Genomic DNA, 72,089 nt, shown 5'->3' on the forward strand with positions numbered 1-72,089 from the left:
TGGATTCAATGCACCTTCAAATAAGGTAGTTTATGTGCAGCCGTAGGAGAGGAAATGTGCTTTTATATATATCACTCTGGTGTAGTGAAAGATTCCATGGCAAAACTAAGAGAAGGACTCAACAAGAGAAAAATGGAAAGAGAGGTGAACCAGGGCTGGTTTGATTCTTTATTCTATTCATCACCCTGGCTGACCATGCTGATTTCCACACTGCTGGGACCACTTATGATCATATTTCCTTCGCTAGCATTTGTGCCCTGCCACTTTAAGAGCCATGACCTTTTTCAGAAAAGAATAGCATTGCTTGAAGTCCAGACTATGTGGGTGAGATATCAAAGAATCCCACCAATCGAATCGGGGGTACCTATAATACTAGAATGCCATACGATGATATTGCTAAAAAATTGTTAGCTTTTATTTTTTTAGGCAGACAAAGATGTTGTTGATGCAATAAAGAATGGCACAGCCTATGGTCTGGGTGACATGGGAAGTTCTCATGGGATGATCATAATTATAGCATCCAATATAGGTCACATGTCCAGCACAAACATGGCAGACTCCAGGGGTGCCACCCTCTGAGGGCTGGTAGTCAAAGATAGATAAGAATCCCTTGGCAGACCAACCTAAGACAGGCACAGCAGCCATGTTGTGGGCCCTCTGAGGTAAGGACGACAAGATTGGAGCCACAGACCCCAATTCCCACTGCTTGCCTGAAAAAATTTAAAATAAAAGGGTGAAATGAGGCAGATAAATCCCACATGCCAGATGAGTGGGCTAAGCTTTAAGTAAAAAAATCTGTGACATGCATAGTAGCACCCTGACCCAGAGGAGTCTAAAACTGGACCCCCAAGATGACAACTGCCGACTTAAGACCCAGGGTCAAGTCAAGAAATGCCGAAATAGCCATAGAAGCAAAGCTTGCCAAGCAGCTCACACATGAATACCTCACCCTTTGTTTAATAAATGAACTTGCTTGCAGCTCTCAGAATCTGTGTCATTGATTCTGCATCTTCTCATCCCTTGCCTCCAAGGGTACCCAAGCTATCAGAGCCAGAACATCAAAACAAGCACATCTTGATTTAAAAGGCAGGGCACAAAATCTGTCATGGCAGATTTTATAGCTGATCATCTAACTGAAATTTTGACATCATATGGTGACTCTGTATATGGCTATCAGAAACAAATTATTAGAGAATTTTACTAGCTCTTTAGTGCTTACCTAGTTTTATAAGGTATCTATATATTTGTCAGTAGACACTCATAACCAACTCATTTTCATCTTATCAGAGCTGTATTTCTTTCTCTCTTTTAAGGGGGCTGCAGATGCAACTCAGTGGTTAAGAATAACTTAACCTCTAACAGACAATAATGAGTTCACTTCCACCCATGTCATTTGTCTCACTACTGCTTGTAACTCCAGCTCCAGGGTAATTGACACCATCTAGTCTCCCTGAACACTTTATTCACATGCATATACTTCTACACACAAGCAAGTATATACACATATATGTATAATTAAAAAATAATTTCTTTGAGAATAAGTATTAGATTATACTTTTCATGATCTCCAGAGAATTCACAATGTCTTCACAGAAATCCAAAGCATCCATTACTAATTGTTGGATCATATTGCCTTAGAAAATTGTGTCCTTTGCCTTTGTAAATTCAATGTGATAATGCATTATAGACTATATTGGCATAGAACCCCAGATCCCTTTCGTATTTTTAAGGACCCTAGTATTAGCTTTCATTTTCTGGTAGAACAAAGCTGATCACAATATTGAGTGACATATCAAATTGCTGTCATTTGAGTGTGTAGATCCACACAAGGCTTTGTGATTTCTAAGTTTGTCTCCACATCATAAAAATGAAGCAGGATGGACTCACAACAACAAATTTCCTAGGTAATGATGTTAAGAAAAATTTTTTATAAATAAGCAAGAATAAATTCAGCAATCACAAGTAGTACATACAAAGCACCGAGAGGCATTTCTGGAGGTTCATGCTGTCATATGCATTAAATTATGCCATACATATTCAATAATCTTTTCTCAATTTCTTATTTATCTTCAAGTTCACAGATTTATGTGAAAAAGATATAGCAGAGAACAAAATCTAAACAATACTGTAGTGGGTGGCTACCCACTACACAATACATGTTTTAATTGTATTTAATAATATGGTTACCTATTGCACACTTTTATAAGACAATCTTTAAAGCTCAGGATAGACTTGACCATAAGAAATTAAAGGTTCACAGGTTTCTTAACTCTCTTTAATCACCTCCTCATGTGAATTTTTTTTAATATACAAGCGAGAGCCAGGTGATAATGGTACACACCTTTAATCCAAGCACTAGGGAGGCAGAGGCAAGTGGATCTCCGTGAGTTTGAGGCTAGCCAGGTCTAAAGAGTGAGTTCCAGGACAGCCAGAGCTACACAAAAAGAAACCCTGTCTCAAAAAAAACCACAAACAAATAATAAATAAAAATAGATATATAAGCGAAATGTGAGCTCTAAGTAAGTAATTAACATTCCTAAATTACATTACCTTTGGATTTGCTGTCTCTGACTCCAGCTTTCTACTGAAGAATATGTCAAGAGCATTATAAGAACAGTCTCTATCCTCACCCTGATGTGCAAAATTGTCATAAGCTGGAGATTTCAGTTTGCATGAATATTGGTGAAATATTTATAATGGTGTTCACATTGATATATGTGTGGGGATATACTGTTTAGTTTACTTGTGATAAGATGATAGAGTACATTTCATCCATTGCCATGTATCAGGTATCTTCAAGGCCTTTTTCTCTGTGTTTAATGCATCTTTTCTTTTTTACCTAAATAAAAGTACTCCATACATCTGTGAATTATATGAGAATTAGATGACTTTATTAACCAGTAGCTAGGTTTTATGAGAAATTCCCACAAGAAGTGGATGAAAATGGTTTGAAAGGCGGAGATATCTTGGATTATGATTCCTGTTTTATGAATTTTCTTAAATTTAATACTTTATGATCATTAAATAAGTTATGAAATATAAGGATGCTCTTGTTCATGAAATAACACATGTACATTCAAGCATCAAAGTGATATTAGTTTTTCTTTTTTTCATTTTTCCTTATTAAGAAATTTTCTACTCACTCCACATACTATCCACAGATCCCCCTCTTCCCTCCTCCCACCTCCCAGCCCTCTTTCCCAAGCCACCCCGCATCCCTACATCCCTCAAATCGAGGTCTCCCATGGGGAGTCAGCAGAGCCCAGCACACTGAACCTAGGTAGGTCCAAGCCCCTTCCCACAGCAGCAAGGCTGTGCAAGGTGTCACATCACAGGCCCTGGGTTCCAGAAGCCTGCCCATAGACCAGGGACAGATCCCGATCCCCCTGCCTGGGTGCCCCCCAAAACAGTTCGAGCCAAACAACCATTTTCCATATCCAGAGGGCTTAGTCCAGTCCCATGGGGGATCCACAGCCACCAGTCCACAGTTCATGGGCTTCCACTAGTGTGGCCAGTCATCTCTGCACATCCTCCTGTCATGATCTGGACATCCCACACCTGCAGTATCTCTCCTCTCTCTCATCAATTGGATTCCTGGAGCTCAGCCTGGTGCCTGGCCGTGGATCTCTGTAGCTACCTCCATCAGTCACTGGACAAATGCTCTATGATGACAGCTAGGTTATTTGCTAGGCTAGTCACCAGAGTAGACCAGTCCAGGCACCCCCTAGACCACTGCCAGCAGACCAAGGTGGAATCAACATTGTGGATTCCGGAGAGATTCCCCAGTACCCTGCCTCTTCCTATTCCCATGATGTCCTCACCTATCATGGGATCTTCCTCCCTGCCCTCCCACTAGGTCCCTGTTCCAGCTTGATCCTCCCATTTCCCTATGTTCTCATCCCCCACTCCTCACTCTCTGCCACCCTCCCACATCCAGTGCACCTATGTAGGTCTCATCCATTTCTCCTTCAGAGGGTCATCCATGTGTCCCTCCTAGGGTTTTTCCCTGTTAGCTAGACTCTCTGGTGTTGTGGGTTGCAGTCTGGCCACCACTTCCCTCACATTTAGTATCCACTTATAAGTGAGTACATACTATGTTTGTCCTTCTGAGTCTGGGTTACCTCACTCAAGGTGATATTTTCTAGTTCCATCCATTTACCTGCAAATTTCATGATATCATTGTTTTTTACTGTTGAGTAGTACTCCATTGTGTATATGTGCCACATTTTCTTTATCCATTCTTCAGTTAAGGGGCATCTAGGCTGTTTCCAGGTTCTGGATATTACAAATAATGCTGACATGAACATAGTTGAGCATTTGTTCTTGTGGTAAGATTGAGCATTCCTTGGGTATATGCCCAAGAGTGGTATAACTGGGTCTTCGGGAAGACTAATTCCCAATTTTCTGAGAAACCACCATACTGATTTCCAGAGTTGCTGTACAAGTTTGCATTTCCACCAACAGTGGAGGAATGTTCCCCTTGCTCCACATCCTCTCCAACATAAGCTGTCTTCAGTGTTTTTGATCTTAGCCATTCTTACAGGTGTAAGATGGTATCTCAGAGTTGTTTTGATTTATATTTCCCTGATGACTAAGGATGTTGAGCAATTCCTTAAATGCCTTTCAGCCACTTGAGATTCTTCTATTGAGAATTCTCTGTTAAGCCCTGTAGCCCATTTTTTAATTGGATTGTTCAGTATTTTGATGTCTAGCTTTTTGAGTTCTTTATATATTTTGGATATCAGCCCTCTGTCAGATGTGGGGTTGGGGAAGACATTCTATAGGCTGTCATTAGGTCTTATTGACTGTGTCCTTTGCTCTAAAAAAGCTTCTCAGTTTCAGGAGGTCCCATTTATTAATTGTTGTTCCCAGTGTCTGTGCTACTGGTGTTATATTTAGGAAGTGGTCTCCTGTGCCAATGTGTTCCAGACTACTTCCTACTTTCTGTTCTATCAAGTTCAGTGTAACTGGATTTATGTTGAGATCTTTGATCCACTTGGACTTGAGTTTTGTGCATGGTGACAGATAGGGATCTATTTGCAATCTTTCGCATGTTGAAATCCAGTTATGCCAGCACCATTTGTTGAAGATGCTTTCTTTTTTCCATGGTACAGTTTTGGTTTCTTTGTTGAAAATCATGTGTCCATAGGTGTGTGGCTTAATGTCAGGGTCTTCAATTCAATTCCATTGATCCACATGTTGGTTTTTATGCCAGTACCAAGCTGTTTTTATTACCATAGCTCTTTAGTAGAGCTTGAGGTCAGGGATCATGATGCCTCCAGAGGTTGCTTTATTATACAGGATTCTTTTAGCTATCCTAAGTTTTTGTTTTTCCATATAAAGTTGAGTATTGTTCTTTTCTAGATGTGAAGAATTGTGTTGGGATTTTGATGGGGATTGCATTGAATCTGTATATTGCTTCTGGCAAGATTGCCATTTTTACTATGTTAATTCTACCTATCCATGAGCATGGGAGATCTTTCCATTTTCTGATATCTTCTTCAATTTCTTTCTTCAGAGACTTAAAGTTCTTATCATACGTGTCTTTCACTTGCTTAGTTAGAGTTACCCAAAGGTATTTTATATTATTTGTGGCTATTGTAAATGGTGATATTTCTCTGATTTCTTTCTCAGCCCTTTTTTCATTTGTACACATGAGGGCTACTTTTTTTTTTTTTTTTTTTTTTTTTTTTTTTTTTTTTTAGTTAATCTTGTATCCTGCTACCTTACTGAAAGATTTTATCAGTTTATCAGACTCTGTAACCCAAGACCCACCTCCCCCAAATCTCATCCACCCTCTGAGACTGCAACTGTTCCCTGAGACAGAGCCTGCCAGCACCTAAATGAACTAAGAGGTGAGTCTTTATTCTCATACCTGAATACCCCAGCCCCTAGGTTTTGGGCCCAGGGGCACAACCCTGTTCTTCTACAACACCACCCATTGCAGTTCCAGTTTCAGGCCAGTTGGCAGGCAGACCTCCTGCACACAGGTTAGATTCCCCTCATCCGCATCAGACCCTGTAACCGAAGCCTCACCTCCCCCAAATCCCACCCACCCTCTGAGACTGCAACTGTTCCCTGAGACAGAGCCTGCCAGCACCTAAATGGACTAAGAGGCCAGTTAGCAGGCAGACCTCCTGCAAACAGGTCAGATTACCACCATTTACCAAACACTAAGACTGCAGCTACTCCCTGAGACAGAGCCTACTAGAGCCAGTTGGACTAAGAGCTATTCTCTTAGACAAAAAGTCCATCAGCATAGACTATACAAAAAGCTCCCACTGGATCAAGAGTATCAATCAGACCAAGAGAGGCTCCCTCAGACACAGACACCACTTGCACCAAGGGGAGAAAGAAATGGGTAGATGCCTGTGCAAAAATACCACCAACAACATAAAAACCAATATGGCTCCATCAGAACCTACATTAACAAGACCTGAACATCCCAACACAGAAGAAACAGAAGATATATACCATAAAAATGACTTTAAGAAGATATTAGTTTTTCAGTTTGGTTGTTGCTTGTCAATTTGGTTTCCTCTTTTCTCACTATTTTTGTGTACTTTTCCTCATTGACATATATTATAGTCAATGTTAATTTTTCATAACTCATGTTTCTTAATTGTAAACTGAGAGAAGCTACAGCTTACAGCTCACTTTTTTGGTTCAAAAGTTAAATTAGTAAACTGAACTTAGTCTACACTACATATATTTATATTAGTGTCATAATAAAACTTGTAACTGTGTACATATGATTTGTTGAGCAGTCATAATTCAGCAAAAATCTGTAAGGAAAGCAATGAATCTAGACATGGAATGTCAAAAATCTAGAGAACAATATGCATTTAGGTAAATTCTAGTTTACTCCAATCAAAATAATTAATGTTTTAGACAACCCCTTAAAAATGTCTTCTAGATTTACAGGTCTATGGGATAATACACGATAACTCAATTCATGTGTACAATGTGAGATGATAAAACTAAGGTAGTTAGTAATTTTATCTTTATCATTATGACTTCCTCCTTTCAACTTGTAATTTGTATCTCCTAGTTATTTGTAATATCTATAGAAAGTCATCATGGTGATCCTTTTGTACACCATAAGACATCAGAGCTTATTATTTTTGTCTCTGTTTTAGATCATTCTCTCTAACCTTATTCTACTATATACCATGGCCTTTGATAGTTGTTCCAAATTCAAATTGATTTTTCTCTTAATCAAAATGTTATACATTTAATAAATACATTTAAACAGAGTTTCTGTGGCATTACAGTAAATATCTGGTATATTGAGATAATTACAACAAAGACAATCTCTCTACTAAAAAGTAGATAAATAAATGACAGAAATTATTTCCAAATTCTGTTGCTCAGCAGTTAAGAAGTGTCCAGAGGGGCAATCTAACATGTATAATCTGAGAATGATAGTATTTTCTTAATATATGTAAATATTCAGTGGATTTTCTTCCACAGTTTCTCCATACTGCTCATTTTTCTCATTAAGTATCACTGAGTTACAGTGAGTCAAAGCAAATTCATGTGTTGGTTTAGATATACAATCTAAATGATGAAGATATAATTTTCATATTTACAGTTTTTTTATCCATCAAATTATGCTAAGAAATGTCCTTTCTCCTGGTGGTTGATAACTGATTCCAGATACAATATAGGCTTAAGTGCCTACACCACTAAATCACCTACATAGATGATTGTTTTTAGCATGGTTTTGTGAATTTTGTAAATTGTTTGTTAAAATTTGACCCTAAATTTTATGACCCTAAGTTCTCTTTCATGCCAGTTTTAAAACTTTCAGGAAGAATGCTAAGACAACTGAAGAAAACAAATGCTACATTCTGGATAGATTAGCTCCAATCAGCTGGCTGTTTAATAAAACTATGTAAGCATAGCTCATACACTCATTTAGAAATACATACCTGAATGAGTACATCATGCCATATTGATTTTTTTCTCATCTATGATGAGAAAAGACATTTTTAAACTATAAGTCACAATAAATATTGGTGTGTAGATATGTCTTTCCCAGGATGATGAGAATTCCTAGGAAAATGGTACTTGTTGACCCAAGAAAATCACTTGATCAGGGCCAGAAGTCAATCCTGTTGGCCAACACATACAACAGTTGAGGATACAGTCTTCTCAGAGTCCTTTTTCCTGCTGTGCTGCACAGTTCCCTTGGGATACACAAATAGACTCTACCATACTATGACATTTGCAGTGTTACAAAAGAACATATCACAAAGGTAATGTTGAATGGTTAAGACATTTACTTTATACATGACTCACCCATTATCATATCCAAAGTTGAGCAATACATGTTTTTGTAAATGCATATTGAATTATTGAATATCTAAGTCAAGAGAAAATAAGAAGAGGGAGAAGTAGGCCAGTTTAGAACAGCAAGGGAGGGGGGACATGTAACAGTAAAAAGGTTTGAAAACCCTAAAGAATCATGTTATTTCATATTTTTATAAAATTACCTATAATACATATAAGCATATGTGCTGTGGCTATCAATCTGTATAAATAAAATGCTGATTGGCCAGTAGCCAGGCAGGAAGTATAGGCAGGACAAGCAGAGAAGAGAGTTCAGGGAAGTGGAAGGCTGAGGCGGAGAGACGCTGCCAGCTTCCACCATGAGAAGATGTTAAGATACCGGTAAGCCACGAGCCATGTGGCAACTTATAGATGAATAGAAATGGAATAATTTAAGATATAAGAACAGAAGAACAGTTAGCAAGAAGCATGCCATGGCCATACAGTTTATAAATAATATAAGTCTCTGTATGTTTACTTGGTTGTGTCTGAGCAGCTGTGGGACTGGCGGGTGAGAAATTTGTCCTGACTGTGGGCCAGGCAGGACCAGGAAAAGTCAGCTACACATATGTATATATGCATGCATACACACACACACACACACACACACACACACACACACACACACACACAACTTAATTATGCCAGTGAGTCTAACAACACTGTATAAGAACCATATACTATTTAAGGAACACTCCAGTACTAGCATTAGAAATTTCTGTAGAATTTTTGGTTAGGAGAGTCCAGGTGACTCCTAAAATAATGTAGGCTTTTTGATGTTGCCCTTCATTGCTGCCCAGAATTTAAAGTTAAGTCTCTGTTTCTGAAGACACCACATACTTCAGATACAGGGCTGTGTCTCACTGGCTCTGGTCTGAAAGCTTCCTTCCATAAGTTGGTGTGCAAAATGCCAGTGGAGAATAGCAATCTGTAGTCCTAATCATCTGTTATGCCTATGAACCACAATAATGACAAACATGGTAAGACAGCCTCAAAGGTTCAACAGCAACACTTGTATGTTGTCTGTAACCAACATCTAATTATACCTAAAGACCCCCCAATAAGGAGTAAATTATGCTTGGTACTAGAAACCTAGTCAACTACCCAGTTCTACTTAGATCATGGGTCTTAGAGAAGAATTTACCATTACTTTACTAAACCAGTGTAATTACTACTTTGAAAAAGCGCCAACTGTTCAAGTTGTTGACAACTGCTGTGGTATGAGTAAGGCTTTTCCATGCCTTGCAGCGGACCAGCTCCAGCAGCGATCAGGACTGGAGAAGGGTAGCTGCAGCAGGCAATATAAAGAAGTTGCACCAGACAACTGTTTGAATCATTTCTGAGCCTCTAGAATTATTTTATTTGATACTGTGCTCAGGAGGCAGTGTATAGAAGAGAATATATGTATCTCTCTCTTCCCAGAGCCACAGAGATTATTTTTATATCCTACAACAATGATTACATCAGTCTATATTTGCATTTCAAAAAATATCTAATACGTGACTATTTTCCCAACATGAACCAAAACATCCTTAAAAAATCATAATCATAAAATTCAATGATCACAGTTCCTGAGGCAAGTAGACAAAGTTTAACTAGGCGGGGGAGGAGAGGCCATTAATGTATCCTCATGGTCACCATTGCCAGACAATTAGAATCTAAAAGACTAATTCTTAACTTATAAAAAGCAAAACAAAAGTTATTATCAAGTTATATTATAGTCTATTATAACCCTATAAAATATATCCTAATTTATATATCTATATAACTTCTACAGCATTCCTATTTTTCTTATTTCTATAATCTTCTAATGATTAACTCATAACATGAAATCATATCCTTTTGCTTGATTCTTAGTTTCAAATTTACATTTTATGTCTATAAAAGCATTATCTTCACAAAAAATCGGCAGAAAATGTTCCCAAACTTATTTGTGGGTTTCTTGTACTTTCCCAATCTTGATCTTAATCTCCATCTCCACAGTCTAGTTAGAACATCCTGTTCAGCCATTTCATCAATATTAATACTTTCAAATGTGTAGGTTTATATTACTTTTTTCAATAAATTTATTCATCTTATTTCCTTTTCAAGACCTTACCAGACCATCACTATTTTGAGGGCAAAAGGCAACAAATCAATGAATCCTAAAACCACTATACAAATGATTTTATTTTTTGAATAAAAATATAAAGGAGGAAGTGGGGCTGTATCCATTCAACCAGAAACTGGACTTTGTCACATAGTTTCTTTAGCCAAACAACAGTCCTACAGTCTCTTTAGCTAAGTTATGAGAACTGGAATTTTGTCACGCAGTCTCCTTAGCCACACAACAGTCATACATTCTATTTAGCTAAATGGTGATTGGAGCCACCATCTTCCCCTATTTTATTTTTTAGTCGATCCATTTGAAATTTCACTGTCTGTTCTTATGTCTCATGTTAATCACTGTAAGATGACTGGAAAAACAAAAACTATAAGTAAGAAAATAAAAATTATCAATTCCAAATTAATAAAAAAAATGGCCAAACATTACTGGAACCTATATATTCCCTAATAGTCTAAAGAAAAGAAGTTGAGACTTCTTGGCCTTTGAAAGATTCAATATGAGTTTTACTTATAACAGAATTATTTTCAGGTAGATTGTAAAAATTCAAAGAAAAAAATGATTAATTCTAAACTCCTTTTAAGTGACCTTGAATTCTACCTCAAGAATGATCTGAAGCATTTTATTATAAAGGAGTAACACAAATACAGTGGAATTTGACTGACATTCTATTGATAATCTAACCTTTATATTTTCAATTTGGTTTCTTATATGAAGAAGCACTGCTTCTTCCAAAGCATTAAGTCTTCCCTGCATACCTCTATCCATATGTTCCTGAATCATAAGGGCAATAGAAACATTCTTTGATAATTGATGCACATGTTGAACTGCATGAATTTGTTTAACCAAAGCAACAGTAAAAGAAACAAAACTAGCTGCAATAGCAATTAATGCAGTAACTCCTAACATTAAAGTTCCCCCAAAACGTTTACCTCTGCAGAAAGCATATACTACATTATTCATAACCTATTAACCAGGACTAGCATATCAATCTCCAGTAATATTAACAGGAATTAAAACATAAGGTGGTTGGTGTAATATAACAAAAGTCTCATGTGTTACATTAGAAGCAATACATTTGGAAAGAACACAATACTTACAAAGTATTTTAAATGAACCATTGTTAGTCTCAAAAATAAAGAACCAATGGATTCACTATGTAAATTGCATAAGGAGCTCCAACACAGGTATCTCTTGATCATTTGTATCAAACATTACTGGATAACACCTAACCAAAGGTCCCCTGCTCTGCCACCTTCTCTAACTGCTGCAGGAAAACCTACAGGCTCATTTTCGATTTTTGGGCTCGTTATAGATTTCTTTTGAAAAGGAGATACTGAGGTGGCCAATCCTCCTTAAAACTTTTGATTACGCCGGGCGATGGTCGCGCACGCCTTTAATCCCAGCACTCGGGAGGCAGAGCCAGGTGGATCTCTGTGAGTTCGAGGCCAGCCTGGACTACCAAGTGAGTCCCAGGAAAGGCGCAAAGCTACACAGAGAAACCCTGTCTCGAAAAACCAAAAAAAAAAAAACTTTTGATTTCCTCTTCCTCTCCATCACTTTCTGTTTGAAAAGACTCTCCATTCTTCTTATCTCTTTTCTCCTCATTACTAACCTCCTTTCCTAATGAATCTTTAAAAAGAGAGGAGCAATTGATTTATTTTAAGGAGAGTTTTCTGTCGATTATTTTACATTTAGGGAAATCTCAGCTTCCATAGTCACCAAAGCCTACTTTTATTAATGACCAATAAGCTAAAGCATCTACAGACTGTGATCCACTGGATTCATTCGACAATCTAATATCTTCTCCTACTTTATCCCAATTATCAATATCTAGGGAGCCTTGATCAGGAAACCAAGGACTAAGCTCATGCACAAACTGTAAACACTCACAAACTTGATTGTCATCTACTTTTATTCCTTTCTTTTTCAAAGCATGTTTTAAAATTATCAACAAAAAAAAATCTCCTTTCTTTAGACTCCACCTGTCCCATTATATTTTTACTTCTTTTCTCTTATATACTCTCCACAGGCATATTCAATGATCAGGAGATCTTTATTAATTCCTTCTTATTAGCCACTCTCACCCAGCCCACCTCTTTGACAGGGGTTCTGAAGCACCCTGGTGGGATTCTTGCTACACCAGAAACACCTTATTAATACTTATCCTACTTCAGGCACCTCTTCAGGGACCACTTATGCTGGGGACCAACTGCAGCAGTAATCAGGGCTGGAGAAGGGTAGATGGAGCAGGCGATGTAAAGAACTTGTGCTGGACAGCAGTTTGAAACTTTTCTGTGCCTCTAGGAATATTTTATTTGATACTGTGCTTGGGAGGCAGTGTATAGAAGAGAATATATGTAAACCTCTCTCTTCCAAGGGCCACAGGGGTTATTTTTATATCCTACAACAATGATTACATCAGTCTATATTTGCATTTCAAAAAATATCGAATACGTGACTATTTTCCCAGCATGAACCAAAATGTCCTTAAAAAGTCATAATCATAAGATTCAATGATCACAGTTCCTGAAGCAAGTAGACAGAGCTTAACTAGGCGGGGGAGGAGAGGCCTTTTATCTTTCCTTTGTGTCGCCCTTGTCAGACTATTAGAATCTAAAAGGCTAATTCCTAACTTATAAAAAGCCAAAAAAATTCTTATCAAATTATATTAAAATCTATTTAAAACTATATATATCCTAATTTATATATCCATATAATTTCTGCGGCATTCCTATCTTTCCTTTTTTATAATCTTCTAATGATTAACTCATAACATGAAATCATATCCTTTTTCTTGATTCTTACTTTTCAACTTTGCATTTTATATCTATAAAACAATTAATATCTTCACTACAAAAATCAGAAAATGTTCCCAAACTTATTTGTGAGTTTTTGCACTTTTCCTGTCTTGATTTTCATCTCTATTTCTGTGGTCTAATTAGAATATTATATTCAGCCATTTCATTATTATTACTACTTTCAAATGTGTAGTTTTATATTACTTTTTTGATTAAATTTATTCATCTGATTTCCTTTCCAAGACCATCTCAGACCATCACTATTTTGAGGGCAAAAGGGAACAAGTCAGTGAATCCTAAAACCAATACATAAATGATTTTATTTTTTAAGTAAAAATCTAAAGGAGGAAGTGGAGCTGTGTCCACTCAACCAGAAACCAGACTTTGTCACGCAGTTTCTAGTCAAACAACAGTCCTACAATCTGTTTAAGTTATGAGAACTGGAATTTTGTCATGCAGTCTCCTTAGCCAAACAACAGTCATACTTTCTATTTAACTACATGGTAGTTGTCCCACCACTTTGGGAGCCCACAAAAACTTCCTAGTGAGATTTGAGCTTGCTTTTCACAGCAGGGCTGCATTAGGGGATTGTTAGACCAGGTGCATGGTCACCAGGCATCTGGAATGGTCTGTACTTGGCCATGCTGGAGGGAGGTTTTTCGCTCCACCCCTTGGAATTCCTTTAAAAGCACTTTAGTAGAGACAGCAGGGGCTGGTGGGTTTGGACCCAGGCACTCCTTACGCTATCCTGTCATTTCTGTCCCCTCTATATATACTTTTATCTACAAATTCCTCATTTCTTTCAGCTCAAGAGTACCCTAAGGGAATAAGAGGGAGCTGGTCTTCCTGAAATGGCACTCACCCAGGAAACAGGGACTTGGTGAAAGCTTGGGGAGAAAGCCCCACAAATGCATTTGGATTAGTTAGGCTTTGTAGTAGATGTAAAGGTGGGGACTTTTATTATAGAGAGGATGAATGAGGGGCTGAAAGATGTCTGAATAAGTCTATCTAGGTTTCTTTCTTCTCTCTCTTTCTCTCTCTCTCTCTCTCTTTCTCTCTCTCTCTCTCTCTCTCCCTCTCCCTCTCTCTCCCTCTTTCTCTCTTTCTCTCTCTTGAAATTTTATCTATGAAAAATTAAGGAAGGTAGAGTGTAGTAATGTAGCTTAAGAAAAAATATTTAGGAATAAGATAATCTAAAAGACAGAAACTAGGTACTTAATTTTCTAACTATGGGGATATGAATATAAAACCCTTGGGAAAGATCAGAGCAAAAGAAAAAAATGGGCAGAAAAGATTTTTGTGGAAGCTTTTGGCCTGGGAACAGCTAAAATGCTAAGTCCAAGCAGTAGGAGAAAGAGATTTCCCCTGAGGCAAATGTGGATGAAGAATTAGTTTCCTCTTGGCCATGAAAGCCAAAGTTTAGAGAATGTAAGTTTTGGGAAAAACTTAGCAATCTCTCTCTGCCTAAAAAACTAAAAAACCCTTTCAGGTCTTTGCTTCTCAGAGATTTCTCTTCTGTACGGGCCAAATTAGATTCATCTGTTAATGACATCTATGGGAAAATCACCTGTGATTCACTCTAAGAAAAAACAACAAACCTCTGTGCTATGCTCTGTCTTTCTGTCAAGCCAGAAGAAGCAGCAGTCAGAATCCCCTGGGGTTTAGATAGAACTTAAAAATAAGTGCTTGAGAGAGTGCAGGCTGAGAGCTGCAAAGAGCCAAGGGAGCTGCCTCCCTTGATAGGAGGGGCTGCAGATGAGGAGGAGAAGGTAAAGCTGAGCCTTTTGGCTGCAGTGGAGCTGTGGCATCAGGGACTTTGGTTCTGGGTGAGCATCTGTCAGAATGAAAAGGTCACTCATAATTGTTCTAGCACAAAGATTCCCTGAAGCAATGCAAACCCTCTCTGTTAGCATGGAATTTTGCTTCTAACCAACAACCAAGAAGCAATTAGTAAGGGGCCAGAGAGCCAGCACCTCTAAGTTTGAGTGCATTCTGGGGATACTAAGATTTCTACAGTGATCGGCAGCTTCAAGAGAAGCAGTGCTGTGCTGGGAAAAACTGAGGCCCAATTGAAATAGAAGCCCCTACCTTCAGAAGCAGTCAACATAGAAAGAAACCAAATTAGGAGAGGTCTGTGAAGGGAGAAAGAAACCAAACTAGGGGCTGAAGGAAAGCTTTGTTTTGAGTATTTACACTGACTGTCTGAGGCAAAGGAGAAGGCCCTGATGGAATTTTGGTATCAGGGATGGCCACCTCAATGCATGCTAATGAGGCAGGGGCTATTCTGATCTGGAGCCAGGATCAGATGAAAGAGAAATACCTAGCAAGGGCAGCTAATGGAGAACAAAAATCTCTTAGTCTCCAGTGGTGAAAAAGCAAAAAACTTGGTTCAAACCTCCCATGATGAAAGCCGAAATTTGACAAAGCATATAGGCAGAAATGGAAGTTGCTCAGACCCAAAAGGAATTAAGGTAAAGGTGGTCTGAAACATAATGATGCTATGGATCCTGAGAAATACAGTGCATAGAAGCAAGACAGCATAGCGAAGCCGGTATGGAGAAAGGGCAGACAGATTGGGACAGAAACTTGCAAGTGCTCAGCTTAAAACATTGCTTTTTTTCCCAACTGATGCTACAAAGCTTGGGTTTGCCTCCCCAAAATCAAACAAGTGATCAAAAGCTTGCCTTACAGGAGATAACTAAATGCTAATACTGTTTATCAACAAACGACTTTAAAATCCTTTAAAAAGCAAGAGAAAGCAGTCCATACACTGAACATTATTTTAGATATGAAGAAACTTATGGGCAAATAAAAAAAATCTTTGTCTCTTGAACAAATAACCTGCAATGACTGATTCCTTTGCAAATCTAATAAGAGGACAATGAAGCAGGCACTCAAAAAGGAATGACTGCTTTATAGAGGGGATCAAGCTTCAAAAAAATCTAGCCATCTTACAAAATAGAGTTGCCTCACTTGAAAGTTCCCTATAAAAATAATGCTAAATCAGAATGCTTGCTTAGTGAATGCACTGAGATTTGTGAGAAGCTAGTGAATGAAGTGAAAATACTAAATCATGAAAATGTTCTTCCTCAGAGTAAGCTAATGAAGAATGTGGTTCATGAAGCAACATCTATGTTCTTGACTCCTTTGAATAGTAACAGATTTGGTAGACAAATAATCTTGCCAGATATGTTGGGCTAATAAAAATCTATGAGAAACATCAGGATTATTAAAGGAACTCATGACAAATACAGCTTTAAAAAATAATAAGAAGGGGAAAATTGAGAGTTTGGTGATGAGTGTAGAACAGAGGAATATCAGCTCCAATGCCATTCCTCTAGAGGAACTGGATTAAAAAGCAGCTAAAGCAATTTTCCTGACATTGAAGTTCCAACTTGCAGTCTGGGGATGGTAGAAGAATAAGGAGGCTTCTAGACTGCTGAGGAGTTGTGAGTGAAGTTTCAACATTCTTTTTTGGTACACAGAGGAACCTGCTGAAAGCTGTAGGTCTGGAGCCCCACTCCATCTTAGACAATTATCTTCTTCTGATGAGAAATTGTCTGTTGAGTTGCCTGCTAAGCAGTTCAGAAACAAAATGTTCCTTAGGAGGTTTTTCTTCTCATCTCTTTTCTTCCTTTTTGAGTTTGCTGTAAATTGAGATAGCACTTAATAGAGTTTTTATAAAAGATCTGGAATGCATAAAGTACTGTTTAACAACAACACTCATTAAATCCCAGAATTAAGAAAAATCCGCTGCAGATTTAGGCTCTTGTTTCCAACTGTCAGAAGTACTTTCCCAATGGTATCAAAGCTGACATAAACTCTGAACTTTAGAAATGATTTGCATACTTCCTGTCTTGTTCAGAGAGTCTTTCTAATAGTTTTACGAAAGTAGTCATATAGAATGTAAGTTTATATTAGGGTAGAATAAGCTTTAGGCATAAGGATATTGTGTGAGTCTTTCTAAGTGTTCTAAGAAGAATATTTGCTAAGGTAGTCCTATATAGTTTCCTTAAGAATATATGCTTGTAAAAAGTATATCTTCTAAGTTCTTATAAGAGGTTCTTTCTAGTATAAGTTAGTTCTGCTAAGAGTTTTTACAGTTCTTCTATGAAATCTCTCCTAGATATTTTCTAAGGTAGTCTTATAGAGTTTCTTATGAATACAGGCTTGTAAGAAGTATAAATAAGTATATGTTCAATGTGAGTTTGTGAGGTGTAAATATTGAATGTAAGTATAAATGTTTAATATATGTTTGCAAAAAGTATAAATATGTATAGTGATAATATTTCAATTAAGAATTGTAAATATGTATGGTGATGTTTATACCAGAATTATATTAAGGTTAATGAACAAGAGTTTGAAAAAAGCTAAGGGAGTCTTTAAGTTGGATATAGTTTATTGAGTGCAGTTTGCATCAAGAATTTATTGATTTAAAAATGGCTTGGCACACCTAAAATTGATACAGACATCTTAAGACCCATTCCAGAAAAGATAGGCAATCTCTGTCATCCTCTACTCTTGTTCTGGGAGGTGTCACAGCTATGGAGATCACTGTGGAAGTTGTAAGCTCAATAGGAACCTGGGCCAGAGCAAAGTTAAGCTCAGTACTCCCTCCTGTCAGAGGCTGAGAGCCAAGAAAAGGCAACTATTCTCTTGATATCTTCCATCCTAAAACAGAGTATGCTTGATGGAAAGCATTCAAGCATATATCCATGATGGGTAATAGAAGAAATAATTATAGAGAATGACCTAACAGAGACCTCAGTTTATCCGATGGATCCTGAAAGGCGCTTTAAAAGATTAAGAGGAGGGACCTGTGGGAGCCCACAAAGGTTTTCAAGTGAGATCTGAGCTTTCTTTATACAGCAGGGATGCATTAGGGGATGGCTGGATCAGGTGCAAGGTCACCAGGTGTCTGGAATGGTTTTCACTTTTCTTTGCTGGGGGGAGGTCTTTTGCTCCACCCCTTGGCATTCCTTTAAAAACCCCATTAGTAGAGACAGAAGGGGCTGGTAAGTTTGCACCCAGGCTCTCCCAAGGCTATCCTGTAGACACATTTCTAAACAGTCTTATTAACTAAGAAGCACAGAGCCAAATACAGAGGTAATAGCCAAAGAGATCAGAGAACTAGCGAAGAGCCATGACTACCTTATCTTACAACCTTGCTGCTGTCACTTTCACAGATTGAGTTTCTTCTCATCTAACTTGTGTTTTTATTGCCTTCCTGTTCTGCCTTCTCATTGGCTCTAAGCCCAGTCACCTGACTTCCTTGTCACTACCTGTCTATATAGGCCTCCAGGTTTCTATGGTTGGTACTAGGATTAAAGGCTCATGTCACCATTCTTGGCTGTATCCATGACCACACAGACACACTGCCTTCCATGGGACTGGATTAAGGGCATATGCTACCACTACCTGACTCCTGTTAATGGCTATGTGACCTCACTATGTGACCTCTGATCTCTAGGCAAATTTAATTTATTAATATACAAATAAAATCACATTTCAGCACAATTAAAATATCACAACATTCCCCCTTTTATTCTAATACAAAGAAAAAAGGAAAAAAGTTATAACTAATATAAGAAAAACTGTATACAATAAGTACAATAACTATATACAATATATACAAGCAATAAATAACTAAACAATGTCTAGTCCATTTGCATTTGAGAAACTCAGAAAATATCCCATTATGTATCCTATTTTGGTAAGTAATGTGTCTGAATCACTTTCTATCCTAATTTATATTACTAACAGAAAACTATCTTATAATGTCTTTCAAATTTATACACTTAAACCTCTTTAGTAAGTTTCTTTTCTGGAATTCCTAAAAAGGAAGACTATAACTATAACTATCTAATCTTCAACTCACTATAACTATAACTAGCTAATCTTCAGTTCCCTCAGGGACCCAAGAAGGAAATAATATTATCTAATAAGACAGGAAGTGCAAACAAGTGACTTCAAAAAAAAATGTGAGTTGACATATACAGACAACTGCCTGGAGAGTCACCTGAGGTTTCTCTGCAACCTTGGGGCATCATCTTCAGCTTATAGGTTTAGTGTATCTGACAGACTCATTTGTGAAGTAGGATGTACACAAGGCCTACAGTTCAACCTCACATTTGGTGAGAGGATCTCATGTACCAGATAAACCTGAATTCCACTGGTGTCCTTTTCTCTCTTTCTCATGTGTATTCTATCACCACACACACAGACACACAGACACACACACACACACACACACACACACACACACACACACACACACACACCCTTATGGACAAATCAAAGCTAAGGAAGCTGAAAGCAGACTTAAAGTGATTCAAAGTGTCTGGTGTCCTTGATTCTTATGGTTAATAAATGTTTCCAAAAGAGATCCATATCCATTGTCTATTTAGATGAGATATTAATGATTCCAGATAGAAAGGTATTCCACTCTAGAATCAATTCACAAAGTCAGTGCACTGAACCAGGCATCAGAGTTGAGACAAAGTGAGATACACAAACTTGGAGCCATAGAAATGAAAGGCATTTAGAAGAACAAAAGACTGGGCAGAGAGGTCACAGTTCAGGTAGGCTATGCTATGGGGTGGGTTCCCTGTTCCCTTTCTACTAAGTTAAACTCTTCCCAGACTGCATTCTATTACATAAATGTCAAAATAACAAAATCTGATTATATGAACACTTCTAGAGCTAACTATATTCCTGAAAACATATCTAAATTTTTGTAGGTCTTGATGTTGCTAAGTCAAGTGCTAAAGGGTTGACCTGGCCCCAAAGATCAGCTCAACTCCAGAGGTAAGATAGAGGGTCAAATCTGGATAGACTAGTGGGTGAGTGTATGATACAACAAGTGTAATATATCATATTAATAGTGGAAATAAGGTGAGCTAGAGTCCCTAAAAGAATCAGAAGTTCTTTGCATTTCTGTCTCTTGACATAAACATGGGCTGATACCACCTACATCTCAATGCTGTTTCTTCATGGCAAGAGCAGATCTGAAAGTCTTTGCCTTTGTTTTCCTGACATATTTTGAAAGCTTTCATGTGTGTGGACTGTTCCAGTTTATTTTTAATAAGTTTAAAACTAGGTATCGGGGCTGGAGAGATGGCTCAGAGGTTAAGAGCACTGACTATTCTTCCAGAGGTCCCAAGTTCAATTCCCAGCACCCACATGGTGGCTCACAACCATCTGTAATAAGATCTGGTACCCTCTTCTGTGTACATAATAAATACATTAAAAAAAAAACAAAACTAGGTATCATTTTACTGGAGAATATGTTCCTTGTCATTCTCTTCCTCATGGGTGGTATGAGCAGAAATGGTTTTAATATTCACATGAAGGTAGAGCATCACTTGGCCTATGTATTAATTTGTAAATGAAGATAATTAGTACTTGCAAAATAGAGGCCCTCAGGGGAAAGACTGTGTTGCAAAACAGGTCTTTACAATGAGGAGTGTCTTTGAGTAGGACCTAGACCATGGCATCAGTAGTAGTGTGAGGAATGAATAGAGAAGAAGTGGGAGAAAAATCCCAAATCTTGCCCTCTGCTTCTTCCCTTCAGTGGAGGGATGCAGTTCACCCTGCCATTGTAACAGAACTGGACTGAAGCTCCTGAAACCTTAAGCACAAATAAAGATTTATTGATAGCTTCTAAAATGTTTTTGGGAACTTGTTCACATAAGAAAAAGTCTAACTAGTGCTCCTTGATTACCAACTCAAAAAGAATTAAAAGTAAAAGCAGAAAATACTACAATGACAAGACAAAACCCAGTAGTTCAGAATTTTACTAAATATTGCACTTTAGTGTTAGGCAACAAAGAATGGATACAGGAACAGGTAACAAAATATTTTCATGTGAGAAAACTCATGTGGCTCATGCCCTTGAGGAAGACAGGAAAACAAAGAACTTTATTACAAAAAGTGACTCAGACTAGTTATTGAACTGGAAGGTGGTGAGGCTGAGTTGTATTTAGGTAAAAGGCAAAGGATTTGTGTAGTTGAGACAGTGTGAGTTACACTATAGAATGGGAAGCACCTGGTGTAATTTAATAAAACATGTAGCCGGGCGGTGGTGACGCACGCCTTTAATCCCAGCACTCAGGAGGCAGAGGCAGGCGGATCTCTGTGAGTTCGAGGCCAGCCTGGACTACCAAGTGAGTCCCAGGAAAGGTCCAAAGCTACACAGAGAAACCCTGTCTCGAAAAACCAAAAAAAAAAAAAAAACAAAAAAAAACCAAAAAAAAAAACATGTTTGCTCTTCAATTTATTCCAGAAAAGTCAGCATTATCAGATTTATACTCTTTGACTTTATTTTCTCTTCTTTCCTGTCCTAAAACAATATGTGAATGTCTATATTTAGAATTCTAAAATGTGTTTGAAACTACAGTTTAAATTATAAAATTGAAAGTAGATTTTGCTGTCTTCTACTGTATAATAAGGCTTAGTAGTTGATACTCTGTCCTACTAAATTAAAAAAAAAAAAAGAACAAACTTAAAAATCACTACATCATGACAAATAAGAATTGGGTGCAAGGTATAGATGATAACAAATCAAACAGCAAGTGTCCACCATTAAAATAGCTCCAATGGAAGCAGTACTAGACTATGTATCTTTCATTTGCTTTGAGGACTTCTGTGATAAGAGTTTCAAGGAGATCCATTCTCTGAGGAAGACCTCAACACTTTAAAAGCTTTCTTTTAAGTGCTCTATTTGGTATGAACAGTGAAGATTTAGGGGGAAATAACCCTACCAGACCTTCAGAAGAAGTTGTTTTTGGTGGTGGGGTGGCCAGCAAATTTGAAGTATACTAGTAAATGCTGTTCTATTTACAAAGGCCTGTCTTCAAGAATAAGTACTTTACCAATCTCTTATCTGAATTTCCTAAATTCTTAAATGACTTGAATATACATGAACATCCAGCTCTGCCACGGTCCATGGCATATTACAGTAGATGACAACTTATGTTCATAAGGTCAAACTACCAGATAAGCTATTCTCTAATAGAGAAAACTTATGAAGCAAGGCTTACTAGGCCACAGACTCTGAAAACTGCTTGCTTCTGTCTGTAACATCTCATGTGCAAAAACAGCCATGGGAACTCCCTATTACCATGCATTTTTATGTAATGTGTATACTTTGTCTCTATGGTTGGTACTGGGGTTAAAGGTGTGTGTCACCAAGCTTGGCTGTGTTCTATAGTATGGCCTGAATACACAGAGATCCTGCCTGCTAAGGGATAAAGGGTGTCTGCTGCCTGATTTCTTTGTTTACTTAAAATGGCTGGCCTTTCCCCCCTGATCTCTAGCAAGCTTTATTTATTAACACACAAATAAAATATCACCACAGATACAGCTCACACTTACTCTTCTTTTCAACAGGAAGAAAGGGACATATGATTGCCTTTACAAGACCTGGACAACACTGAGATTGTAAGCATTTAGTCATGGATGGAGGAGGGTCTCATAGACACTAGGTGCTCTCTAGGAAGGCCTTGGCAGTTGATAGCTGCTGGAGCATTGGGAGTTATTGTCTTGAGTGGATTAGCCATTGATGATTGCCTTTGCTCCAGGGATCACTTCATACACATGATCATGTGTGTAACCCTGGTTAAATCTAGTGAGCTCAAAAACAACATGAGACATGAAGCAGGAGAATGTATTGGGAAGTGAATTTTATAATTCTTGGGAGATGGATGGAAAAAGAGAATCTGAGATCTGAGTGTAATAAAAATGTATCATATACGTGTGTGAAATTATAAAAAATAACATAAAAGAAAAAAACCCACATGATAGTTTCTATTTGTAATCACAATGTCCATAGTTGGATGCCTAAAGAATTTCTATTCAAGTGTGATCAGACTATAGTAAAAAAGAGTGGGAGGCTCATGCCAATTTTACTGGTAATCCTGCCATGAAATGGTAAGTACTTTTAAGACAGTGCTTCCCAACCTATTGGTCAAACTCCTTGGGGTTTGAATGACCCTTACATAGGGTTTGCATATCAGATATCCTTCATTCAGATATTTACATTATGATTTTTAACAGCAGTAAAATTATAGTTATGGAGAATCAAGAAAAATAGCTTTATGGTTGGGGTTCACCACAGCATGATGAACTATTTAAGGAAAGAAAGGTTAGGCCATGAGTTCTGAAGTGATGCTAATTTTCAGCTGCCTGCTTCATCCGCAACTTGTTCAGAACACCTTTTCGGTGTCTCAAGGCAGAGAGACTGATTAGCTTAGTTTATTGTACTTATTTAGTCTTCATTCTCCTTGTATTTGGATATTTAACTAAATAGTACATAGGTCTTGAATGAGAACATGATAATGGGCAAAGTGAACAGGACACAAGGTGGCTCCTAGTTAACGTGGTCTGGAAATCAATACAGTACTTACTAAGGTCAATAATTCCTCCACTTTTTTTTTTGTTTGTTTGTTTTCTTCTTTGTTGTTTTTCCAGACAGGGTTTCTCTGTGTAACAGCTCTGGCTGTCCTAGAACTGACTTTGTAGACCTGACTTTGAAGTCTGAACTTGAACTCACAGAGACCCACTTACCTTTACCTCCAGAGTGCTGGGATTAAAGGCCACTACCACCTCCACATAGTTAATGAATGTGTGTAGATGAAATTCTAAATGGTCTTATTAAATAAGAAACACAGAGACAAAGAGTTAAAAGTCCAGAGATCAGAGCAGTAGCCAAAAGCTAAGATCACCCTATATTAACACTCACTGCCATACTTCCCCTGTGATAGAGACCTTCTTCCTGTGTCCTGTCTTTTTATTACCTTTCTGTTCTGCCTTCTCATTGGCTCTAAACCCAACACATGATTTCCTCGTCACTGCATGTCTGTACAGACCTCCATGTCTCTATGTTGGTATTGGGATTAAAGGCATGTGTCACCATGCTAGCTGTGTCCTTGAACACACAGAGACTCTGCCTGTCATGTGATCAGATTAAGGGCATGTGCTACCACTTCCAGACTTCTGCTTAATGTCTATGACCTCTGATCTCCAGACAACTTTATTTATTAACATACAAATAAAATTACATTTCAGCACAAATAAAATATCACCATATTTCCCCCTTCTATTCTAATAAAAAAGGAAAAAAGTTACAACTTATATAAGAAAAACTATATAAAATAAGTACAATAACTATATACGATATATACAAGCAATAAATAACTAAACAATGTCTAGTCCATTTGCATTTGAGAAACTCAGAGAAAATATTCCATTATCTATCCTAGTCTGGTAAACCCAAAATGTATCTGATTCACTTTCTATCCTAATTTATATTGCTAACAGAACTATCTTATAATATCTTTCAAATTTATACACTTACACCTCTTCAGTGAGTTTCTTTTCTGAAATTATTAACAAGGAAAACTATAACAAGGTTAGGGCCACCACTTGGCTGTGTCCTTGACTATGCAGAGACTCTACCTGCCATGTGATTGAACTAAGAGTGTGTGCCACCACAAATGGAATTCTGCTAAATGGCTTGCTTAAAAGCTAAAGCTCTGATCCCCAGGCAACTTTATTAACATACAAATAAAATCACATTTCAGCACAAATAAAATATCATCACAAATGGGTATTGGTGTTGTTATGCTGCAAGGCCATAGGGTTGAAACTGGCTTCATCCTTGAGTCATATTGAGGATTCTAGTCATAGAGTTGTGTCTGCAGGGACAGACATGTGACCAACCCACGGAGGTCATATCAATACTGGAGACTAAGCTGAAACCTGTAGTAGAGTCAGGAATCCTCTGCCTCTTGAGTTCCTTGATGCACATACAGGGTGAGAGCCACCCCCACTGTAGTGTTAGGTTTTATCTTCGTCCAGGTGAGGGTTCTCCACTATTCCTGGGTCAGTTCTGTTAGGTTCTTGGACTTGGTTCTCCTGATATGGTTTAAAAACCCATGTATTCACACATTCCCAAAATGCTTTGGCAAACTTATGAGGTGAGACTTTTTCTTATTATAGGAAAAGGATACTAAAGTCTGTGCCCCATGGGTGTTGTTAGATAGGAATGCTTGTCAAAAGTGCCATCAATGGCAAGGTACAAGCTGAAAAGCAATTTTACAGAATATGGAATAACTTAGAGAAGAGTCTGCCAACCTCAGCACCTGCCCTGGCTATGAGCAGCACAGACATCAGGCAGAAGGAAAAGTAGAAGAAGGACCTGCCAAAACAGGAATTCCTTCTTTTTCTTTCCAAATAGGTACTCATTAAATTTTCATAGATGGTATTTAATTTTTGTTTTAATTTTTTTCTTTGGTTGAAAATATATTTTTTTTCCTCACATAATTTACCCTGATTAAGGTTTTCCTCTCCTCTACTCCTCCCAGTTCCCCATTATCTGGATCCACTCCTTTTTTGTCACTCACGAAAAAACAAACAGGCTTCTAAATAATAATAAAACAAAACAGTATCCAGCACATCAAAAGTGGACAAAGCAAAAGGAAGGGAAAGATCCCATACCTTTAACAAGGTTATGCACTTTCACTCTGCCATTACAAGCTGACTAGATCAAAGCCTCCAAAACCGTGTGCCTACATACACCCCTCTTCCTTTTCCATTTTTTTTTTTTCTGATCTGTGTCATGGCAAAGGGAAGTCTGGCTGATCTGTGTCATGGCAAGAGGAAGTCTGGCCAGCATAATTAGTCTGTCAAGTTAAAACAACTTAAAAGGGGAAAAAACACAGAAAAAGATGACCCAATGAAATTAACATAGCCAAATGTTTTAGATTGCTACTGAAGAAGAATAAAGAAAGGTGTGGAGGAGGGCTTAGGTGTTAAGCAAGAAATAAAAAAGGATATAAACATCTGAGTGTATTAATAATGTGTTTCCAAATGGGAAAACTGACTTATTCCATGCCTTAAGGACCATGATAGGAAAAGTGGTTTAATAGAGACTGTGGACATATAATGTTTAAATGGTGAGCTACATTTTGGACTAATATGATGCTTATCACTTGTGTGAAGTAATGCCACTCATGAAATTTATCGTGAGCAACACTTGAAGGAAAAACATTTTTCCAGATTTCAAATCTCTGGTTATATTCTGTAAGTACCCATCCCCCAGAATACAATATGCAACTATCCAGTTTAGGATATTAAAAAAATTGTTAAGAATTGAAAATTAATTTTTTAATGCCAAGTGCCATTTATTGAAGGAGGGAGGAGGTCTTAAATACGGGCTTACAGCACAATGGGAGAACCCCAGGGGGCAGAAGTTCACTACAGATGTTTTACAATCTTGCATCTAAACTGTTAACGCCCAATATGCAGGATACACAGACAAGAAACTTCCCTTAAGCATTCAGGAGCATCGAACCCAGCAGGGAATTAGCATCGTGAGGATATCAAGGTCAAGGTCAGCAAACAAAGCAACAGTTACCCAAAATGGGGCCCAGGGGCCTACATGTCTCCCCTTTTACTAAAAAATGAGCTTCTGACTTAGGTTGCATGGGATGTCAGCAGGTCACCTTACCTGTCATAGAGACACCTGCCCAGGCCACACAGGCACTCTGTCTTAGGTTGGTGAATGTCCCCCAGGTATTACCTATCTCTGAATACTCATTATCATAAAGGCTCAATTATGTGTGAGCTGCATAGTTAACTGCTGCCAAAGATCTCAAAGTGGTGCTGGGCCTGCAATCTGTGTGTTTGACACTGAAAAGACAAACAGAAGTCCTAACCCACCCATAGCCAGTAGGCTAAAGGCAACTGAGCCATTCCCTTCCTTAACAAGCCTTACTGCAAATTGGAGTCTTTGTAAGATGGTATCCCTAAAGCAAATGGAACTTGAGTTTATAAATTTATAACTTTCAAAGCCAATCAAAAGTTTATAACTATTGAATTAAATTTATCATGCCCAATAGAATGAAAGATTAACTAAAAATTAACTAACTGTAGCAGCTACTTTTGCTGCCAGGCTGTCCACTGTGCTAGCTAGCTGTAGTAACCAATTGTGAAATGGTAATCCCAGAAACAGTAGCAGCGGTGGCTGCCACTGCTATAATAGCAACAATGACAGCAGCGATGTCAAATTCTCTTCTGGAGCATGTGGGCATCCACTGGCATGGACACAACTCCAAGAACACGAACTGCCAAGGCCCATTTTTCTTGATCCCAGTACGACTTAAGCTTGCAGCTCTGCAAAATACAACTAAGAACCATAAAGAAGAAAACAGGCAGCTCACAAGGAGCAGAACTAATGGCCTCATAATGGCTACATTCAGGCTCACAAATTTTAAGGTATCTTAAAAGGGGGCTAAATGAATTTCAGGAGGCCAATAAATGTTGCACAGAGCCACTCCTGAAAAGTAGGTACTACATCAGCTTAAAGAGGATTGTAAAAATGAAAAGGCTTAGCTGGCATGTTACTGTTAACAAATGAAGGTCAGTGACCTTCAGGGTTATCCTTAATCTCCAAGGTGTCTGGGTGAAAATTTAAAACAAAACAAAACAAAAACAAAAACAATGGATTGTGAGGTTTTCTAGAGATTGTAAGAACATGGATATTGATCTCTGCTCTACAAAGGGGGACAATGCAAACACACAGCTTAGATGTGGGAGACAGTTGAGATAAGGAGGCTCGGAATTGAAGCAAGAGACAACAGCAAAGAGACAACAACACATTCTAAGAGTAGGAGTCCACCACTGAAAATATCCTGGGAAGCAGTGCCAGAATGGACGATATGGATCTGCTAGAGAATTAATTCCTGTGATAAAACTATGAGGGAGAGACATGGAAACAGTATTTAGACTTTCACACTTCCCAGTTCTGCCTCCAAGAGCTTTATCAGGTTTGCACAGTTAAAACTGGAAAAAAGCCTCCTATTCTTTGTATCCAAATTTAGAAGAAGAAAAAGAAAAAGAAAAAAAAAAAACTAACCAATAAGTATTTTTGTTTCTTACATGATTTGTCGCTTTTAAAATGAGATTTAAAATCTTTCTAAATACTGAAATATGTATATTTTCATTTCAGAAACCAACTGTAAGAATTCACTAGTCATATATTACTAAATATTGTTTGCTTTCTCAAGTAAACTTTTACCCATGCCCTGCATTTTATTTTTAGCTTAATGGGGATATCAGTGATTATTACTTTTTCATTTTTTAAAAGAAAATTATTGGGATTACTAAGTACTTCTTTTTCTTACTTAGAAAAAACTGTTAATAGAGATCTAATTAGCAGTCACATTTGCATAATGACATTCTGTTAATATTGGTCATTTTACCATTTAACACTTAGACAACTTTTAACCCCTCCTTTCCCTATAATAGATTCTATGTTATTTCCCACACTAAGTGAGAAACAATCAAGTTGAACTAAAGTAAAGACAACACATTCAACTGATTCATCTCACTACTTTAATAAGTGACGTGAGAATGTTTCCTCCCTATGAAATACAGTGGCAAATCCTCATGAGATCTTGAAGAGAGTAACAAATGCATGACAGAATTAACAAGATGTGCTCATGGGCACACTGCTTGCTCATTACCTAGGTATTGATACAGATTAGGTATTAACCAAAGTTAACTTCAGAGGTAAAAGCACAAAGTTCGATTCAGCACTCCATACTTGAAACAGGAAGCAAGATCTCTTTCACAATTACATGTTGCTCAGGGCCTCTACCTCAGCAAGGGCTTTACCTTTCAACAGCTAGATAGAGAATTTCCCCACCTCCAATGCTCACATGGCTGGCTGACCTTGTTTTCTGTGTCCCATTTGGCACAGCAAGTAGCATTATCTCCACCCCCTATAATGATGACACAATCCTTGGAGGTGGCTTTTAAAACTTCATTCATGAGGCCTTTGGTTCCCTTAGCAAAGGCATCCCATTCAAATACCCCCATATGTCCATTCCAAATAATAAGCTTTGCCTGGGTCACAATTTGAGCACTGTTTTTAATGCTCTCAGGACCGTAGTTCAAACCCACCCAGCCAGGTGGTATGCCAGACTCTAGAGTGGCTTGTCCAACTTTTGCATGCTCATGAAACTTGCCAGCAGTTACAAAGTCAACAGGAGTTTCTTTACAGGATTGTTTTCTGCTTCAGCCATGATTTCTTTGACAATTTTGGCTCTCTTCTTCAAACAAGGAAGCACTACTGTGGGATGTTCTATATGGCAAATGTTTTGCTCTGATTGGTTAATAAATAAGACACTGATTGGCCAGTAGCCAGGCAGGAAGTATAGGTGGGACTAACAGAGAGGAGAATTGAGGGAACAGGAAGGCTGAGGCAGAGAGACCTGCCAGCTGCCACCGTGACAAGCAAGATGTAAGGTACCAGTAAGCCATGAGCCACGTGGCAACCTATAGATTAATAGAAATGGGTTAATTTAAGATAGAAGAAGTAGATAACAAGAAGCCTGCCACGGCCATATAGTTTATAGGTAATATAAGTTTCTGAGTGATTATTTTATACGTGGGTTGTGGGACTGCAGGGGCTTGGTGGGACCTGGAGAGAAGCTCTCCAGCTACAAAGCACCAATCTCCAAGTTCTTGAGTTCCTTTAGGAAGGTGTAAGCCATCCCACCTCCAATAATCATAAAGCTGACTTTGTCTAACATGTTTTTGATTAGTTGGATTGTGTCTTTTACTTTGGTTCCACCAAGGATAGCCAGGAAGGATTTCTCTGTGTGTTCTAAGACTTTGGCAAAGTAATCTAGTTCCTTTTTTTCATGAGGAACCCAGATGTCTTTGCTCCCACCATAGAACTGTGGGCCTGGTGTGTGATGCCAAAAGCATCTTCAACATAGATATCACTGAGTTTTGACAGTGATGCTCTGAAGGCTTCTACTTCATCTGGCTCAATGATAATCATTCTTTCAGAAGGATTTTGACCCTTGCCTTCTTGCTCCATGTGGAAGTGCAGGTTCTTCAAAAGGATGACAGACCTATTATCTGGGTTGTCACAATGTTTCTCTACTTTTGAGTCCACACATCCTTCAGGAACATAACATCCTTACCAAGCCTTGATTTGAGCTCAGCAGCAATAGGCTCTAAGGAATATTTGTCTGGCATAGGGGCACTGTCAGACCAGCCATGGTGACCCATGAGACCTACTAACTTGTCTCCCTTTTCCAGACAACGCTTGATGCTTGGGATGACAGCCTTGATTCGCTGATCGTTGGTGATTTGGTTGTTCTTTATGGGAACGTTAAAGTCTTCTCTCATGATGACTCTTTTCCTCTTAACCTCTACATTGCCCAGAGTCAACTTACTAGAAAGAGGCATCTTGATGGTATTTTGAACAACCTCTTTATTGCTGCTTGGTGGAGATTTTTAACTCTTGAGTCTTGACCCAAAATCTTTTTTAGTTTTCTCCTAGAATTCCCTTTGCTTTTGAGGCTATTGTGAATGAGGGTGTTCCCTCTTCCCAAGATTTCTTTCTCGGTTTCTAATTTTTTCTGCTGGAATTTATAGTACATTATGTATAATATAATACCATCAAAAATAGTAATAATTTGAGCTCTTTTCCTATCTGTATGTTCTATTCTATGTCTCCGGCACAACAGCCAGTGACAGGCTTTGAGAGGAAATCCAGCTCTGTGATTGGTCTTGACCCTGTCTATCTTGATTTGGAAAGTTTTGCCTGATACAGACTCAAATTGTCATCCTAGAATACTAAACAGTGAAACTCAGAGATGAGCAATAAAGTTGGGAAATTAAAAAGCTTTCAAAGTAAAAAGTGAAAGAGGGTCAGTTTTTTTTTTCCTCCTGGTTCTTGTTTCTACATCATCTTTCAAATCTGCTTTGTTCTTAAGAATTTAATAAGCACAACCAACCAAAAAAATTGCATAACTCTTCCCAAAATCCAATCTCCACTTATATTACTGAATAAAATCATCAGCAATGCAAATGATGTAATTTGAAAGCAATTTTCTTTAATTCAAGGCAGCATAAGATATGTCTTCTGTCTGTAATGAATATTTGTGCTGAGTTTGGTGTTAGGCATTGTGATATATTGTTGCTTTTTGTGGGGTTCATGATTTTTCTTAGTATAGGGTTCTTAAGTTATTTATTTAATTTTAGACTTTGGTGAAAGAATGTTTGCTGCCTCCTGCAGGATACTAGCACAGGATACTAGCAAAGAGAACATCACATCACTTTCAGAATTCAGGAGTTATGATATTGTCCCTTTTCTTTTTTCCTACTTTCTTTGGTTTACTTCTTGTATAATTTAGAAATCAAGTACTTCTTGAGTTGGAACTTTCTACCAAGAACAAAAATGAGTAAAAAAAATTCACAAGCATATTTATAAGTTTGGTTGAATGGTGAAACTAGTATTATATCTCTCCAGGTTGCTCTTTCCATTCAGGATTTCTTGGGCTTTGTCTGGGGTCTTCGGAGTTGCCACATGTTTTTTTTGATGCTCGTTTTTCTGTTTCTATGATGACTGTCATATAGGATTTCTTTGATTCTGTAAATCAATTTAAGTAAGTTGATCAGTTTCACAAAATTAATTCTACAAATCCGTGAATGTGTATGTGGGGTGGATCTTTCCATAGGCAAGTGTCTTACCCCTTCTCTTCTAGAGATCTAAAGCTCCCATTGTCAAGGTCTTTCAACTTCCTTAGTTTTCTCCTAGAATTTCCTTTGCTTTTGAGGCTACTGTGAATGAGGGTGTTCCCTCTTCCCATGATTTCTTTCTCAGTTTCTAAATTTTTGTGCTGGAATTTATCGCATATTATGTATAATATAATATCATCAAAAATAGTAATAATTTGAGTTCTTTTCCTATCTGTATCCTTTTAACTTATTTCTTTTGTCTTATTGTTCTATCTACCACTTGTAGATGTAACCAATTGTCTTATTAAATAAGAAACACAGAGCCAATACAGAGATAAAAGCCAAGAGGTCAGAGCAATAGCTAAGAGCTAAAAACCTTACCCTTCATTATTGCAGTGGTTCTACCTCCCCGAAAGAGACCTACTTCCTGTGTCTGTCTTTTTTTTATAGAGTTTCTGTTCTGCTTTCTCATTGGTTGTAAACCCAACCACATGACCTCCTAGTCACTGCCTGTCTGTACAGACCTCCAGGTCTTCTATGGTTGGTATGAGATTAAAGGCATGTGTCTCCAATGCTGGCTGTATCCTTGACCACACGGAGATCTACCTAGCTCTGCCTACCAAGTGCTGGGATTAAAGGCATGCACCACCATCGCCCAGCTTTCACTATGACTTGCTAATAGCTCTGATCCCTGGGCAACTTTATTTATTAACATACAAATCACATTTCAGTACAAATAAAATATCACTATAACTGCTTCAAGCACTATGTTGTAAAACTGTGAGGATAGAGGACAACCCTATTTTATTCCTGATGTAACTAAATAACTGAGTTTTGCTCCATTTAGGAAAATGTTGTTTGTGGGTTTGTCATATACAATCTTTATTATGTTGAGGTATGCTCCCTCCCATCCAACTTTTCCTAGGACTTTTACCATGAAGCCATTTTGTGTAGGTGGACTTTTCTGTTGTACCAGTCAGGTCCCAAATAATAACAGAGAGACATTATTAATTAGAAATGCTCAATCAATAGCTTAGACTTTTTTTTAACTAGTTCTTATAACTTAAATAACCTATTTTTATTAGTCTATGTGCTGCCCTGAGGCTTGTTTACCTCATGTGCATACTTTCCATCGGGCCTGCTCTGTGTCTCATGGCATTTCCTCATGACTCCTCAGACTCTGTTCTTCTTCTCCCCAGCATTCTCTCTGCCCCAAAAATGCTGTCTAGCCATTGGCCAGTCAGCTTTTTATTAACAATGAGAGCAAAACATTTTCACAGTCTACAGAAAGATTATTCGACAGCACTTCCCTTGTTTTGTCTAATTAAAAAGGAAGGGTTTTACTTTAACAGAGTAAAATTATATACCACAAAACAGTTATCAATTAAGAATTATAGTTACAATATCCAGTCCTTTTGTGTTTGGCAAAATAGAGAAAATACTCCATCACCTGTCTTCTGAAGAGTCCAGCGTTTCATACCTAATTTTCTTTCTACCATGATTATGGAGAACTGCAACTGTACTACCATGATTATGGAGAACTGCAACTGTATCTATCTAGTCTTCAACCCCATCAAAGACCTGAGAAGGAAATAATAACATTTCTGAGTAAACAGAAAGTTCAGAGAAAGTAACTTCCAAAATTAAGAGATGATAGAAACAATTGGCTACTTGGACAGACACCCTAGGTTCTCATGTAACATTGAGGCATCCAACTTTGTCCTATAGACCTAGTAATCTGACAGACAGTTTTGAGATGCAGGAAATTTTGAAGGCCTGTCCTAACCATGTCTCAGCAAAGCTTGGCAATCACTCTTTTGTACATCTCGTTGATCCAGTTTGAAATGTACACTGTCAACAAATGAGGCAAGTTTTCTTTTCCCAAATGGATAATTTTGCCATAAAGAAAGTAAAATCCATATATAGGTTCTTTGATGCCTGTAATTCCCTTTTGAAGTAAATTGGTGCTGTCTGGAGTAGACACGTCTCACTGTCATGAATAGCCTTAGTTTATTAAAGATCCTGAATGCCATATTCTGTAGATCTTTGAAGCATTTGAAGACTATCTATCTAAATATATCTGTTTAACCTTGAAAAATTCTAATATGATAACAATTTTGATTATTATAAATGACTTACTACTCACCTGTATTTTTAATTATAGCGAATTATAGTATAGCAAAAATAACATTATATTTCTATCAATAAACCAAAATCTATACCAATGTAAAATATTTTGAGAATAATATTTGTTTTTTGAATGAAGAATATTCAATAATTTACCATTTTTCCTATCATTCCTATATCATACGCACCTTATTTCCTCTAGAATGAGATCTATGAATTTAACTCTTTTGTTTGGCATTTTCTCTGAGTACAACCAATAACAACTTGTAACTAACCCCCATAAACAATGACAAACATCCATAATCCATTGAATAGCCAAAACCCACCCATACCCCATCTCTTCAGAATGTGGGCATCATTTTTTAGCCTACCTTCTGTTATTTGTGGGTGGTGATATCTTTGGAAAAACTTGAGAAAATCAGGATAATTGTTAAATTTTGACTAGAGTAATTTGTGAGATTGGACCATCTCAGCAAGCAGCTTTGAGGCTGTTTGAGATGCAGAATTCTGAGAAGACTGTAAGAGGCATTTTGAGTTGCTAGATCACCTGGGCCATCTGTTTTCATTGGTGTCTGGTCCCCTTGTTCTGATAATACATGAACTTTTAAAGGTAATATACATGTCTGTATTAATGCAGTATAGACTGTGTGTTGTACACAAGTTAGCCAAAGCTGGTTTTTTGTTTTTGTTTGAGCAGGTAAAATATACGTTACCTGTTTTATAGCTTTTCTAGGTTTGTTTCTTTATGTATGGAATGAGGATTTTCAGGAGGATCTTCCCCTATCTACCCTGATCCATAGCAAACTGGAATGAATCCACAGCCTTTCATTTCTTGTGGAAATAAAAGCATAACCTCTTTCTCAAAGCAACATATCTCTGACTTCCATTTTGAAGTCAGGATATTTTTTAAATATATAGGTTGTTTTAATCTGGCAGCTTTCATAATCAAAAGTCTCTTTGTAGCTATTGCTTCTTTATCAGTAGTCAAAATAAATGTTAAAGACAGCACAATAGCATATAAGATTCAGACTCCCTGTTTATTTTCTATCTTTGCATGGCTTTTCCCTTCATTTTACTTTATTCTTTCTTTGAATACTTTATTATCTTTAAACTATTTTTATGACTGTCTATACCATTTCTCTTTTCTCTCCCAAGCCTATGTACATTTTTAAACACACTGTAAATCACTTAGAACTTTTTTTCCATCTGAATTTGTCTTTAATGCATATCTATAATCTTTTCTGTCTGCATGAGCAAAACTAAAATTCACTATGCATTTTAGTTCATAGTGTACTGCTGGAGCTCTCTCTGGCATCACTTACACTGGCAGCTCAAGCCAGAAGGCAGCAGCTGGGAGATATATCACTGTACTTCAGTTTGCTTGAGAGACATGAGACAAGGTAGCCATGTTTGGCTCTATTTTTTTGTGTGTTTAGGACCTTCCTTAAAAAGCTTTTTTCAGGTCTTATGTGGACTTAGGTGCCCCACTTTCGGTTCCATATGTAGGCAGACTTTTCTGTTTCACCAGCCAGTTGCCAAATAACCATGTAGAGACTTATTTTTAATTGTAAATGCTCAGTCGATAGCTTAGGCTTATTTTTAGTAAGCTATTATAACTTAAATTAACCCATTTTTATTATTCTATATGCTGCTCTGAGGTTCATTTACCTCATACTCATACTCCCCATCCTGCTCACTCTGCATCTCATCGAAACACCTCATGATTCCTCAGACCCTGCTTTTCTTCTCCCCAGTATACTCTCTGCCCCCCAAAATCCTGCTGAGCCATTGGGCAGTCAGCTTTTTATTAAAAATGAGTGCAACGTATCTTCATAATATACAAAAGGTTTATCCCACAACAATGGTGGATTTTGTCAAAGGCCTTTTCTGCATCTATTGAGCAGATTATATATTTTGTCATTTATATGATTTATTGTGTTTATTGGCTTATGTATTGAACCACCCTTGCATCTCCTATATAAAGCCAACTTGATCCAGGTGGATGATTTTTTATATGACTATATGCAGCTTACAAGTAATTATTGAGGTTATTTCCTTCTATGTTTATTAGGGATATTGGCCAGAATTATGATAATCATCAATATCATTAATATTATTCTCCTTTTCTTTTGCATTCTCCCTCCCTCACTCTTCTTCTCTTTCTCTTTCTCCTTTTCCTCCTCCTCTTGTTGTTGTTTCTTTACCTGGTTTCTGCTTTAGGTAATACCATCTTTGTAGATGTAGTTTGTTGGTGAAGTTTCCATTATCAGTTTTTTTATTATTAATTTTTACATCCTGACCACAGTTTCTCCTTCTTCATTTCCTCCCAGTCCTTCCCCCATCTATTCTATCCCAATATCTACTACTCCTCTATTTCTCTCTAGAATAGGGCAGATTTCTCATGGATATCAAGAAACATGGCATATCAAGTTTCAGTAAGTCTAGACACCTCCCTTTGTATTAAGGCAGGATAAGGTGATCTGATAGGAGGAAAATGGTCAGAAAAGCAGGCAAAAGAGTCAGAGGCAGGCACTGCTCCCACTGTTAGGAATCCCACAAGAAGACCAAACTACACAACTGTAACATATGTGCTGAGCATTTATAAGGGTTGGCAGTTCAGTTTCTGTGAGCCCTTATGAGCCCAGGTTAATGGATGTTGTGGGTTTTCTTGTGGTGTCCTTGACGCCTCTGGCTACTACAATCTTTCCTCCCCCTCTCCCACAGGAGTCCCTGATATCACCCTAATGTTGGTTGTTAGTCTGCCTCTGTTTCTGTCAATTGCTGGATGAATCCTCTCTGATAATCATTGGAATCAATCTATGAGTGTAGCAGAATATCATTAGGAATAGCACAATATTGTATAATTTAATATCCATGAGTTTATATAATTATTAGAGATTGTTTGCTGTTGAATTTATGATTATAATTCATGTGTTATGTAAAATACATGAAGTTATTTCAGTTTGTTTGAATCTGTTAAAATTTGTTTTGTGTCCCAAGCTGTTGTCCATTGTAGAGAAGCTAAATATAATATGTGAATTTTTTTTGTTTAGTAAAATATTCTACAGAAATCCAATAGGTCTACTTGATATTTGATGCCATTTAATATGATGTTTCCTTTTTTTCTACATGACTTTTCTTTTGGAAAAAGTGGGGTATTAAATTCACCTCTTATTATTAGGTTTGTGTTAATATATGTCTTTATTTCCAGTAGTACATGATAAAAAGTTTTATATAACTTTTTATTATCATTATTATTAACCAACTGTTGATGTTTTACTAAAAGACTTATTTAAAATATAGACACAATAAGGGGTGACTCAAGTTTCAGAAAATCAGGAGATTTAGTTCTTCATCACAGTAACCTAAACATACATTCAGTATGAAGTTTCCTATGTCTTAAGTATAAGGTAATCTATATAAAAAAGAGCCTGTTCTGAAGGTATTTTATTTATTTATTAATTGAGCGAGCAAATGTACAGCACATAGGAGGTACTTGGTCAGGTGGAGGGTGAGGAAAAGAAGAATAATCCAGTTCAATGGCCTAGACCATATTTCTAACAAGATCATAGAAATCTTTCCCTAAACTGAGGGTAGACATACTCAAACAGGCTGAGAAGCACACAGAACTCCAAATAGACAAGACTAGAAAAGAGACATTCATAAAATAATATATTTAAAACACTAAATAAATAGAACCACGTGAGGATCCCAAGAACTGCAAAATATATCCACAGGTAAATATAAAAGAAGGCTCATCAGATTAGCAGCTGATTTCTGAATGGAAACTGTAAAAAGCAGAAGAGCCTAGAACAAGGTATTTCACATTCTAAAAGACCATGATGTCAACCTAGACTGTGGTTCCCAGCAAAACCTTCTGAATAGCTGAAGGAGAATAAAATATTCTCTCTTTTCTATGCCTAAAAGTCCAAGATATAGTGCTTCCACAGTACACCACAGTTTTACACTGTGCTTTTCTGTATGTGCCTACTTACGTTTTATATTCTTTGCTTGAATGGCCCAGTTCTTTAGACTTTTCTTTAAGTCCTGATATTCTGTTATCTACTCCATCCATTCTACCTGTCTTTCCCCTGATCTTTGGTTACCTTTCAATTCCACCTTCATTTCAGCTGGAGTTTCTTTTCATATTTCTTTCTCTTCCTGAATATAGTTACCAAATTCTGAATTGTCTTCATCATTTGGATATATATATATATATATATATATATATATATATATATATATGTCATCATTCAAGCGCTATTTTCTTTATGTTATTTGACATGTTTGTTTATGTCTTCTTTAAACTCTTCAAATTCCTTGATAAAATTTTGTGATGTTTTAAAGGTTTTGTGTCCTGATGATATTTCTCAACGTAAAATATTTCTATTAATGTAGTGTATTTGGTGGGATACAGTCACATTGCTGTGCTGTAACTATTGTGTTTTAGCAATGAGACCAGGGAATGAGGATTTCTTTCATTGAGTGTATGTCTGATGTTAGATTCTAGGGTGCCTCAGAGTTATCCCAGTGCACAGAATGTCTTAACATTCAGATTATAGAGGTGATCTAAGGTCCACTGACTCACCAGTCTGTGCGGGGATAGTGGATATTTGATCTGGGCTAGGCCTGAATGTTAGATATGCCAGGGTAGGGTCAGAAATATTAATCAAACTTGGCTCCACTATTGCTTATTAATTGAAGTGTTTACTGATTAGTGCAAACTCCTATGAAGGCTAAGAACCCTAATGTAAATAAAAATTAAGTAAATGGTATCATAAATATTTTAATACCATACTAGAATAAACAAACTCCAAACAGAAATTCAAACAAATACTAGGAGAGGATTAATATGCAAATAGTAAGATTTATTTAAATTTTTTAAAACAATCAAGGTCAACACAATCACCTGGACATGTTAATTTTGTTCATTAAGTTACATTTTTATAAGGTGCTTGAAAAATCCAACAACGAAAATGTAAATTGAAATTTAGAATTTGAACTACTAATTCTGGCGCATGTGAAGAATAGAGAATGGTGGGAAGAAATCAAAGAAAGCTAATGTGGATTGTTTTCAGATATATTAGCTAGGTAGAGATAGGAAAGATGACTGACAATTACAGTGGAAGTATATGCTGTTCCTTTACTCTATTGTGCTCTGGGAACCTGATTCTTACTTTCTGGTTAGAGTTTCAGTGACCTTAGTCATACAGACAAACAATATAACTTTGGGCTTGACTCAACTCCATTAATGTGTCACAGAATTCTGAGGTCAAGGTCCAAAGGTATTATTGATTATGTTATTTTAAAACTTTGGATGTAAATTATTTCTGCTAAGTGGGACAATACAGAAGAATGGAATGTTTACTGTTTGGAATCATTTCAATATATCTATATCTCTAAATTCCTGGTGGAATGTGACCAGCCTGAGTAGAGGAGGAGCTCTTTCTTCACATGGCCCTGTTCATTTGTACTGGAAATTTAATGAATTTTGCCTTCACAGTTGCATGAAGCTTTTCACTCTTGTTTAACCATTGGATAGTCACAGGTTAGAGAAGCCTTCAATTCTGCACAGTTAGAATTCATATTCACATTTACTGAATTCAAGTATTCATGTTTGCTAAAAAAAAGAACAAAGATATTCATTACTTTGTTATTATTTTCCTCTGTTAACAGTGACAAAATAAAACATATGAATTAGGAGAAGGGGGTTGAGCAAATGAATGAATGTCCTTTAAATTAGAGCTTTATGAGATGTTATTGAGATGAATTAATGAATTTCTTCACTCACAAAAGGCTTGAAAAATTAACTTCAGTGATTCTTTGAGGAACTAAACTATATAGAGGCTAGAAAGATGACTCAGTGATTAAGAGTCCTTGCTCTTCTTGCAGAGAACCTGGTTTTTATTTTCAGAATCCACATCATGGTTGAAGACCACCTGTAACTTCAGTACCGTAGGACCCAGTGCTCTCTCCTGTCCTCCATGGTCATTGGGTTCAAATGTATGTGCATAAATACATACATGCACACCAACACTTATAAACATAAAATAAAGATAAATATTTAAAAAGAACCCCACTATTTAAAATGTCAGTCATTATGCAAGTACTTTCTTAATTTGAATATGGCTAATATTTAAACTCTATATTCTCAACAAATCAAGTTTCATTAATATGTTCCTATAGCTACTGTGCCTAATAGCCAACCTCTTTATGTGAAAATACTGGCCATTTAATCATTTCAAAATATTCTGTTCTCCATGATTGCCTTAGATTTTGATTATGTTTTTCATACCAGGGGAGCTAATTTTATGAAAACAGAGTTTTGGAAAAGTAGGTAGTAGAGAATTTTCTTCTGATTATTAAATATTTATATTCAAATATCCAGCAGTGAACACAAACTCAAGAAAACTCTTTTGAAATTCATGAACCAACAGTTTTTGTCATGTCTTTGATGTATATCGACAGCTCATGGACCTCCATTCAGCTCACCCAGTCTCAGAGAATTGGAAACTCATAATTACGAAATCACTCAAAATAACTTGTTTATTCCTTTGTACTTTAGTTATTGTTTATTGAGACAGAGTCTCATTGTGTAGCCTAGGCTAGAATCTAGCCCATCAAATCACGTACCTGTGCTAATTCCACCTCCAGAGAAGCACCACTACAGGCACATGGCTAGCCCTCTTTCACTTTGTGTGGTGGTTCTCTGCAGGCTTTACAGCTGGCAGGGGAAAAATCATGATCCATGAAGAGATAAAAATGAAAGTCAGCCTGATTTTATGGTAACAGTGCTGGGCCAGAACTTCTAGAGTCTGGCTGAGATCTTTTTACATTGGCCATGTTTAAGTCCAGCACAATTTTGGAAAAAAAAAATTTTTGATAGCAATTTACTCAGTCCCAAGCAAACAGCAATTGAAGACATATTTACATTGAGATTCTTTACAAAGTACATCTGTCTTCTTTCATAAGAATGGGTACCATTCACTCAGAGGTAGTGTCTAAGATTCAGGGCCTAGGAAGATGATTGAAGTTAACATAGCACCTGCAAGATTGGCCAGGCCCTAACATGACATAAAAGTCACTTAGGCTATTGTAAAGTACAAGTGACATCACTCATAAGAATGGGTTTTATGACCTAACATCGCTGCTGAAGATTTACAGATAAAGGGTCTAGGAAAAGTAAAACAAATTCTGGGAGATACGGTGGAGCCTGTCTCATCAGACAGCAAAGGATCACCAGGGTATAAAACCTGTAATTCCTGACATTCCAGAAAGAGCAGATATGCATCTCATTACACTGAAGAGATAAGCTCTATGTTTAACTTTGCTGACTTCCCTGGTGCTTATCTGTGTGCACAAGGCCTTTTTGCCCTTTACACTTGTCTGTGTACATGTACATTGTCATCAGCACTGAATAAGCACAGTTAACAAAAAAGTATTATTATTCTACCTTTTCTCTCTGCAAACCATTTTCATAACTTTTGCAATAGTAACACAAAAATAACTAGTTCTGTATCTATATCTCCTAGCTGGCTCTTTCTTTGCATGATACAATTTCTGTAGCTGATGGGTGATGATTACAGGAAGATCCAGATGATTGGGATCAGACTAGACTACATAGTGAATTCTGGGTTAGCTTTGGTTACGTAATGAGACCCTGTTTCAAAACTGAAAACAGTTTAAACCACAAATAAGTAAATTTAAAAACTACAAAAATAAGAACAAAGATCATTTTCTTTCTATTTCTGTTTAAAGTCTTGTAATTTGTTGTTTGTTGCTGCTAGGACAGACTCCGTAAAAAGCACACTCAGCAGAGCTGTGAATATTTGGCTCTCAATTTTTTAGCTAATAATCTTAATATCATCAGTACTTTGAACTTAATCCATACAAACACACAATAAAGAATTCTGTAATTCCCTGGAGAGTGCACAAAAGTCCCAGCGAATTGGCATCAGAATTTTCCATATTAATTTTGATATTATTTTCCATTTTTATAGATACCTAATAGCTGTTACAGTTTCTTTATGTAGCATGGGCTAACCTGCAGTTTGATCAATATTTCAAACTGGATTTGAACTCCTGATGCTCCTTCCTCTGCCTTCAGAATGTTGGGATTATATTTATTCTTTGTATTTAAACTTTGTTAATTCTTTGTTTAAAAGCAAGATACTATGACATTCATTTCACTCCCTTCCTGTGATGAAACACTAAAATTTTTAAAGAACTTACAATGTGTATAGATTTGATTTAGACTCTAAAAATGCATAAAAATTGCTAAAAAACAGCAAATCATGTAACTGATAACTAAATGGAAGAAGATTCAAATTACAATCTAGGGCCAGTGAGATGGATACAGGTAATAGTACTTGCCACTCAGCCACTGGAGGTCAATCTCTCACACCTTTATCATGGAAAGAGAGAACCAATTCACACAAGTTGTCCAACCTCAACACACTATCACACACAGAAGTGATTTCACACATGCATGTCTCTGTACATATACAGAGAGACACAAATACCCATTCACAAATAAATAAAAATGTAATAAAAAATTCAAATGATGCTCTGGAGGAGCTTGAGAATTTACTGTGTTAAGCTCCTTGGTGGGTAAAGAATTGTAATATATTTCTTAGTTCTCTGGGCTGACTTGTGTACTACTATCTCAACCACTTAGATTTGTATTGCTTTCTTTTCTTAAAATGTCAATCTTAAGATCCTACTGTCATTGAGGATAAGAAAATTTACTTTAAATTTTAGTGAACTATAGCCACAGGGATATTTCTGTAGACTCCAATAGCAATAATACCAATATAGTTACAAGTATGCACTGATTTTAGGTGTTGCCTTAGACAATATAAAGTATCATGGTTTTTCCTTTCTTTTTCTTTTCTTTTTTTTTTGGATTTATTTATTTATTACATATGCAGAGTTTTGTCTGCACATATCCCTGCAGGCCAGAAGAGGGCACCAGATCTCATTACAGATGGTTGTGAGCCACCATGTGATTGCTGGGAATTGAACTCAGGACCTTTGGAAGAGCAGCCAGTTCGCTTAACCTCTGAGCCATCTCTCCAGCCCAAGTATCATGTTTTTCTTGTCAAAAGTACATACATCCTAAACAAAGGAAAATCTGTAATTCCAAAAATGATATTAAGTACATTTTTGTGTCTTGAAAATAAGGCCAAGCCATTAAATCTTAAAACAAATTGACATTTTATATTATTATATTAGTATGTTAATAAAACTTACTGCATAGTCCATCGTCACAATGATCAGGACAAAGGGCACACGGTTGTCCTATTGTGTAGGGGATATATTGCCTTCTTAAAATATTACCACTGAAATTGAAATGAAAAATTCAAATACTTTTAATTTTTCTCTGTACACTCTAAAGTTCGATTATATCACCAATATATATATATTATCAAATATGTTTCAATATATATTTTTCATATATATTCCTATTAAAAGCTCTAGCTATGCCATGCAAAAACCTGACATTTCCTGAGTATTCAGATAGAGATGTGAAATAATGGGATAATTAATCCATTCACTCTTTCCCCCAACCATCATCTCAGAAATAGAGCAAATACGAGTCTAAAATTTAGAAAAGTTTTAATGTTGAAACACTCTCTGCATTTGTTAATAAACCTGAACAATAAGTAAGACAGGAATGCTGCTTAGGTATAAAAGATATTTCCTATAGAGAAAGTTACATACAGGTATATGCTGTGATTCCTGTAGTGTGGAGGAAGTCCAGTTGATGATGTAGTGAGTTTTAGGTATTTAAGTGTATAATTGTGAAAGACCTAATGTTTAGGAATATTTGGGGAATTCTGAAGGTAGCATGTGGGTTTGAGATTTCTATGCTTATCAAAAAGAGAATATTAATGTGAAAAAAAACTTTGTAAAACCATCAGAAGTGTGCAGTATTCTGAAATTGCCAAGCTGTACCTAAGTAGGAGCATCAATTCTCTGATAATCACAGGACATTAGAAAAGTCACATTCTCCATTGCACTAAGAGTGGCAGGGGTGTGTGTGCAATGCCCAAGGGCTTGCAACAGAACCTCTCCTCTATATGCAGAACACAGCTATAGGTGTATGAGCAATGTTAAGAATGAAAAAGTCCAAAAGAATTGTACAAGTTCTGTCACTTGCTCCTCTTTATTACTCCTCTGACACTTCTAGGTGCCAGGCTCCAGATGCCTACTTGACCAGGCAGCTGGATGGAGTTCAGTGGCTTCCTTCTTTGTATTACTTAATGCCAACAGAAACATGCTTGAAAATTCTTTGAGGATACTACTATTCAACCCACAAACATTAGAAATGAATCATTTAAAAGACTTGATTTGAAGACCCTCATCCTCTTGTATAAGTTTCTTGTATTAAAAGGATAATAGAGCTGGAGAGATGTACTAGCACTTAAGAGTACATATTCCTCTTTTAGAAGACTTGGGTTTGGTTCCCAGCATCCACTTCAGGTGGCTTGCAACTGTCTGTAACTCCAGTTCTACAGGATTTGATGACTTTCATCTTCACAAGTGTTTAAGGTTGACAAACTGGGACTGAATAACCTATCGGGAGTCTCCTCTCTAAAGAAAACTGATTCTTTCACAACACCCAAAGATTACCCATAGCTCCTTATCCAGGGCAATATAACCTTTTGTTATCACCCTTGGTTGCCTCCCTGAAGTCAAAGATAAGAGCCTATTGTTAAAAACATCATCAACTTCAGACACAGGAGTTGGAGAAATAGAGCTGGAATTGACCTGGAAGCCTCTTTCCTGAAGATTAGCTCTCATAGTATTAGAAGATGCTATGTAAACTGGCAAGGGAGAAAATAACCATTGGTTTTTTCTTTCTGCAAAATCATAACAATGACTAGCCTGGTTGCTATTTTTCCAAGCTTAATTTTTGTTGCTTTATTTATGCACGTGAACAGCCACACACCCACAAAGGCCAGAAAAGGCCCTTAGTCCTAAATTAAATATAGTTATGACCTACTTGATGTGGTTGTTGGGAACCAAACTTGGATCCTCTGCAAGAACAGCAAAAATTCTTAACCACTTAGTCATCTTACAGTCCTATGTTGCTATGTTATACCTGTAAGAATTTACTAGGTCTTGAACTTCAAAGGCACATTGAGAGGTCCTCAATATATTTCAAATAGTTAAGAGGCTAAAATCTTAAATCTTTCTCCTTAGAATTTACTAAAAAAATCTGAAAAACTCATTCTCTAGGTCTTGATTTTAAAGCCAGAAATTCACTTCCCTTCTATGCTGTGTTTGAGCTCTTAAAACAGTTTCCATGAAAAATGAATGTATATTCATAATCTGTTAACTTATTTTGTATTTAAAAATACTTTAATTACATCTGCATCTATGTTTGTCCATGTTAGGCTTTGTGCATGTACAATAACAAAGCTGAGATCATGAATTTGTGAGGAAGTGTGCGGTAGGAAGGTTTCGAGTAGAGGGAAGTGTGGAAAGGATGGAAATACAGTACTCCTATATGAAATTTGCAAAAAAATAAACCTTTTTTTTTGGGTTTTTGAGACAGGGGTTCTCTGTGTTGCCCTGGCAGGCCCCAAACTCACAGAGATTGCCCGACTCTGCCTCCCAAGTCCTAGGATTAAAGGTGTGAACCACTACCACACCTCAACAATTAAATTTTAAAAATAGATATAACAACCTATATAATCAGGGGTAGGATCAATTAATTAGAATCCCACAATCACTAACCTGTGTCATTCACTCATGTTCACTCCTGGTCTACTATGAAAAGTTTGCTTTTTAGCCTACAAACATAGCATGAACAGACAATAGGAATTCACAATCCTTATACTTGGGTCCTCATGAGGTCAGCATTAGTCCAGAAAACAGCAATGGAGGAGGGAAGGGAAATCATTTTTCAAGATAGGGAAAACATTTCCAAGTGTAATTCATGGAACTAATGAGACAGACATTTCAAAGATTTAGTTAAATAAGTTTCAACTCTAGGGAATATTTAGAAGTTTTTATTTTCCTCTCTCTGTAAATTATATCTTTAATTTGTTTTTATACCATGATAATTTTAAAATGTCAAGTTTCATTTGATGTTGTTGAAAATGAACTTTGAAGTGGATACTTACGGAGGACAATAGTGACAAACATATATGAATTGCATTAATTCCCCAGAGCACTTAGCAACTCCACATGCAATTTGGTTAGATGTATTCCAAACAACCTATACACCCAGAGAAGACAGGGCACAGGTCAGAGAGGAAAATAATGCAGAAAAACAAATACGAAATTAAAAACACCACTAGTAAACTTTGTTTCTATATGCCTTATAGACATAGTTAAGTGATTGAATCAAACTACAGATGTGAGAACCTCCCGAAGGGGCTGCTGTTGGTCAGCTAGTCCGGCAGAACTTTCAGGAAGCACTCAGTGGAGTTTATGAAGGCTGAGAGTGGCTTCAGCCCCATCTCAGAGAAGCTTTCTTCTTCTTTGTCATCTTTGACAGTTTCCAAGATGAGGAGGATGCAGAAGGCTGGGCTGAAGCCAAAGAGCTTCACGTCAAAATGAAAGGCATCAACGAATCTATGGACACCAGGAGGATCCTGGTGTGATGTAGAACTTCTCGGACACTGCTTCCAACTCTACAGGCATGTGACCATAAACAGCTAGAGGGTAACCTGGATATCAGGTCAATTCCTGGTCAGACATCAAACTAACCAAGATGTTGATGGTGACTACTCTGAAGTTTTTTTACAAAATCACATGTCCTATGTCCATATAGCCCTGGCCTTGGAAGATGAACCAGAACTTCCTCCCAGCATCACAGAAGAGACTTTTCAGTTTGATACTAAGCCGTGATCATGAGTATCTTCTTTTCTGTGTGGGCAGGGATCATAAGTGGCAGCAAGCCTTGCTGGTTCAGCCTGGTGGAAGGCTGACACTCAGCATATTTCCTAGAAGTTGTATGTAGTAGGTGCTTCTGTGTGGAGCTATGGCCTTGGATATCCTGGTTCCTTATGAAACCGTGTTTCAGCTCAAGTTTCTCGGACTGTAGGATCTGATCAGGACAGTGATTTGGAGTTGCTTTGTGCCTGTACCACATCTTCATCTCCTCTCTACCAAGCCAAGCAGCATCCCCACATCACCTTCTTCCTAGGTTTGGAAGGCCCTCTTTGACAGTGGACAGTATTGAGCCACAATCTTATTATTCTTGCTAAAAGAGTCATTGCATTTGATAGGAAAGTGCCTGAGGATTGGCCTGTAGATCCAGTAGGAAGCTAGCTGTCAGGGTTTCTGGTAATAAAAGTCCAGGGGATATCTTTCCTCTTTTCAGTCAGGAGCCATACAGATGCACAGCCTTGTTAAAGTCTGTGAAGGTGCCTTAGAATATAGGCCATCACCCTTGTTTGGCTACTTGAGTCAAGAAACTATGGTTAGAAAAAAATGTAAATATGTTCCCTTACAAAGATTACATAAACCATTGAAAGATGGCAGCTCAAATAGCCAATGAGTGTCAAGACCAATGTACAACCAACCACTCAAGATCTTTCCACAAGGTGTACAGTTGGTGTGCACTCTCTCTATACTCCCTGAAATTGGGAGAAAGTGATAGGAAGACAGCAAGTTCAAAGCCAGTCTGAACTACATAGTGAGACCATGTCTCAAAAAGAAAATAAAAACTCTGCACCGAAAAATTCTTCATTGAAATCAGTCATGTAATTAAAAATATTTCTTTGCCTAGTATTTACAGAGACAGTAATTTTTCTTACCTGAGTATAATGTCCAACTAATGCACTAGGTGGATTTGGGCCTGAACCAAACCTGAAATCTTTGGCTTCATCGTACCAGCTTTGGATTGCACGAGACCACGATGCTGGGTAACTTGCCAGGAAGATATTCTCACCACACATTATGTCTAAGGAAAAAGACAGAACACTCAAAAAGACAGCAATAAAGAAAAAAGGAGGACACACACACATGCATGCACACAGAATTCCTGCTTTTTAAAGACATTGCTCACAGTTTCTTTTGAATATTGCTTAAGAAACATGACTCAGATGTGATGAACCTTTAGCTAAAAAGGCGCCATAGGTATTCAACATGTGTGCGCTAAACACCATGACCACTAAGTAGATTGAGAAGTCTTTTCTTCAGTAGCATCTCTCCTCAAACTAATTCATCCACCCATGAAATCCTGCATACCTGTCTGCACATGTGTATGTGTGTGTGCACGCCTTCTTTACAGTCATTCTTTAAAAAGTACAATTACAAAGCAAACAAAACAGAATGGATTATATTTTCAAAGTTAATAGGTCATGTGTGGTGATATTTCATTTGTGCTCTAATAAATAAAGCTTATCTGTGGATCAGGGGAAAAACTAGCCACTATGTTAAACATAGAGGCCAGGCAGTGGTAGCCAGTGCCTTTAATCCTAGCATTCAGGAGGCAGAGAGTCATCCCGATCTTTGTGAGTTCAAGGTCACACTGGAAACCCATTGTGGTGGCACATGCCTTTAAACCCATTGTGGTGGCACATGTCTTTAAACCCAATGCTAGTTAACCATAGAAATCTGGAGGTTTATACAGATAGACAGGAAGTGATAGTACTGGGTCAGAAAAGGAAGTGATATAGTTGGGTAGAGAGAAGACGTGGGATGGCAGGGCTCAGAAAGGTATATAGTCATGAGTATACAGGAAATAGTCCTCTCTTTGGCTGAGGATTTCCTAGAGGTAAGACATGGCTGGCTTGCTCTCTGCTCTTTTAGCTTTCACCCCAATACCTGGCTCCGGGTTTTTTTTTTTTTTTTTTTTTTATTAATAAGACCATTTAGCAATGTGTGTTACAGTCATGTCTTAACTAGAAAATAAAAACTTCATGGGCCAGATTTTCTTCAGAGAATGGGAAAAAAGCATCTTTTAACCCCCCAAAATAACAGTATTTTTTAATCAAGCTCTGTAATTAAAAAATTACTTTACACTTTAACTGAATATTGCAGCCTTTTAAATTAAATTTTATTCATTATGTTATTGAATTAGAAATATCTAAGAAGTAAAACTTTTAAAAGAGTTTATTAATTTATTAGGTTCAAATTGGGCCAAAGGTGATCATTTTTAATATTTCAAGAAATATTTTATCGCATGGCCCATTTATTAATTTTGTTATTATTTTTACACTTTCTTATATAAATATTGTTTCATAGTTTATTTTTAATTTAACATAATATGTCTTTTCAGGCACTAGTAAGGTGAGCACACAAAAATGAAGGAAGAGCAGGGTGCACACACATTGGTGGCTTTCACACAAATTCCAGTACTTAGGAAGCTGAGGTTGGAGATCAGAAATTTGATGATATCCTGGGATATACAGTGAGACCTGTCTCCTCCCCATCAAAAATAATGAAGGAAATAGTAAATGTGAATACCAAGATTTTGATATTTCTTGAGAAAAATGAAGAATTAGTTGATCAAATTAAACATATCTTTTATAATTAAAAAGATAGCTTAGAAGCACAACAAGCCATATCATTAAGATATGTGGTTAAAGATAGAAATTCTAATTTCAGAGTGCTGGAGAAATGTCTGAGCATGTAGGAATATACCTTGCTGTTTCAGCAGACTTGAATCCAACTCCTAATGTCCATACAGTGTAGCATACCACCACCTGTGACAACAGCACTGTAACAACCACCTGTAACCTGTAAGCTCCAGATGGTCTGGTGCCTTCTTCTGCCCTCTAGAAGCATTTTTCATAATGCACACATGCATAAATATGCAGAGATACACAAACACATAAATTAAACCATGATAGGATAAAATAAAAAGGAGATTCGAATTTCAAATTTCCTTTATAAGGCCTTAATTTGTAATTATTTTCATCAAGACATCGGTTTCTAATCTTCGAAGCAGAGAAGGCACAAAGCTGGCATCAGGAAAGACAGTTTGTGAAAAATATAAAACATCCAATAAGTACAAAGTGGAGCCTTTCAGAGCCATCTCTGCCCCAGAGATATTTAACTTTTAAAAAAGGAAGTATCATAATATGTGTTTATTTACAACATTTTGTTAGCACAATATGTGACTCTCCATTCATTTGTAAGTAAATTTGAGTTTACATACTGGTGGTCCTGGCTTCTGGAGGACTGTGTACATAACTGCATTGGTTTGCCCATCTCTGTGCATTCACTCGGGCATTATTGCTCCATTGCTAAAAGGAAAAGGAAAAAAAATAGCCGTAGAATAACTCAAACCTCAGAGTCACATGATCTTTGCAAAATTTCTGTAGGTACTTTCTGATTTTCATCATAATCAATATATAATATGGTATATGTCTAAATTTTTATGTTAGCATGTATATTTTCAGCATTCATGGTGGTATTTATAGATAAGTTTATTTTTGCATATTTTCCACCCCCATCTTCCGGATCCTGCCTATCCTCCCTTGCATGCCCTCTCACCCACAGCCTGCACTTGATGTCACACATGTTCGTTCTCTTTCCTTCCACTTCCCATGCCTTCTGTCATCTCTTTACCCTCCACATGGTCTTCTTACTAGTTTTATAACCTATGTCCAAAGTTACTCCAACTTGTATATGGCCTCTCCTGTACCAAATAAATACAAGTAGTCTGTCTTCCCAAGGCCACCAAAAATGCTAAACCTTTAATGATCTAATGACTTAGTGAAATCACAACAGGAACCCTTAAAGGCTGAGTAATTGCTGTAGAGCTAGTAGCAGTAACCATGTCAAAGTACTAAGACTATTTTTTACAGCTGTAAGAATTTGCCTCATATCCTAGTTTCATTTTTTCCCTCATTAAATGAACTTAAGAGACACAAGGATGTTGGTTCTGGATCCAGAAGGTAGACTATTTAGTTGAAAGTTCACTAGACCTTAAAGGAGAAATGTTCTGATCCTAGATTAGGAGAGAGAAGAGTCAGCCAAAATAACATAGTGACATTTCACTGGAGACCAAACTCAAAAGATTTGATTTTAGTTCAGTCACTATAATTGATATAGCTCCATAATACCAATGAGTCACTGTTATAAAAGAAATTTAATAAATTCTACTCTAATCATTGCACAGCTAAAGACATAGAGGTAGAGAACAAACTCTGATATAATGGGCACACACCCATGCACATGCACATAAACAAACAATGAATACTTTTTTAAAAAGAGAAGCTAGAATAGAGTCAGACCCTCTTAAAGCACAAAGCAGAAGCCAGATGCTATCCTCAGGCTCCAAACACAGTTCTCCAAATGCACTGTCCTGTTGTGAGCCCTCACCATCTTTAGCAGGTCACTACTAGGTGGAGAAACCAATCTTCTCAGTTGGTTGTGCTTGTTTACAATCTCTTCTTGGACTGACACTCTAGTTGTTGTCAAATCCTCAAAATTCATATTCTGAATGGAAATAAAATTAAAGTCATGTTAGTGTATGTTAAGATTGCATAAAGAGGTGAATAAGTTGTCTAAAGTTAATGAAAGCCATTTTTAAAGTACTCAGGACAATGTTAGACATTAAGCCTTGATAATACATTTAAGAAAATCTATGCCTTTTCATTAGAAACAGTTTAAATAAAATATTTGAGAACAGAATGAATTTATGGCATGTCAAAGTAAAAACTCTTCTGAGGCTACAAATGTCAATTTTGATTTAAGTGGGATCTATAATGATAGCCATGTACAGTATAGAACCTTAAGTCATTCATACTCAGTCTGTAGAAAGGAAGTGCTAAGGGGGAAGACATAATTTATTATAAACCTTAAGAGGCAATAGCCATCTGACCAGGAGTTTGAAAGTTTGTGAGATAATGTGTATGCTTAGAGCCAGTATATGCGTGCATTAGAGAATTTTATATGGAACAGGGTTTTGTGATCACTCCAAAGACAGGTTTATCTAATAGAATATTCAAGTCAATTTGGAGTCAATGGGTTCTTGAAAATAGTTGAGCATTACTGACTTTATACTTCACTGGACTGCAATAAGCCTGCCAAGTTAACTCAGATGCTGATGTTTGATTTTACATATTTCATTTATGCAGGACAGGAGGATGGAGTGATATTATGTGAATTGGCAGAGATATAAGAGCCACTTGCTGATACAAACATACTCCATAATGTAGTTTTATAGTGTAGAGCAAGATGTTAAAGCATAGCTATTGATGGACTGAATCTTATACATTTAGTGCTAAGATCAGTTGTTTCTCCTTCCTCCAGTCTTACTTCCCTCAAGTCTCTGCAGACATTGCACCCATAGATCTAATCACACTGCATTGCCAGTGGCTGCGACATGTCCATCTCTTCCTAAAGTTTTATGTTCTGAAGGCACTAATGAGAGCCGTATGTGAAAAGATCTCTCACAACTAGTGATTTCTAAGGCAGAAAGGATGTACATGTTAAAGTCATTTCTTGAAAATCCTCATATTTTATTTTAATGTAAAGTAACAATATCCCAAGATGTTTATTTATTAAGGGAATGGCATCATTTTCTAAAACATTTTTAAAATTAAGTGTATATGTTTGAGTTCAATATGTGTTTATGTAATGAGCGCAGTGCCAGTGGAAGACTTAAGAGAGTTTCAGATTACCGGGAGTGTGTGTTACATGTGGATGTAAGCCACCTTTGGTGAATGCTGAAAACCAAAGGGTCCCCTTCAAGAGCAGTAAATGCTCTTATCCACCAAGCCATCTCTCCAAACTACCAAACTCTGATGTTTCATTTTAACCTGAAAACTCTACCTAAATATGTTTTATTTCTAAAGACAAAATATATGGCTTTTAAGAGAGGAATTAATATTTTCTGCTTGTTATCCAACCTTCTGTGGTAGCTAAAAATCCCATGAGACAAGAGTGTGCTTATATTTTCTTAACAGGAAGTTGTAGAGATTTACAGAAAAACATACTAGAAACACTGAAATGTGAGAATAAAATGTTGAATGGTTTATTTTGGATTGGAATGTGCCCTAATAATTACAACATCACAGAGTAGAACCAAGAATAAGAACAATAAATGACACCGGGTGATGCATTATTTCTCCATGATAACTCTCAAAGAAACCTTCATTCATAAAACATGGCTTGAATCTCTCTGTTATTTGGATCTTGAAAATTTAGAAAGAATTATCAATAGACCAAGAGAAAAGAGAGGGGGAAATGATGAAGGAAAGCAGACTAGTTCAAAAGTGCCATATAACACAATCTTTTTAGGAAAGAAACTGGGAATGCACACAACTTGAAAGAACACAAAGATAATAGTCTCCAGATTACTAATATGATTATGGTAACAAAAGACATATAATTTACATTCCAAAACAGGTTTAACTAGTTGTTGGCACTCCCTACTCTTGAGGAACTCTAGTAGTCTTCAATGCAGAGGCCAAAGAGGAGAATGAAGGCTACAGCAATGCCCAATGCTTCTAATTTTTGGTAGCTTTCTAACTAACGGGAGGGATTTTTGCTGGTACTATACATTCCGTCATTAAAGAAGGTGACTGAGCCTCATCTGGGATTGTCTAAGCATAAGAAGATATTTTAACTAATAAATATTTGGCTCATGTACATACTTACTGTTTGCATAGTAGATGTACTTAACCACTCTTTGGGGTGTGTGCGTGCGTGCGTGCGTGCGTGCGTGCGTGTGTGTGTGTGTGTGTGTATTGCTGAGGATCAAAGTGACTTACTCCACACTCTGGTCTTTTACAGTTTTGAAGAGTGATACTATAGCTTCCTAGCCTTCATAGTTGCCTAAATTTTTCTGACAAGAAACTAAACCTTACCCATACCTCATTTTCATCTCGAAGAAGAAGTGATGGGTGCAATACAGCAGCCAGGAACAACAACAGGAATAATGTCATGTCTAGAAAACAAAGAAGAGAAAAAAGATCTTCATTTAAATGTTTAGTACATGGAGTTCTGAATAACGCAGAATGTATGGGGGAAGTAATGAGACCCATTTCCTAGATTTACTAGCAGTGTAGCAAGGAGGGCACACTATTTATATCATCAAAATGATAATAAAATCAACTCAAGAAGCCTGCTGTCAACTGGTGCAATAAGGAATAAATCAAAATGCCTAAGCGAAGCTCTCCAAAGCATGCACCTATGAGTGCTCCAGGTGATTAGTGTCCCCCCCCCCCCGTCAAACTCTAATCCATGGAGGTCCTCTCTTCAGAGTCTAGAAATTTAGAAATTCTTCATTTGTCCATTCAAGAGCAGCAAAAGCACCCAGCTATTATCATGTCAGGGCGCGACTTGTTGGATATTTTAAATTCTGCCTACTCTATTATATGATGTTTGTTTGTTTTTCATTCATTAAAAGATTTTCTTTTCTTTTTGAGACAAGATTCCACTATGTAGCCCAGTCTAGCTTCAAACTTACAACTTTGCCTCAGAGTCTCAAGTGCTGAGATGTAGCTGTGCATTACCACACAACTCGGTCACATTTTTACATCAATATCCTTAACTTGGCTCATGTGTCCAGCATATTAATTCTGGTCCATAATATCAAGATGGAACCTTGAAAATCTTAGACCTTCATTATCATATTTTACATATAATGGTAAATATATGATAAATTAATGACATGCCCAACAATAGGGAAACCATTTAAATAATTTGGAACACATTCTCTTATTAAGGGTATTAAGTAAAACTCACACATGCATGTGTACGCACACATACACATTTGAATGTGTGCTGATATATATATATATGTGTGTGTGTATGTATATATACATATGTATATATATATATATACATATATATATATATATATATTCATGCGGAGACCTGAGGCAGACACTAAGTGTCTTCAATTGCTCCCTACCTTACAAGTTGATCCAGGATGCGTCAGGGAGCCCCAAACTTACCATTTTAGTTAATCTGGCTATACAGCCAGATTGCTCTGGGTATTCTCTTTCTCTACCTTCTGCCTGCACTGAAGTTATTAGCATGCAGCCACACCCACCTGGCTTTTACATGGGTTCTGGTGATTTTAAATTCCTGTGCCCATGCCTGCATAGCAAGTGCATTTTCTACTGAGACAAACTGCCAGCATCTACAGCTTGTTTTTTTTAATGATATCTCCTAACCAGTAAGAAGTTTTCATTACTCTACAATTAATAAAGGCCTATATAGATGATGCAATGCATAAATATGTAATTTTCATGAAACTTTTCAAAGAAACATTTGCTTCAATTTAGGCACACAAAATAGAATAGACTATGTTTGGTGATATTTGTTATGTGACTCTCTTTGGGCTTCATTTAAAACTCATAAAAATCTAGCAGTTAGATACTGTGACTTAATATCCAACTTTACACATGAATAATATATCAGTGTTAGAGATTTAATATGGATGCATCATAAGAATTTTGGGAGCACAACTAAATCTAAGTACTGGCTCTGGCATCAAAGCCTTCAGTTCTGAGAGCCAGAGGCTCTGGTGATTTAGAAGGTTGTATACACAAGGAAATATGTCAATCAAACTCCAGCAGAGGTGCCTGGGTTGAGTGCATTACTGAAAGAATCACATGAGAACTAGTCACATTCTCCTGAGTATCTACTATAATGTTTTCTAAATTTCAATGTCATATTCAATCATCACTCAGTTTGCTTTGTCATGTTTATCTGAGCTATGAAGCAGTCAGCACAGAACATAAATACTACAGAACAGCTAGAAGTCATTATGGACACAATCTGGACAAACATCTTGTGAGAATAACAGTGTTGTCAATACTTGAAAAGCATTCTTTTTTTTAATTTTTCAAGAATAAATACCCCTACTTCCTTAAATTTGCTAAGCAGTGGCACTGAAATTCTGAGCTGTACCTGATCTACAATATTTGAAATTTCTGACACTCACTTTTGCATCTTACCCCTCTCTTTGCAAAATGAGTTGTCTCACTCAAGGGTTGAGATTTACCACAAAACAATCTATTATCAAATAGCTACCAGTTTGACATTTATTGTATCTTTGACTTCTTTTGATCCAACATCAGAAGTTTAGCCAGATTGGAAGGCTTTGTAGGTTCAGATGTCAACTAGTCAAGTACATCATTTAGACACATGAACAAAAGCATCAATAAATGTCCTTTGGAATTATTATCTTCTCCAAGGTCATATAATTCCCTTTCAAATGTATTAAGTAGTATCATAATATTCTAAGATTCTCCAGAATCATTTCCTGTCTTCTCAAAATGCAAATATCTATGAAGGATACTGCTTTGACATATAGGATATATGCACAATTTATACATGTAAAGAACCTACAAACTACATGAGTATATTCACCTATGATCAGAAAAATGAAATGTTTTGTTTTCTGATTGTGTTAAGTGTATTTTTGGGCTAGTTATATATTTTGATGATCACCAATTACATATTTATTTCAAGTTTTGAGCCATAACATTGAGTTGGACAATTTAAAATCATTAGCAAGGCTACCGTCTTATACATAATCTAATAATATTTTCATTAGTGCACAGAAATAACCCTGCAGTCACAAATCATAGTTCTAGTAAAGATACCTCTAATAAAACTGCTTTGAGAAGTCATAGACATTATTTCTGATTTTAGAATAAAGAAATTCATCCCGACATCTCTGTAAAAAAGCATTTCCAGGATAACAAATAAGCTACTTAAATCATGTATACTTAGCTTTAGAGATTAAATAAAAACAATTGTTCTCAATATAATTATAAGTAGGTACTGACAACAGTCCAGATGTGCAATTGCTAACTATAACATTTTGCTGCTGCTGAGTTATAAATGCACAGGCATCAGGAGATTCATTTTAAAATAAAAGAGTGCTACTCACTGCTGGTATCCAAGCAGAATGAAGTGTTTGTTCTGCTGGAATAAGAAAGGTGGTGACAGACAAGAGTTGGAACTGTCTATATGAACTCTACCTATTTCCTGCTTTGACACAATCTGGTTGTGCAAGTACATCTTGGTTAACAAGGTATGATACAAGATCTGTCATGGCAGATTTTTATAGCTGGTCATCTAACTGAAATTTCGATATCATATGTGGACTCTGTATATGGCTATCAGAAACAAATTATTAGAGAATTTTACTAGCTCTTTAGTACTCATCTAGTGTTACAAGGTATCTATATATTTGTCAGTAGACTCCCCTAACCAACTCGTTTTCATCTTATCAGAGCTGTATTTCTCTTTTAAGGGGCCTGCAGAGGCGACTCAATGGTTAAGAGTAACTTATGCTCTTACAGACAACATTGAGTTCACTTCCACCCATGTCATTTGTCTCACTACTGCTTGTAACTCCAGCTCCAGGGACCTGACACCTTCTAGTCTCCCTGAACACTTTATTCACATGCAGATACCTCTACACAGAAGCAAATATATACATATATATGCACAATTAAAAAAAATTCAATTGAGAATAAGTATTAGATTGTACTTTTCATGATCTCTAGAGAATTCAAGATGTCTTCACAAAAATCCAAAGCATCCATAAATAATTGTTGGACCATATTGATTTAGAAAATAATTGTGTCCTTTACCTTTGTAAATTCAATGTGATAGTGCTTTACAGAGTATATTGGCAAAGAAACTCAGAGCCCTCTGGTATTTTTAAGGTCCCTAGTTTTAGCTTTTATTTTCTGGTTGAATGAAGTTGAACACGATATTGAGCAACATAACAAATTACTGTCATTTGAGTATGAGAATCCACACAAATTTTTGTGATTTCTAAGCTTGTTTCCACAACATAAAAATGAAGCAGGATAGACTAACAAGTTTCCTATGCCATGATGTTAAGAAAAGTTTTTGGTAAATAAGCAAGAATAAATTATGCAATAACTAGTATTACATACAGAGCACTGAAAGGCATTTCTGGAGGATCGTGTTGTCATATACATTGTAATATGTCATGCATAATTCAATAATCTCTTCTCATTTTCTTATTTATCTTTAACTTCACTGATTTATGAGTAAAAGACATATCAAAGAAGAGAATCCACTCAACACATGTTTGAATTGTATTTAATAATAGGCTTACCTATTAGACACTGTTTAAGACTATCTTTAAAGCTCAGGGTGGACTTGACCATAAGAAATTAAAGGCTAACAGGTTGCTTAACTGTCTTTTATCACCTCTTCATATGTAGTTTTTAAATATACAAGTGAGAGCTGAGTGGTGATGGCACACACCTATAATCCAAGCACTTGGGAGGCAGAGGCAGGTGGATCTCTGTGAGTTTGAGGCCAGCCAGGTCTACAGAGCAAGTTCCAGGATAGCCAAAGCTACAAACAGAGACACACTGTCTCAAAAAATAAACAAATAAATAAATAAAAATAGATATACTAATGAAATATGGGCTCTAAGTAATTAAGTAACATTCCTGAATCACATTACCTTCAGATATGCTCTCTCCTCCTCCAGCTTTTTATGAAAAAATGTGTCAAGAGTGTGATGATAACAGTTTTCATCCTCACCCTGATGGCTCCCTAGTGGTGTGCAAAATTGTCATAAGATTGAGATTTCACTTCTCATGAACATTGGTGAAATTTTTATAATGATGTCCACTTTAATGAATATGTGGGGAAATACTGTTTAGTTTACTTCAGGTAAGATGATAGAGTACATATCATCCATTGCTATGTAGCAGGTATTTTCAAGTTCTTTCTTTTTCTGTGTTGAATGCTTCTTTTCCTTTTACCTGAATAAAAGTACTCTGTACATCTATGAATTATGTGAGAATAAGTTGATGTTACTAACAAATAAGGAGTAACTTGTTCTGTGAGAAATATCTATGAGAAGTGGATGAAAATGGCTTGGAAGGCAAACATCTGGTGGCTTATGATTCCTGCTTTATGAATTTTCTTAAATTTAATACTTAATGATCATTAAATATGCTATGATATATAAGGATGCTGTGGTTCATAAAATAACACACATGTATTCAAGCATCAAAGTGACATTAGATTTTCAATTTGGCTGTTTGTCAATTTTTTTACTCATTTCTCACTATTTTTCTGACCTTTTCTTCTTTGACATGTATTACAGCAAATGTTAATTTTTCATAACCCATATTTCTAATTGTAGACCCCAGAGAGTCTACAGCTTACAGCTTATTTTTAGTTGGAAAGTTATATAGGTAAACTTACTCTTTTTCTATACTATATGTATTTGCATTCATGTCATAATAAAACTTGTAACTGAGTACATGTGATTGTTGAGGAATCACAATTCAGCAAAAAGCTATAATGAAGGGAATAAATCTATACAAGGAATTTCAAAAATCTAGAGAACAATATGAATTTAGTTGAGTCTAGTTTACTCCAATCAAAATGTTTAATGTTCTAGACAATCCCTTAAAAATGTCTTCTAGATTTACAAGTATATGAAATAATGTATGATAACTCAATTCATGTGTACCATGTAAGATGATAAAATCAAGGCAGTTAGCAATTTTGTCTTTATCATTATGACTTCCTGCTTTCAACTTGTAGTTTGTATCTCCCAGTTGTCTGTAGCAAGCCATCACGGTAATCCCCTTGTATGGCCTAAGGCATAAGAACTTATTATTTATGTCTGTGTTTTAGAGCATACTCTCTAAACTTCTTCTATACTACACCATTGCCTTTGATAGTTGTTCCAAATTCAAGGTGCTTTTCCCTTAATCAAAATATTATACATTTAGTAAATATATTTAAGCAGAGATTCTGTGGCATTACAATGAATATCTGGTATACTGAGACATAATTGCAACAAAAGACAATCGTGCTACTAAATTAAATTGATAATTAAATGACAGGAATTATTTCACAATTTTGTTACTCAGCAGCTAAGACGTGTCCAGAGGAGCAATCTAACATGTATAATCTGAGAATAGTATCATTTTTCTTAAAATATAAATATCCAGTGGACTCTCTTCCACAGTTTAACCACATTTCTCATTTACTCATTAAGAATCATTGAGTTACAGTTAGTCAGAGCAATTTCATGTATTGGGTTAAATATGTAATAAAAATAATGAAGAAATCATTTTCATAGTTACAGTTCTTTAATCCATCAAATTATGCTCATTAACCAGATTGAGAAATAAGCCATTTCTCTTGATGAACGTTAACTGAATCAACATACAAGATAGGCTTAAGTGCCTATAGCACTAAATCACCTTCTATCATTTTCTCTCAGTTTGCAAATCTGTAGAGAAAACCACAGTACAAATGATATTTCTTTTTCTGTATTTTTAGTGCATAGATGACTGTTTTTAACTATTTAGAGAAAATAAAGATCCATGGTTTTGTGCATTTTGTAAATTGTTTGTTAATCTTTGATCTTAATTTTTATGGCCTTAAGTTCTTCTGGGGTTAGTTTTAAAACTGACAGGAAGAACATAAAGGTCACTGAAGAAAACAAATGCCACTTTTGGGATAGATAAGCTCCAATCAGCTGGCTTTTTAATAAAACCATATAAGCATAGCTCATATGTTCATTTAGAAATACATACCTGAAGAACTAAATCATGCCATATGAATATTTTTCTCATCTATGATGAGAAAAGATATTTTTAAAACTATAATAAGCCACAATAAATATAAGTGTGTAGATATGTCTTCCCCAGGATGATGAGACTTCCTGGGAAGGTAGCACATGTTGACTCAAGGAAATCACTTGATCACAGTCAGAAGTCAACACTGTTGGCCAACACATACAACAGTTGAGGACACAGTCTTCTCAGAATCCTTCTTCCTGCCTTGATGCACAGTCCCCTTGGGATACACAAATAGAATCTACCATACGATGACATTTGCACTGTTACAAAATAACATATCACAAAGGTAATGTTGAATGGTTAAGACATTTATCTTATACATGACTCACCATTTATCATATCCAAAGTTGAGCACATACATGTTTTCAATAATGCATATTGAATTATTAAATATCTAAGTCAAGAGGAAATGAGAAAAATAAGAGGGAGAAGCAGGCCAGTTTAGAACAACAAAAAGGGAGGAGGGACAAATAACAGTAAGAATGTTTGAAAAAACTATAAAGAATCGTCATTTTGTTTTTTTCTAAAATTACACATAATACATATAAGCAAGCATATGTGTATATATACATGCATATGGATATATACTCATACACACACAAACATACATATATATGTGTGTATATATACATATATGTATATAAAACTTAATTATGCCAGTGAGGCTAACAATACTCTCTCTAAGAGCTTTAGACTATTTAGCAAATCTCTAGTACTTGGCATTAGAAAATTCTGTTGAGTTTTTGGTTAGGAGAGTCCAAGTGACTCATTTTTTTTCTTTTGTTTTTTTTGAGACAGGGTTTCTTTCTGTAGCTTTGCACCTTTCCTCGAACTCACTCTGTAGCCCAGGCTGGCCTTGGACTCACAGAGATACACCTGGCTCTACCTCCCAAGTGCTGGGATTAAAGGCACCACCATGCTGTGGATATCGCTCACACTGATTGGTCAGTAGCCAGACAGGAAGTTTAGGTGGGACTAGCAGAGAGGAGAGAGCAAAAAGAGAGAAAGGCAGGGAGGAGGAGACACCAGCTGCCAGTTCAGGGAGCATCATGTAGAGGCAGCAGGTAAAGCCACGGAACACGTGGCAACATATAGATTAACAGAACTGGGCTTAGTATAAGAGTAAGAACTAGACATTGGTAGGCCTAAGCTAATGGCCAAGCAGTTTAAATAATATGAGTCTGTATGTTTATTTTATAAGTGGGATCCGGGACTGGCAAGACTTGACGGGAGCTGGAGAGAAATTCTCCAGCTACACCACCACCTGGCCCAAGTGACTCTTAAAACAATATAGACATCTTGCTGTTGCCCTTTGTTGCAGCCCAGAAGTTAAAGGTAATTCCCTGTTTCTGAAGACACCATGTATTTCAGATACAGGGCTCTGTCTCACTGGCTCTCATCTGAAATCTTCCTTCCAGAAGTTGCTGTGCAAGATGCCAGTGGAGAATAGCAATCCATAGTCCTAATCAGCTGTTATTCCTATAAACCACAGTAATGACAATCATGGTAAGACATCCTCTAAGGTTCAGTAGTGGCACTATTAGTGTTGGCTGTAACCAACATCTAATTGTACTTAAAGACCCCTCAATAAGGGCTAGCTAGGTCATGGGTCTTAGAGGAGAATTTACCATCACTTCACTAGACTAGTATAATTCCAACTTTGAAAAAGCACCAACTGTTCAAATTGTTCAAAACTGCTGTGGTATGAGTAAGGCTTATCCATGCCCTGCTGGGGAGCAGCTTCAGCAGAGATCAGACTGGAGAAGAGTGGATGCAGCAGGCAATGTAAAGAAATTGCAGCAGACAACAGCTTGAATTTTTTTAGAGCCTCTAGGAATATTTTATTTGATTCTGTGTTCAGGAGGCAGTGTATAGAAGAGAATATATGTATATCTCTACCCCAGAGCCACAGAGATTATTTTTATATCCTATAACAATGATTAGACCATTCTAGATTTGTATTTCAAAAAATATCTAATACATGACAATTTAACCAAAATGCGCCAAAACTTTCTTTAAAAGATATAATCATAAAATTCAATGATCACAGTTCCTAGAGAGGTAGACAAAGTTTGACTAGGCGAGGGAGGAGAGGCCTTGAACGTTTTCTCATGCTCACTGTTGCCAAACAATTAGAATCTAAAAGGCTAAATCTTAACTTATAATAAGCAAACCAAAAATTCTTATCAAATTATGCTATAATCTTTCTTAAACCTTTATATACATCCTAATTTGTACATCTATGTAATTTCTACAACATTCCTGTCTTTCTTATTTTTATAATCTTCTGATGATTAACTCATAATGTGAAATTATTTATTTTTTTCTTGATTCTTAGTTTTCCAATTTTCATTTTAAATCTATAAAAGCACTAATATATTCATTTCTAAATAGTCAGAAAATGTTCCCAAACTCATTTGTGGGTTGTTTGTACTTTCCCAATCTTGGTCTTCACTTCCATCTCCACAGTTTTGTTAAAACATACTGTTCAGCCATTTCATCAATATTAATACTTTCACATGCATAGGTTTTATATTGCTTTTTTCAATAATCTTTATACATCTTATTTCCTTTCCCAGACCACCTCAGACCACCAATATTTTGAGGACAAAAAGTAACAAGTCAGTGAATCCTAAAACCACTACACAGATGATTTTATTATTTAAGTAATAAAACTAAAGGAGGAAGTGGGGCTGTATCCACTCAACCAGAAACTGGACTTTGTCACACAGTTTCCTTAGCCAAACAACAGTCCTACAAGTCTCCTTAGCTAAGTTATGAGAACTGGAACTTTGTCACACAGTCTCCTTAGCCACACAACAGTCATACATTCTATTCAGCTAAACGGTGAGTGGTGCCACCATCTTCCCCTTTTTTATTTTTCAGTTGATCCATTTGAAATTCCACTGACAGTATTCTGATGCCTCATGGTGGTTGTGGTAAGATGACTGGAAAAAGAAAAACAATAAGGAAGATGATAAAAATTAACAATCCCAAATTAATAAAAAAATGGCCAAACAATAGTGGAACCTATATATTCCCTTATAGCCTTAAGGAAAGAAATTGAGACTTCTTCCACTTTAGAAGAATCAATATGAACTCCACATATAGCCAAAAATTTTTCAGGTAGATTACGAAGAGCCTAAGAAAAGTTTGAATAATCCCAAACTCTCTTTAGGTGAGCTTGAATCCTGTCCCAAGAATGTTCTGAACATTGTATGATAAAGGAGTAACACAAATCCAGTGGAACTGTCAGTGACATTCTAGGGATAATCTAACCTTAATATTTTGACTTTGATTTCCTATATGAAGCATTGCTTCTTCCAAAGCATTAAGTCTTTCCTGATACCTCTACCCATGTGTTCCTGAATCATAAGGGCAATAGAAACATTTTTTTGATAATTGATTTACATGTTGAACTGCATGAATTTGTTTAATGAAAACAGCAGTAGAAAAAAAAAAAACTAGCTACAATAGCAATTAATGCAGTAACTCCTAAAATTAAAGTTCCCACACAACATTTACCTTTGCACAAAGAATGTACAACATTATTCATAACCTGTAAACCAGGATTAGCATACCAATCTCCAGCATTATTAACATGAAGTAAAACATAATGTGGTTGGCCTAATATAACCAAAGCTTCATCTGTTACATTAGAAGTAATACAATTGGGACAGGTCTCAACTGAATGTACCAGGCTCTGCTGACTCCCCATGGGAGACCTTGACATGGAGGAGGTGGGATTGGGGCATGGGTAAAGGGGAAAACCTGGGGGGTGGGGAGAGGGAAGAGGGGGGAATCTGTCGTTGGTATGTAAAGTTAATAGAAAATTTCTTAATAATCATCATAATAATAAGGAAGGAGTACAATTAGTAAGAATGCAATATTTATAAATAATTTTAAATGAACCATTGTTATTCTCAAAAACATATAAAGAACCAATGGATTCACTATGTAAAATTGCATAAGGAGCTCCAACACAGGCATTTCGTGATCATTTGTATCAAACATTACTGGATAACACCTAACCAAAGGTTCCCCTGCTCTGTCAGCTTTTCTAATTGCTACAGGAAAACCTACAGGCTCATTTTTGTTTTTTGGCCTTTATAGATTTCTCTTGAAAAGGAGATACTGAGGTGGCCAAATCTTCTTAAAACTTTTAATTTCCTCTTCCTCTTGATCACTTTCTGTTTGAAGAGACTCCTCATTCTTCTTATCTCTTTCATCCTCATTACTAACCTTTTTTCCTAATGGACAGTTAAATAAAAAAGGAGCAATTGATTTATTTTGAGGAGAGGTTTCTGTAGATTTTTTACATTTAGGTAAATCCCAACTTCCATAGTTACCAAAGCATGCTTTTATTAATGACCAATAAGCTGAAGCATCTACAGACATGCCTTGTGGCCCATTGGATTCATTCCACAATCTAATATCTTCTCCTACTTCATCCCAATTATCAATATCTAGGGAGCCTTGATCAGGAAACCAAGGACTAAGCTCATGCACAAACTGTAAACACTCACAAACTTGATTGTCATTAACTTTTATTCCTTTCTTTTTCAAGTATGTTTAAAGCATTAACAAAAGCCTCCTTTCCTTAGACTCCACCTGTCCCATTATATTTATTTTTTTCTTTTCTCTTATATACTCTCCCGGCCCTATTTGATGACCAGGGTATATTTATTAATTCTTTCTTATTAACCACTCTCACCCAGCACACCTCTTTGACAGGTGGTCTGCAGCACCCTTGTGGGATTCTCGCTACACCAGAAACACCTTATTAATACTTATCCTACTTCAGGTCTCCTGTTCAGGCACCACTTATGCTGGGCACCAGCTGCAGCAGTGATCAGGCCTGGAGAAGGGTAGATGGAGCAGGCGATGTAAAGAACTTGTGCTGGACAGCAGTTTGAAACTTTTCTAAGCCTCTAGGAATATTTTATTTGATACTGTGCTTGGGAGGCAGTGTATAGAAGAGAATATATGTCTCTCTTTTCCCAGAGCCACAGAGTTTATTTTTATATCCTACAACAATGATTACATCATCTATATTTGCATTTCAAAAATATCGAATACGTGCCTGTTTTCCCAAGATGAATCAAAATGTCCTTAAAAAGTCATAATCATAAAATTCAATGATCACAGTTCCTGGAGCAAGTAGACAAAGATTAACTAGGCGGGGGAGGAGAGGCCTTTAATGTTTCCTCATGGTCACCATTGCCAGACAAATGGAATCTAAAAAGCTAATTCTTAACATATAATAAGCAAAGCGAGGTATCTATTTCCTTGTTCTCCCTATCCTTCCTTGATCCAGCTGGGTCTCCCACTCTGCTAAGCTTTCTTTCCCCGACCCTTGTCCTTCATTACCCTCCCTCATGTCCAGTTTGCTCATGTAGATCTCATCCATTTCTCTGTCGTTGGGTGATCCCTGTGTCTTTCTTAGGGTCCTCTTTACTAGGTACCCTCCCTGGAGTTGTGAGTAGCAGTCTAGTCATCTTTTGCTTTACATCTTGCACCCACCTATGAGTGAGTACATACCATGTTTGTCTTTCTGAGTCTGGGTTACCTCACTCAGGATGATTTTTTCTAGATGCATCCATTTGCCTGCAACCTCATGATGTCATTGTTTTTCTCTGCTGAGTAGTACACCATTGTGTATATGTACCATATTTTATTCATCAATTCTTCAATTGAAGGACATCTAGGTGGTTTCCAGGTCTTGGCTATTACAAACAATGCTGCTATGAACATAGCTGAGCAAGTGCCCTTATAGTATGATTGAGCATTCCTTGAGTATATGCCCAAGAGTGGTATAGCTGGGTCTTGGGGGAGATTGATACCCAATTTTCTAAGAAAGTGCCATGTTGATTTCCAAAGTGTCTGTACAAGTTTGCATTCCCACCAACAATGTAGGAGTGTTCCCCTTGCTCCACATCCTCTCCAGCATAAGCTGTCTTCAGTGGTTTTTTTTTTTTTTTTTTTTTTTTTTTTTTTTTTTTTTTTTTTTTTTTTTTTTATCTTAGCCATTCTGATGAGTGTAAGGTGGTATCTCAGAGAGTCATTTTGATTTTCATTTCCCTGATGATTAGGGATGCTGAAAAATTCCTTAAATGCCTTTCAGCCATTTGCACTTCCTCTGTTGAGAATTTTCTTTTTAGCTCTATAGCCCATTTCTTAATTGGAATGTTGGGCATTTGATGTCTAATTTCTTGAGTTCTTTAAATATTCCGGATATCAGCCCTCTGTCAGAGTTGGAGTTGGTGAAGATCTTTTCCCATTCTGTAGGTTGTTGTTTTGTCTTGTTGACTGTGTCCTTTCCTCTACAAAAGCTTCTCAGTTTCAAGAGGTCCCTTTGATTGATTGTTTCTCTCAGTGTCTGTGCTACTGGCATTATATTTAGGAAGTGGTCTCTGGTGCCAATGCATTCAAGACTACTTCCTACTTTCTCTTCTATCAGTTCAGAGTAACTGGATTTCTGTTGAGGTCTTTGATCCACTTGGGCTTAAGTTTTGTGCATGGTGACAGATATGGATCTATTTGCAGCCTTCTGCATGTTGACATCCAGCTATGCCAGCACCATTTGTTGAAGATGCTTTCTTTTTTCCATTGTACAGATTTGGAAAGAGATACCATGATAAGTGAAGACCCCATAGGAATAGGAAGAAGCAACTTGCTAGAGAGGTCCCCAGAAATCTACAAATATACTTCCACAATAGACTACTGGCAATGGTCGAGAGAAAGCCTGAACTGACCTACTCTGGTGATGGGATGGCCGAACACTGTAACTATCATTATAGAACTCTAATCCATTGACTGATGGAAGCAGATGCAGAGATCCATGGCCAATCTGCAAGTGGAGCTCCAGGAGTACAATTGATGAGAGGAAAGAGGGAATATATGAGCAAGAGATATTGAGACCATGATTGGAAAAAGCACAGGGACAAATAGCCAAACTAGTGGAAACACATAAACTATGAACCAATAGCTGAGGAGCCCCCTTGGAACTGGAGCAGGCCCTTTGGATAAGTAAGACAGTTGATTAGCTTAAACTATTTAGAAGGCCCCCAGGCAGTAGGACAGGGACCTGTCCTTAGTGAATGAGCTGGCTTTTTTGAACCTAGAACCTATGCTGGGACACTTTGCTCAGCCTAGGAAAAGGGACAAGGGGACTGGACCTGTGTGGATTGAATCTACCAGGCTTAGCTGAATACCCAGGGGAGTCCTTGCCTTGAAGGATGTGGGAATGGGGGATGGTTTGGAGGAAGGGCGGCGAGGGGAGGGAGGACAGGGATGTTTAGGCTGATAAATAAAATTAAATTAATTATAAAATTTAAAAAAAGAAAAAGAAAAAAAGAAAAACAAAAATTCTTATTATATTATTCTATAATGTATTTTAAAACTTTTATATATCCAACTTATACATTTATATAATCTGCAACATTCTTATCTTTCTCATTTTTATAATCTAATGATTAACTCATAATGTGAAATCATATCTTTTTCTTGATTCACAGTTTTCAAATTTGCATTTTATATCTGTAAAGGCATTAATATATTCACTACAAAATTAGCAGAAAATGTTCCCAAACTCATTTGTGCGTTTTTTTGTACTTTCCCAAACTTGATCTTCTTCTACATCTTCATGGTCTAGTTTGAACATTCTGTTCAGCAATTTCATAAATATTAATACTTTCAAGTGCGTAGGTATTATATTACTTTTTCAATAAATTTATTCATCTTATTTCCTCCCCAGACCATCTCAGGCCATCAATATTTTGAGTCAGATGGTAACAAGTCAGTGAATCCTAAAACCATTATACAAATGATTTTATTTTTAAGTAAAAAACTAAAGAAGGAAGTGCAGCCGTATCCACTCAACTGTTAAAATACATTTCATTGATATGGATTTGGTTTATTGATACAAATTTCAGTTCAATTTTGTTATACTGTATGTATATTTCTACTCTTGTTTAAGATATTATGTTTATGCAATTCATTTAAAATTGTAATTTATAATTAAGAAATTTGGATTAATAATTAGTCATCATAATCAAACTTATAGTCTTATTAGTTAAATTTTCTAGATTTACAATGATATATTTTAATTAGGTAGTCAATCTTCAAACTCTTTAAAGACCCACAGAATATGGCATTTAAAATGTTTTAAGAACTTAGACATTTCTAAACAGTGAGACATGTCTGTTTCTGGCAGCACCAGTTACTTCAGAAAGGATGATGGACATTGAAGAAACTCATTATAGAGTTTGCTTACAATGTGGAAAAAGCTAGCCATTTTGACAAGGAACTGCTCTTGCCTGGACTGATTGATAAACAGGGTATGCAGGACCCATATGAAGATGATCAATGAACTTTTACAAAACAAGGTGAGATGGTCTTTCAGGTTCCTGCTTCACAGAAGTAAGTGTCAGACATTCTGCAGGACACAGAGAAAAGCAACTGATCAACTTTGCCATTAGGCAGAACAGTCCTTCAAATTTCCTGCTTCACTGAAAAGTCTACCAGATGCTTTAGAACTACAGGCTGATGATGGATGCCCGAATGTTCCAAAGAACATTGGGTGAGTGTCTAGACAGACAGCTGCCTGTCCTTTCTTTCATTTTTCGGAAGTTCCTTACAATGCACTTCCTGTTTACTTAGGTAATATATTATTTTCGGATCTTTGATGGAGTTGAAGACTAGGTAGTTATAATTAAAGATTTCTTTAGTTATGATAAAAGGTAAATTAGATATAAAACTTTAGACTCACAAAAAATATGATAGTCAGAATATTTTCTTTAATTTTGCCAAATTCAAATAGACTTTAGATATTGTAACTGTAATTCCTGCTTGATAACTCATTTGGTATATGTAATTTTACCATATTAAAGTGAAAATCTTCGTTTTTGATTAGATGGAAAAGGAGAAGTTCTGTGAGATGGTCTTTCTGTAGTCTGTCAATATGTGTTACTACCGTTGGTTAAAAAAGAAGCTGCTATGGCCTATGGCAAGGCAGAATAGAGCCATGCAGGGAATCCAAGCAGACAGACAAGGAGAAAAAGGCAGGGTCTGTAGATACACTGAGCACTGCCATGGAACAAGATGTAATGGAACACAGGTAACAACACAAAGCAATGTGGCAAAACACAGATTAATAGAAAAGGGTTGGATTAAGTTGTAAGAGCCAGTTAATGATAAGCCTGAGCCATAGACCAAACAATTTATAATTAATATAAGTCTCTGTGTATTTACTTGGGACAATACAGCTGTGGGACACAGTAAAACTTCAATTAACAATGAGAGAAATGCAAATCAAAATGATTCTGAGATACCATCTTATGCCTAAGTTGTAGAGTATGTTGAGTAAGGAGGTTACTCCTCCACTGCTGGTGGAATTGTAATCTTGTACAGCCACTCTAGAAATCAGTATGGTGGTTACTTAGAAAGTTGGCAATCAACCTACCTCAAGTACCAGTAATACAACTCTTAGGCATATACACTAAAGATTTTCAACCATACTACAAGGACACTTGGACAACTATGTTCATTACAGCATTTTTCATAATAGCTAGAACTGGAAACAACCTAGATACCCCTCAACTAACCAAAGAATAGATAATAAAAATGTGGTATATTTATACAGTAGAATATTACTCAGCAGTAAAAAACAATGACATCATAACATTTGTAGGCAAATGTATGGAAAAAATCATCGTGAATGAGGTAACCCAGACCCAGAAAGGCAAACATGTTATGCATTCAGTCAGAAGTGGATATTAGACACAAAGCCAAGTATAACCTGACTACAATCCACAACCCCAGAGAAGCTAGGTAAAAAGGAAAACCCTAAGAGGGACATACATGGATCACCCCAGGATGGGAAATAGTTAAGATCTCTTGGGTAAACTGGGACAAGGATACAGGGAGTGGTTTGGAACATGTGGGATCAAAATGGCTGAGTTGGAGGAAGGATGGAGAGGGAAGACCAATGTAAGAGATACCTTGACAGAGGGAGCCATTATGGGATTAGGGAGAAACCTGGTGCTAGGAAAATGCCCAGGAACCCACAATGATGACTCCAGCTAAGAATCCTAACAAACAGTGGAGAGGATACCTGAACTAGTTTTTCCCTGTTATCATATTGGTGACTACTCTTTAAGTGTCAAAATAAAACCTTCATCTAGTCACTGATTGAAGCAGATTCAGATACCCATAGCCAAGCACTGGGCCAAACTCCTGGAATTCAGTTGAAGAGAACAAGGGGAGATTATAGGAGCAAGGGGGTTCCAAATCATGGTGGAGAAAACCACACAGACAGCTGACCTGAGGTAGTGGGAGCTCATGGACTCTGGACTGACTGCTGGGGATCCTGCATGGTACAGAACTAAGCCCTCTGAATGTGAGTGACAGTTGTGTGGCTTGATATGATGGTGGAGCCCCTGACAGTGGAACCAGATCTTATCCATGGTACATGAAGTGGCTTTTCAGAGTCCATTTTCTATGCTAGGATATTTTCCTCAGCCTTGATGCAGTGGGGAGGGACCTGGTCCTTCTCCAACTTGGTATGGCAGCCTGTGTTGAATCACCAAAGGAAGCCTTACCTTACCCCCTATGAGGAGTGAATGAGGGGAGGTGGAATAGAGTGGGAGAGGAGGAGGGAGGAGGAACTGTGGTTGGTATGTAAAATGAAAGAAACATTTTTAAATAAATTTTAAAAAAGAAAGTTGACAGTGACCCTGATACCAAAACCACACAAAGAATAAACAATGAAAGATAATTGCAAACCAATTTCCTTTATGAACATAGATGCAAATATGCTCTATAAAATACTTCAAACCAATTTCAAGAACACATAAAAAAGATCAGTCATCATGTGCCTTGAACCATGGAGTTGGCATGACCTAGCTGCCTTGAGAACATTTCCAAGTTAGAGTCAGCAGCTCCTAAGGGCATTGTGAGTTTTTCAGCACCTGAAATCAGAGCACTCCCTCAGGCAGTGAAGCATTCAGGCCACTTTGTGTTTTTCTGTATGTTTCATAGAAGTCATAGAAGCATAAAAGCTGACATCAATTGATCTTAGACATTAATCTTGTGTACCGTGCATAGCATGGAAACATCATTGTATCCTGGCAACTACAGCTGTATTAATCTTAGCAGTTGCCACTATATCTGTTTCTGAGAAAGGTATAAAAAGTCTGATTTCACTTGATAAAATTGTCATAGCCTCAGTCTTGCTGTAACACTTCCATCCCGAGTCTATTCTAATTCCTTGATGAACCATATCTCATAACTTTGGGCAGTCACTAAGTATGGGGCACTTGAACCATGCTCAAATAGACATAATCCCAGAAATGCAGGGATGGTTCAATATACAAAAATCAGAAATGTAACCCACTATATAAACAAACTGAAAGGGAAAGAACACACAATCATTTCATGAGATGCAGAAAAAGACTCTGACAAAATCCAAAACCTGTGTATGATAAAAGTAATGGAGAGATAAGGGATATAAGGGACACACCTCAACATAGTAAAAGTAGTTTACAGCGAGCCGAAAGCCAACATCTACTTAAATGGACATAAATCAAAGCAATTCAGCTAAAATCAGAAATGAGACAAGGTTGTATACCCTTTCCATGCCTATTCAAT

At 36.8% G+C, this 72,089-nt stretch overlaps 1 protein-coding gene and 1 pseudogene across 1 annotated transcript; both read right to left on the reverse strand.

Annotated features, from left to right (window-relative positions):
* Positions 1-28,876: 28,876 nt before the first annotated feature.
* Positions 28,877-30,504, reverse strand: LOC114692393 (annotated as a pseudogene).
* An 8,324-nt stretch (positions 30,505-38,828) lies between these two features.
* On the reverse strand, positions 38,829-53,768 carry LOC114692394 (cysteine-rich secretory protein 1-like). The gene is made up of 8 exons (XM_037199578.1): positions 53,697-53,768; positions 51,199-51,315; positions 50,030-50,117; positions 47,682-47,827; positions 46,041-46,135; positions 43,159-43,247; positions 41,556-41,577; positions 38,829-39,526 (listed from the first exon to the last, which is right to left on the reverse strand). Exons 1-8 carry the CDS (start codon positions 53,766-53,768, stop codon positions 39,424-39,426), a joined length of 732 nt encoding a protein of 243 aa, XP_037055473.1. The 3' UTR covers positions 38,829-39,423.
* Between the last annotated feature and the right edge of the window lie 18,321 nt (positions 53,769-72,089).

The sequence above is a fragment of the Peromyscus leucopus genome, chromosome 16_21, assembly GCF_004664715.2.
Source record: "Peromyscus leucopus breed LL Stock chromosome 16_21, UCI_PerLeu_2.1, whole genome shotgun sequence".
Classification (NCBI taxonomy): domain Eukaryota; kingdom Metazoa; phylum Chordata; class Mammalia; order Rodentia; family Cricetidae; genus Peromyscus; species Peromyscus leucopus.

Bases quoted from the DNA above. Each gene is read 5' to 3' on its own strand.
- LOC114692394 (XM_037199578.1), bottom strand. From the start codon at position 53,768: ATGACATTATTCCTGTTGTTGTTCCTGGCTGCTGTATTGCACCCATCA. The intron at 50,118-51,198 runs GTGAGGGCTCAC...TTTTCCTTTTAG, and splicing joins GTAGTGACCTGCTAAAGATG to CAATGGAGCAATAATGCCCG. The intron at 46,136-47,681 runs GTAAGAAAAATT...CTGGGTGTATAG, and splicing joins TAGTTGGACATTATACTCAG to GTTGTTTGGAATACATCTAA.